This window comes from Sphaerodactylus townsendi, linkage group LG01, assembly GCF_021028975.2.
Source record: "Sphaerodactylus townsendi isolate TG3544 linkage group LG01, MPM_Stown_v2.3, whole genome shotgun sequence".
Lineage (NCBI taxonomy): Eukaryota > Metazoa > Chordata > Lepidosauria > Squamata > Sphaerodactylidae > Sphaerodactylus > Sphaerodactylus townsendi.
The window spans coordinates 161,724,232-161,796,320 of NC_059425.1; the positions used below are offsets into that span (position 1 = coordinate 161,724,232).

At 44.5% G+C, this 72,089-nt stretch overlaps 1 protein-coding gene and 1 pseudogene across 1 annotated transcript; both read left to right on the plus strand.

Annotated features, from left to right (window-relative positions):
- The first annotated feature begins 10,373 nt into the window (after positions 1-10,373).
- On the plus strand, positions 10,374-10,541 carry LOC125425546 (annotated as a pseudogene).
- Positions 10,542-21,953: 11,412 nt separating this feature from the next.
- Positions 21,954-49,982, plus strand: TRIB2 (tribbles pseudokinase 2). The gene is made up of 3 exons (XM_048498784.1): positions 21,954-23,560; positions 29,610-29,902; positions 47,475-49,982. Exons 1-3 carry the CDS (start codon positions 23,291-23,293, stop codon positions 47,941-47,943), a joined length of 1,032 nt encoding a protein of 343 aa, XP_048354741.1. The 5' UTR covers positions 21,954-23,290; the 3' UTR covers positions 47,944-49,982.
- Positions 49,983-72,089: the final 22,107 nt, after the last annotated feature.

The following is a 72,089-nucleotide window of genomic DNA, read 5'->3' on the forward strand; positions in this document are numbered from 1 at the left end:
CAAGGTGAGGTCACTCATGTGGTGAAGGTTTGTTTTTAGCTCCTTATTGCATATATTTCTTTGTGCACAACTCGTGTTTCCTGCTGATGCTTTTCATGGTCTGCTGCTCATGGTCCTGGCCTTGACATGGATAAGGCTCCATCTTCTGCCTGTGTGACTGTGACATTATTTCCTGTCATGTATTTGCAGTCCCATGTTGCAGCCTGGAGGTTATAGGTGAATTCCAGGTCCTGAAAGGTTGAAGATGACTGCTGTACCCTAGGGGGGTCCCCATAGTGGTACCAGTGGGGCTTCTGTATGGTGGAGCGGATAAAAAGGCAACTTGTTCAATAGAGCTTGTGCCTGAAATGTTTTAAATGTTATCATCAGTGTCAAATATGACCTCATTCTCTGACGTTTTGTGGTTGGCTCTGCCTCCTGTGGCAGCTATTTTGTGTCTGGGCCTACTATCCAGGTCAGAATTTCAAAGGCGCCCACAGGCTGAAAAAGGTTGGGGATCCTGGGCATAGAGATCAGAAAAATCCTTGTGCATTGATGCCATGGACCAGAAGTGACATTGACACGTTGTTAATATTCCCTCCCCATGACCCCCCCCCCCACACACACACATTCGACCATTGGTAGGGATAGGGAGCACTAATAGAAGATTGGTCATGGAGCTGGGTTTCAAGTTATGGGGGGGCATTTCAACAACATACCCATGAGCCTTTGCTAAATATGCAAATAAATAATTTCATTTTTAGCAAAGGCTCATGGGTATGTTATTGAAATGATCATGATAACTTGAAACCCAGTTCCATGACCAATCTTCTATTGGTGCTCCTCATCCCTACCAATCAGGAACATGGCCCCATCCCCCTTCTTTTAGCAGGCCCAGTCCTGCCTTGAAATGCTCACCATAACTTGAAAAGATAGTTCAAGGCAGGACTAGGCCTGTAAAAATTAATGGGATTAGGCCATGTCCTGGATCTCCAGGCCAGGGGGTTGGGCTGAGGGGGGCCCAACTGTGCACGCTTAGCATGTGGGTGGGCCTGGGGTGTTCTCCCTTCTGGGCTCCCTGGGGGGGATCTTGGGGGTGCCAGGAAGTCTGAAAATATAATCCAATACACTAGCCTGCTCCCGCAAAGCTGTTTCTTGGTCTCACCTCCATTGGGGAGGCTGACTCTCCGGTCATGTGACCAGATGGCATGCGCCCAGAGACATGGGTTACCCCATGTCCCCGGGCAGATATGCCACTGGATTCACAGAAAAACTCTCACAGATTGAATCAGCTTACCTTGGAATACCTTTTCCCTTTCACCTTTGTGTGAGTACCAAATGTTTTTGTTAGTAATGAAAACTCATTCATTATATAAAACAGCATCTGGGAGGTAGGTGGTGGAAATGCAGCTCCAACTCTAAAGCTAGCAGCCTGTGTTCACAAATGTTGTTTCTGCATATTTATGTCTGACGATTGCACAAAAACCACCTTTAATGACATCCAGGGGGTGGTCTTTCAAAATATAACTTTTTTTCCTCCTTTGAGAGCTTTCCTGTTTAATCTCTGAAAAGAGGGAATTGCTTATTCAAATAAGCTAACCGAGCCTGACTCATTTTCTTTGGATTATTTGTTTTCTTTCCAGCATGCCCTTTCTATCTGAAATAGATGATCTCTTTCATGTTAGCAGTGGAAGCCATAAAGCTGAATAAAAAAGCAGTGCCATTTCATGTTATAACCTAATATCATGCTGACTTCCAAAAACATATAAAGGTATCATCAACTCTCTTCCCTTAATGAAATTATTTGGTAAACCAGAATATAGAGGACAACAGCATGTTTGAGTTGCTACTTCAGAAATTATATGAATTTAGCTTTAAACAAACCACATCTACAATAAAATTCTATTTTTAATGAAGCATCTAGTGATTGTTCTGAAGTACGGAAGTCCTCCCCTCTCCTATTTAATTACTGACAAAGACCAAAGCACAATTATTATTAGATTTAGATTGTAATGCTATGACCATGGTCCACTAATGAAAATGTCCCCTTTCCTTTCCTACTTCCCCATAGGGTTGCAAACAATCTGGAGAAAAAAAATGCCTTGTCCCTTTAACAACAGCTTAATGCATGGAAATTGACTGCCAAGTCTTTTCGTAGCACAAAGTTAATGTGACCTGGTAAACAACATCCCCTTAGGCTTCTGATGAAGACTTGTTTTTCTTGTCTCCAGGTTGCTGGCAACCCTAGGCTGTTAGGCTTGACTCAAGCACATCAGGAAGGAGGCTGCTGAGCAGATACTTCCGCCACGAGCCACAAATTGGTCTGTCAAGGTGTCAGTGGCGTAGCACCCACGGGACAGGGAGGGGAGCAACGCCCCGGTGTATTTGCGGCAGAGGTGTGGCTGGGCCGTGCAGGGGGCATGGCAGGGGTGTTCTGGGGGTGTTCTGGGGTGGGGATGGGCAGCGCCGCAGCAGGGGCACAGAGCGCACGCGCGACCTGGGCACAGTTTCCCCTCACTCCGCCTCTGCAAGGTGTACTGTCAATTCTCCCATGTTGGTTCAGTTATTTGGAGCAAGATGGGCCTGTCCTATTGTGAAATAAATGGCTCTGTCCTACTGAAATTTTCTTAGCATGAGTACTTTTTTCTAGAGCAAATGCTGCAAACAACAGTTTTCTGTTGCTGGGAAGAAGTTCTCAGATGAAGGCAAAGGCAGATAGAGCAGTGCCCTGAAGCCTGACACTGTACTTCACTGCGGTGCATCTTGTCAGGGTTCCAGGCTGCTGTGACCTTACACTGTTGGCACAGCGCAGTTGTAACCTGGCAGTGTTTGCTTGCAACCTCCTGCTGAACGGGCACTCTGGTTAATTACCATACAACACCACATAAGTCAGTTTTCTTCCAAGGAACATAAAGAGAAACTTGGCAGCCTCTAAGCAAAATTACAAAGATCTGACTGATCTTTTTGCAGGATACAGGAGTCAAATAGCGTTTCTTAGGCATTCATGTAATGTGTCAAAGAGGCCCAGGAACCATCTGAGATTGGTGCGAAGTGAGCATAAAAATCTTATTGCATCTTGTCTTTGGGAGGTAATTTCTCCTGTGTCCTTTAGATTAAATGCAACAACTGACTGCTCCTTAAAGTAATCCATATGACACAGAGGAGGAGGCATAGGAAAAAAATCCAGCTGAAGGAAGAACCTTGCTGTGTATTTGGCAGGATCCAAGGTTGGGGGATGAGAGAAAAAGGAGGAATAGTTTATTTGCCAGCCCCCCCCTCCCCCCCCGGTCAAAGATTTGCATTCTGGCTCAAGACAAGGAGAGCATGCAGTCACTTTTAAAAATCCTGCAAAGGGCTGGCACATCATTTTCATTTTGTTTTGTTTTGAAGAGCTGTGCAAGCATTTCATGTATACAATGCTCGGCCTCTATAAAAGTTATTTTATAAAGAATAAAAAAATAACATAGACTTTTTCTGACAAATCACAGCACCAAGTGGGCATAGAGTCTGGTTGTGTCACTGATGCATCGGGCACTAGCCAATATATAAGTGCTCTCTCTGAAGAGCACTTGCTACTGCAATGGGCACCATTACAGAGAAAGAAAACCCACTTTTCTAGTGAAATACAGAGCGTTTTACCACTTACCAGTAGCTGCGCTACTGTAGGCAAGTAGCACGGGGTCCCCCGGCACTCCCCACTACAGGGGCAGTGACAACGCAGCCGCCCCAATGCTGCCGCTGTCGCGCCCCCTCAGTGTGCGTCATTCCTGGCACTCTTCCAAACGGCGCCTTTTGATGACCCCGCGCTCTGCGGGGGAAGCCCGGGCGCGCGCCAGAAATGACTCGTGCTGAGAGCAGCGCGCGGCATAGGGAGATCATGGCAAGTGGGGAAACGCCCACAATTGTCCTTTGACTGCTGTCGTTTTCATACAACTAACAATTGTACATTTATTATACAATCTTTCTTATGTGAGTGGTCATTCTGAAGAAACACTGATTTTTAGATTCAGTTGAGTGAATGGATTGTAAGGATGGCAGTTTTGCCTGTTTCTCTCCCAGCCACCTGGCCTTGACGGAATGCCTCCGCCCGGGCGGCGGGCCAGAACCGGCGGCAACAACCTTGGTGGACGGCTTATCTTGCTGTCCAAGATGAGCATTCCGTTCCCATGAGATGGGCCTGGATGGCCCAGGGAGGGGGAAGGGATTGAGTACGTTATAACCTGTAGTTTGGGCGGGAGGTCTCATTCCTGTCATGTCGTGTGTGTGTGCTTTCTAAGATGTCTGAATAAACGGTCTTACATCCAAAAGCCTTTTATTTCTGCTCTTTGGAATTCCTTACATTATGACAGGAATCCCAGACTCCGACTACACGCACCGTGGCAGCCAAGCCTCCACGTAAATCAGGTCCGCCGCCTCAGGGATCGTCCAAAGCCGCTATCGAGGAAGTTTTCGAGGACGGAGATGTAGCGCTCTGCCTGTCAGCAGCACCCGAGGACATTAGCCCTATTCCAGATGCGGTGAGTGAAGGCAGTGCTCCCATTACCATTTTAACCGCGTTAGCCAACCTGCAAATGAAACATATCTGGCCAAGCATTCTGGCTTCCGCACTTGTGGACTTCGGGACTGTTCCCACTGTCTCAGCAGAGACCACAAGTGGGCCGTAATACTCTAACTTGGTTTAGGATCGAGGTCCCCTTGAGTGAAAACCCATTCCCTTCTACCCAAAATGGATGGTAGCCCTCTAGGTGGTGAAAGGTCCACGGCCACGTTTTAAAACCCAACCAGTATTTCTCCGTTGTGCCGACTCATTGGGAGAAAAATAAGTTTCATCCCTTGCTCCTGTTGCTAAGCACTCTATTGTGTTAGGCATGCCTTTGGCTGTTCTCTTACACGAACCAACCATCATATGTGGAAAGAGCTGGATCCTCCAATTCGGATCCCCTGTGGAGATCACATGAGCGAGGAGGAAAGCCCACCACTACTCAACTGAGAAACGAACTCATGGGTCCTAAAGCTTTAAATAGCTATTGTCTGCCCCTGTTCCCTCTGAAATCCCACGAAGCGTGTCGAGACTTTGTCCAGAGTGTTTCAAGAACAGGAGTGTGATCAGTTACCCCCCATAGGGATACTGACTGCAAAATCTACTAGCTACAACTCCGGAGCTCAGCTGTACCTAAAAGGTAGAATCCTATCGCATGAGCTCCCACCCGAGGAGAAGGAACTCCGCGCCTTCTTAGATAAAAAAAACTTGGCTCAGCGGATTCATACACGAGCCACAAAACACACACCCATGCTGCCCTGTCTCTATTTGTTAAGAAAAAGGATGGTTCGTTAAGACTTTGTACTGATTATCGTGGATTGAATGCTGTGTCCATATCCAACAAGTATCCTTTGCCCTTAATTAAAGACCTCTTGGATGCATTGGGCAAAGGGCGGATCTTTACCAAATTGGACTTGAGAGAGGCTTATTATAGAGTCCGTATTGCGGAAGGCTACGAACACTTGACAGCTTTCAATACAAAGTTTGGACAATATGAATATTTAATAATGCCATTCGGATTAGCTGGAGCCCCAGGAGCCTTCATGGCCCTTATCAACGAAGTTTTACAAGATTTGTTATATAAAGGGGTGGTCGTATATTTAGATGATGTATTAATTTACTCACAAACCATTGAGGAGCATGAGAATCTAGTACGAGAAGTCTTACAACGCCTACTAGATAACTCCCTCTTTGTCAAGTTGTCAAAATGCTGTTTCCATCGCTCCTCCATAGACTATCTGGGGTACCGAATTTCTCATGAGGGCTTGGAAATGGACCCAGCTAAAATAGCCGCAGTGATTGAATGGCCTGCCCCCACCAATAGGAAGGAACTGCAATCCTTCCTAGGCTTTGCCAATTTCTATCGTGACTTTATTCCCCGATTTGCTGAAATTGCCTTACCGCTCACCGATCTCTTACGTACCAAAGGCAAAGACTCGCAGGCTTCTAAACCCGGAGCCCCCCTTCTCTGGTCTCAAGAATGCCAGTCAGCATTCCAGCAGCTAAAAACAGCTTTTACTACGGAACCAATTTTAAGGCACCCAGACCCAGACCTTCCTTTCATCGTGCATGTGGATGCTTCGGATAAAGCGCTGGGCGCTGCCCTCTTGCAGAAAAATAAAAATAACAAATTGGTACCGTGTGCTTACTTGTCCAAAAAGTTTTCTGGGGCTGAACTAAATTGGACTGTGGGGGATAAGGAGACCGCAGCTATCAAAGCTGCATTGAGTGTTTGGCGCCATTGGCTGGAAGGAGCCAAACACCCTTTCCAGGTCTGGTCAGATCACAAAAATCTGGCTGCCCTGTCCACTCCGCTCAAAATGTCTGCAAAACAATTGCGTTGGGCCGATTTTTTCTCCAGGTTCTCTTTCACAGTCCATTTCTTCCCTGGTAAAAGCAACAAACTGGCTGATGCGCTGTCTCGCCTCCCCGGGGAGGGGGGGGGAAACATCGCTACGAGACATCCCGCGCACCGTTCTCTCTCCCTCCCAGCTAGGATTAGCTGTCACCCGATCGCAAACTACGGCGGCTCCTCCCCCTCCGACCATCCCTAACATCGTCTCCCCCTTCCTCCAGGGATTCAGGGAGGCGGGGCTCCGCGAACTGTCAGCGGAGGAAGGAGATTCACAACTGCGTTTAGAGGGTGGTGTTTGGAAACGGGGAGGGTGCTGGTACGTCCCTCCTCCTCTCCGGAAGCAGGTTCTCGAAATGTGTCATGATGCCCGTCAGGCAGGGCACTTCGGTTTTTTGAAAACATTGCATCTGGCCCGCCGACAGTTCTGGTGGCGCTCCATGCGCAAAGACATTGAAACTTATATCAAGGGGTGTTCCGTCTGTGCGGAAGCCAAGTCGATACCGGGGAAGCCGCATGGGTTATTAAAACCCCTCCCAGTTGCATCTCGACCCTGGCAGGTCATTTCCATGGATTTATAACCGATTTGCCGGAAAGCCACGGGAACACTGTTTTATGGGTGGTGGTGGATCTTTTCTCTAAACAGGCGCATTTCATTCCTTGCACCACCATCCCGTCGGCACCTAAACTGGCCCGGTTGTTTATCCAACATATCTATCGCCTACATTCCTCTCCCGACAAGGTGGTATCCGATCGCGGTCCCCAATTCATATCTAAGTTTTGGAAGGCTTTCCTGGAGCTGTTGGGAACCACCCCAGCGGTCGCCGCCCCCTACCACGTTCAAAGTGACGGCCAATCAGAACGGACTAACAGAACGTTAGAACAGTATTTACGTTGTTATACTAACTATCATCAGGACAATTGGTGTGACTTACTTCCTTTTGCAGAGTATGCGTATAACAATGTCATTCATAGTAGCACGCAAAAGACCCCGTTCGAGATTGTTTCTGGTCGGTCTTTTCCACCGTTGCCCCAGCTGCCTGCAGAGGTACTGCAGCCTCCAGAATTCAAACAATGGATTTCTTCGCTAGCCGAGGGTTGGAAAACAGTGCAGTCTACCTTACAGCAGGCCCAAGAATCACAAAAGGTTCAGGCGGACAAGCATCGCTCAGACTTCCCTTTGCGTGTTGGGGCATGGGTCTATTTGTCCACTAAAAACCTTAGAGACGTGCACAAATATTCAAAACTTGGCAAGAAATTTGTGGGCCCTTTTCGGATTACAAAGGTGATCAATGATGTTACTGCTCGTTTGGAACTGCCTAACTCATTAAGTAACATTCATCCTGTCTTTCATTCCAGCTTGCTCAAGGAGACTCCCGTTTCAGATGCCTGGCACGACCCTCTGGAGCCACCCCCGCCAGTTATAATTGATGGCCACAAGCACTATGAAATAGATGCCATTCTGGACTCCCGCTTCTCCCGCAAATGTCTACAGTATCTAGTTTCATGGGTTGGCTATCCCTCTGGCCATAATCAATGGGTATATACAGAAAATATTGATGCCCCCTCCCTCATTTCTGCTTTTCACAAAGCCTTTCCTGATAAGCCGGGGGGGGGGGAGGTTTTCTTGGGGGAAGCAGAGTGTAAGGATGGCAGTTTTGCCTGTTTCTCTCCCAGCCACCTGGCCTTGACGGAATGCCTCCGCCCGGGCGGCGGGCCAGAACCGGCGGCAACAACCTTGGTGGACGGCTTATCTTGCTGTCCAAGATGAGCATTCCGTTCCCATGAGATGGGCCTGGATGGCCCAGGGAGGGGGAAGGGATTGAGTACGTTATAACCTGTAGTTTGGGCGGGAGGTCTCATTCCTGTCATGTCGTGTGTGTGTGCTTTCTAAGATGTCTGAATAAACGGTCTTACATCCAAAAGCCTTTTATTTCTGCTCTTTGGAATTCCTTACATGGATACAGTGCATCAGTTATCCCCCAGGATGGTGCCTATGAATACCATGGCACCTGTCAGTTCTCTTCTTGAAGAAACTATGGGGGAAATAAAATGGGATAGCCCCAGTATGTGTCCCAGGACAACGGAGAACTCCCTACGGCTCTGTGTCAAATTTGACTCAGCCCTGGCCCTGCCCTGCGATACTCCACTCATCCAGGGATTTTCAGAAACCGTTAGGAAGGTACATCTTTTCCAGTGATCCTGGGATGAGCCTGGTATCATGAGGAATTGTTTTCCCGCCCTGAGTCTACATTTGTGCTGTCAGCCAATCACAGCACAGTGGCCTGGGCATGCGCAAAATGGAAGACTCAGGGCAGGCAGGAAGTGCCTTTTTAATTTTTTCTTCTTGCATACGAAGCCACGACCATGCAACTAATATGCGCATGTTTTTGTGGTGTTCTTGTCTACGAAGTTGCAACATTTTCCCCATGTTGTGACAACGTAGCTACGTAGCCGTTATGGGAGAATGCCCGTTCACTTTCCCACCCTAAAGCAACAGCCAATCGGGAACGAGGAGCAAAAGAGCCACGGAGCTGATCCCGGGGTCTGGTCCTGGTTTCAACTCAAGACCTCGGCTGCTGTGGGGAGGCATAGACCAGGATCAAAAGGTACTGTACTTTATGATCCCGGTCCAATCCCAGGATGATTTCCCCGTGGGGAATCGCCCTATCTTTTCCCCAAAACAAGCATCTTGTCCTAGCTTACTGGAGTAGGAGATGCTTCAGAAGAATCCAAGAGGATTCTTTGTGTCCATATGATGCATCCATCAAAAAATAGCTGCCTTCAGCATAGAAGGATGCTTATCTTGCAACCTTTCGACATTCAACAATTGGCCCCATTCTGTGGCAGGGTCCATGCCCTGTTCTCAATATTTTAAAAGTTCCATAGGTTCAACAAGACTAGGAACCCCTGTCATACATAAAGCTATATACTGTTTGGCTAGTACAGGAATTCATTCTCTAGTTATTTTGAGCTATTCTATATTCTGCTAGGTCACTGGTGCTCTTAGCTCATGGAATTAAAACCCTTTGGCTGATAGCTGGTCATTCTTGGACTCTCTGGCGTTCTGGAACCTGCTTGCTTTGGAATTCAGCCAGTGTCCCTGTTTGGCAAGCTTTAGCATGCAGACTTAGCTATTTAGACTGGGTGTAGTACGTACATATATATATATATTTACTATTGCCTCATTTTGACAGTCAAGCTTTAATTATCCTTCTTTTTCAAAAGGATGTATTTATGGCATTTATATTTAAAATAAACCGTTTAATATCTTGACACTTCTGTAATGATTCTGACAGCCTTAATTTCTAGTTTCCCCCATGAAATATCTACATATAAAAGGCTGGTTTGTGGGAAGAAAAATACTTCTATTTCCTCTGGTGTATGAATTCAATCATCAGGGCAAATTAGAGCTTTAGACAAGATTTCCAAAACCAGGGATACTTCTATTGTGCTTTATGCATATCCATAAATAAGTTGTGTTTGTACAATGTTTGTTCATGATGTCTCAGTGCAGCTATAATAATGGAGTCAAACCTCTATTTCTTTTATTTATGCCTTCCTTTCTGTCAAATGGGACAACTTTCATTCTTTTCGTCTCTTCAATTTTATCCTCACAATAACCCTGTCAGGTAGATAAGTGGCCAAAAGCCACCTGGCAAACTTTCATGTCACAGTGGGGTCTCCCAGATCCTAGACTGACACTACTACACCACACTAGCTCTGCCCATGGCTAAATGCTACTCAGTCTGTTTTTTGTTATTACTTATTTATTTACAACATTTATTAACCACTTTCCTCCCTAGCAGAACCGGAAGTTGCTTGCAACATAAATAAATAAAACAATTATAAAAACCCAATAAAAGCAATATATAAAATGAAACAACAATCATAAAGACCCATAAAAAGTCATGCCTGTAAGTAGTTTCAGAGAGCGATCCTAAGCAGATCTATGCAGAACCTATTGAGGTTTGTTCAATAAGGCTTACACACAATAACTTAATCGCTTCTCGGCCTTTTGGCTAAGATCAAGTGTAGTATCACAATAACTTTTTTTTTTTAAATTGCACTGTTAGCAGTGGTGGGATTCAAATAATTTAACAACTGGTTCCGGTGGTGGGATTCAAATAATTTAATAGCTGGTTGTTTACAAGCACCATTTTAACAACTGGTTCTGCCAAAGTGGTGCAAACCTGCTGAATCCCACCACTAGACCTCCCAGATAGTAGCCCCTACAGCATGATGAAATGTTCAGATCTAATTATGGAGACTGCTTGCGTTCTTTCAGAATTTCCTAAGAGTCCACATATATGGACGTGCTTCAATTTAGCCTGATGTAAATCCAGATGCCTAACAAACTGCTGTTAGGTATCTAATCCTTTCCATTACTTCGATACTCCTGACAAAAAAATGGCAAAATAGTGTGTATTACTTTACTGTATTGTTTTATTTCGTTTTAGTTGCCTTGTAGGGGAGATTTCCTTCCCTTGAACGACTTAGGAATATCAGTGGAATAAACTTTGGAACATCCTTATCAAATTCAGGATCCTTCCTGTCTTTTTATTGCCTGCAAGGAAGTTTGGGGAAGACATGCTCAGCATGAGTCTAGAAATGACAACAACAATACAAACAGGGAATAATTACAACATGAGGATGAAACAGAACAGAAGCAACTACCACAATCCCATGGTTACTGCAGCAATAAGAACGTGCATGGAGGGAGAAATAAATTTTAAGGCACCCCAAACATCCTTTTTTTAAAAAAATTCTCTCATCTATTGCACAGGTGTCAAACTCGCAGCCCTCCAGATGTTATGGACTACAGTTCCCATAATCCCCTGCCAGCATGATGCTGGCAGGGGATGATGGGAACTGTAGTCCATAACATCTGGAGGGCCGCAAGTTTGACACCTATAGATTAGAGCATGGAAGTAAAAATAACACTTGTAGTCTGATCCAGTGTTTACTTGGAAGTAAATCCAATTATTTCCAAATATGTTAGAGAGAAATGTGCAGCCAGAAAGAATTTGATTTTAAAAACATAGCATTCAACAATCACACTTAGCTTGTTTGCAATCATTTCTCTAAAGCTGAGCGCCTCATATGACTGCATGGATGATTTGCCCACAATTTAAGATGAGCAGCATTGCTAATAGTGTTGAGTCTGTACAAGGACGGCACTTAGAACGGTTGCTGGCTGGCTTGCACTTGCCCCCAATGTATTAATTTGCTTGCTGAACTTACCTATGCCCTACAGTCATTATGAGCAGATCATGCATCTGGTTCTGGTGGGTTTTACCCACCAGAACCAGTTGAATCCTGTCTTCGACAAGATCATGCATTGTTTCAAAACAGCTACATTTGAGACATTTGTGGTAGTGGCACCTGAGTAGTTCATGACATTCATAAGTCAGCAACATTCATCATGTTGGTGAATGCTCAGAATTTACTTGCTTGAACTACAGTTCCCAGGCAGCAATGCACAATAAACAAACAAACAAATCTGTGTGAAGCATTTGTGATCTAATTTGAACATTCAATTAAAATGAACAAGTCCAGCCTTGAGAGGCAGGCAAACTAGCTGCCACTCTCTCACATCCCCCCCCCGACCCCCTCCACGCCCCTTTCTCCTTAACTGAGGTTCACCTAAGTAGAGTGACACACATCTAAGCCCACTGTAGTCAATTTGCTTGGAAAGGTGAAACTCTGCTTAGAACAGCACTGTAAACACTTCAGTGTGAGGTATAGCAACAGTGAAGCCCACGGGGAGAAGAGCAACAGGCAACAAGAGAAGCGTTACTACTGGGCTAGGTTGCCTTCTGAACAGACATCTTCAGCACTTTGTTGATTGTGCATGAGTCACACAGGATTGCCACCCATGGCAATCTCAAGTCCATAGGGTTTTTCCACATTATAGGATTGAAGCACCTTTAAGGTATTTCTCCTTCTATAATGGTGTATCATTGTTCACGACAAAACAGAAGATGCTATACTGAGAAAGAACGTATAGGCCAGTGGTTCTCAACCTTCCTAATGCCGCGACCCTTTAATACAGTTCCTCATGTTGTGGTGACCCCCAACCATAACATTATTTGTGTCTCGGTTCCTAAGACCATCGGAAATATGTGTTTTCCGATGGTTTTAGGCGGCCCCTGTGAAAGGGTCGTTTGATCCCCAAAGGTTGAGAACCGCTGGCATTGGCCTTTTCATTTGGGGAAGAGCTATGGCTCTGTGGAAGAACATCTGTTTTGCATGAAGAAGATTCCAGGTTCAGTTCTTGGCATCTCCTGTCAAAGGGTCAGGAAGTAGGTGAAAGCTGCTGCCAGTTATAGCAGACCTTATAGACCAGGGGTCTGCAACCTGCGGCTCCAGAGCCACATGCGGCTCTTTCAGCCTTATACTGTGGCTCCGCATGGCCTGGAGGTTGGAGGGTAGCGTGGGTGTGTCCCTCCAGCCCTCCAGAGCAGTGCTGGAAGGAAAGGTGAGTAGAGGGGCCAAACCGGAGGTGGCTCCATGCATGGGCATGTCCCTCCAGAGCAGCCGTCATCCCTCCTCTGCCATCCCTGCAGCCGCCATCCCCCATCTGCCCCATGCTCCATCGGGCAGAGGAGGTTTCCCTGCCCAGCACCTCCACCTCCCAGCGCTGGAAGGAAAGGTGAGTGGAGCAGCTGAACTGGAGGCAGCTCCATGTGGAGCCGCCTCTCCAGCTCGGTAGATCTTCGGGGCCATGGAAAACGGGTCCAAATGGCTCTTTGGGGGGTAAAGGTTGCCTACCCCTGTTATAGACTAACAGTTTGACTTAGTATGAGACAGTTGCATATGTATTCTCTTTTTCAGATTAGCTTGTGCACTCCAACACACACCAGCTGGGTGACCTTGGGTAAGTCACAGTTCTACAGAGCTCTCTCAGCCCCACCTACCTCACAGGGTGTTTGTTGTGAGCGGGGAAGGGAAAGGAGTTTGTAAGCCCCTTTGAGTCTCCTACAGGAGAGAAAGGGGGCATATAAATCCAAACTCTTCTTCTTCTTTACAAATCTACTTGAAGCAAGAGTTTGATTCCCTCCCCCCTTTAAAAATCCTTTTAAAAAGTCTTGCTGCTATCCTTGAGATTGTGAAGTATACGATAAGATATTTTTATATCTGTTGCTAGATCCTTGAGATCTTTTCCACACTCATCACAGGAGAAGTGAATTTGGGCCGGGTGACAGGATACCATCTTGTCAGCTGAAAAGAGCTTTGCTAGAGAAAATAATTGGGTAAAAACAATTCCCTGCCACTTCAGCACATCACTGTTTTTCTTCACAGTCCCCATACAACAAAAACAACAGGCAGTATTTCCCTGAAATGCTGGGCTTGCTCTTTACATCACATTTCACTGGCTTGCAACACCTGTAAATTGCTTTGTGCACACTGCATCCTTGTTTATGTAGCACAGTTTCAAATTTCCATACTTTTATGCAATAACATCCTCTGGATTTAGGTGCAAAGAAAAGGGGGTAATCATGGTTTTTATTAATTCTTGCTACACAGTGCATTTGGCAATTTGCTTGCTTAGTAAAAAAAAAACTTATAGAGTTGCCAGGTTTATATGCTTCCAGGCAGTGCCTGAGGATGTGACTATACTTCCCACTCTACTTCTTCTCCAGTTCCTTTTCCCAACCTTCTCTTTCATACCTCATATTCTGTAGGGCAAAATCACCTGCAGGCAGGAGGAACAATGGAACTCTGGTACCAGTAACTCAGCACACCATTGGGTCACATGGGGGGCGCCGGGAGCCAACTGGATCCCTGAGGCCGCCCTCTCCCACAACCTGGCCAGTGCCTGGCTGCTCCCCCCAAGCCAGAGTTCAGGCCCAGCCACGCAACTGGGGCCCCCTTCCCCGCTGGGAGATCTTGCCAGCGCAGGCCGCACTGGCGGTGGCTGGCACCCGAAGCAGGGCCCAGCCACGCAGCCAAGAGGTCTCTCCACCACCAGTGCCCGAGGTTGGGGATCACACCGGCCGCGGCTCATGGCACTGAGGTCACACCCCACCACGCAGCCAGGAGCCCCCCCCCCCTGCAAAGGGGTGCTCTGGGTTCCTGCCTTCCCTGCTCCTGCCCTCTCCGCCTGAGCTGCCATTATAAGCGGGTGCAGGGGGCATGGGGGGGGGGGTGGAGTTTGGCCAGGTGTTGTCCCCAGGCACCATTTTCCCCGGTATGCCCCTGTCTGGTACCCTGAAGAATTTAAATGGTGAGGCAAAATGTCTGGGTCCAAGTTGATGCAGTGCAGAATGCCTGTCCTTCCACTGGCTGGTTTTTCACGGAATTAGGGTGAGCACTTGTTTGTAGCAACACTCCTTTATTTGTACAAGTGCAAATCACACAGAAATACAGGACGTGTATTTCCCAGTTTGACAACAGAGAGTTTCAGCAGATGAGTACGTCATGTTAAAGGTATGATGATCTGATCAGGAAGGGGGGGGGGAAGCCCAAAAGTTTTAAAGTGGCTGCCATGTAACCATCTGTCTTGTTAGTACCGTGATCCCCAGAGTGATGTCTGCCAATGGATTTCCTGGTTCCAATTTGCTTCTTCCCCCAAAGGAAAGAGCAATTTCTGGCTTCCTTCTACTTCCTTGTAACAGAATGTGGCTCAGAAGCATCAAGGAGGCATCACTTCCTTGACTGTAGGGAGCACCCATTTAGAAACAGCTGCAGGTACTTGCAGCCTTCCAACATTTTGTGATTGGCCTCAGCACCTCATGTGGAACATCTCAGTGTACCGTGATCAATCTCTTTCCTTACCACATTATCTCTCCTGAGTTAATCATATTTTAATAGCATTTTAAAACAACATTAATGTATCCAGCAGTGTCTTTAGACACAGCTGTGTAAGGTACAGAGTCTGGAAGCTTGATCTGGCTTGTGTAAAAGCATTGCTTCAGCCAGATAAACTTGGGAATTAGTTAAGGCACACTGACCTTGCCAGCATGGAACTTCGCAGTACTCTTGATCTCTCCTGTAGATTTACTGCACTTTCAAAGGGATTCCAATCTATGCTTTTTGCTTTGAAGAAAATTGCTTTCACACTTTGTAAAACCAACCAAAATGCATTTTGCCACTCACATCGTTTTGATATGTATTGGCTTGCAGGATATATGTTCTCATAAAGAAGCAATAATAGACTGTCCTTCTGAAGATACATCTTTTTTAATCAAGGGTTTTCTTTGATATTTCGTTCCCCACAATGTGACACATTTTTATTGGTTCTGCTGATAAACACATTAAACAGCTTTCTTGCCACCACATTGTGTGTGTGTGTGTGTGTGTGTGTGTGTGTGTGTGTGTGTGTGTGTGTGAGTGACAGTACTCACCCTTGCTGGCATCTTTCTAGGGAGCTCTCCATTATCTTGATACTCATGTGCCAGCCTGCCCTACTGAGCCAAGGAAAGAGAGACTGGGCCCTCAGGAGTAGCCTAGCGGGGATGGCAGAGGGAGGGGGAATTGATGGAAATCAGTACAACCTCATATATGAGTACTGGCATCTTAAAAAAAACCCTGCTTGACATGAATAATCAATCAGCAAATGTTATGCGGGGTACTCTGGAAGTTCAGAGGGGGAGGATGAGGCAGACCCTTGTCCCCATTGATCCAATGAGCACTCCATTTGTGTGATCATTAGAAGTGCAGGAGAAGGCCTCCTACCATCTTCACCAAAGTCTTGAGTACCCTTTGGAGTAACTTTATGGACCCCTAGGGGTCCCCAAAGCCCAGCTTTAGAAATATTGTGTTAAGCAATTGGACACTGGTAGTCAGTGGTGTAGAGCCAAGGGGACAAGGGGTGCGTGCGATGCACCGGGCGCGCGCCGGTGCGGGGATGTGGCGGGGGTGTTCCGGGGCGGGCAAGGGCGGGCAGGGGCACAGGGAGCAAGCGTGCCCCGGGTGCAGTTCCCCCTCACTTCGGCCCTGCCAGTAGTGAGTAAGAAACATCCTGGTTAATACAGTTGATAAATTCGAATCCCACCAATCTTCTTTTAGAGTTTCTTTGCTGAAAGATGATGACTATGAGCGCATTTCTAACACCCCTCTGGATTAAAACATAATTCCACAGTCTTCTGAATCTTGCCAACTTTTATGTCAAATTATTTGATCACTTTGGGCTATGTACACAGCAAAAGTGGCTGGCAAGGTTATGTACATATCCCATTAAGCAGGTATATGAGATTCTGGTGGTAGTATGCCCTATAATTGTATGAGCTGAATAAACAGAGGAACAGGTGGCATATGAGATTGTTACGGGATCTTCTCCTGGTTAAATCTCTGATAGGCTGTCCATTATTATTAAAACCCAGTTTAACATAAATACACCTCTGGAATGTGTGTGTATATATATAAATGGAGGAATACAATGTATGCCACTTTGAGTCTCTGATGGGAAGGAAGATAGGGTATTAATGGAATAAATAATACATGCATTGTTAGAGTACACATGATATACCTTTTCACAAAAAAATGTGCTTTTAAACTTTCACAGGCAATGGAGGCTTTTACATGCTTGGACTGCCCCATCCAAAGAGTGTGGTAGAAGAGCAGCAACTGGGTACAACACTGCAGCCCTGCAGCCAATCAATGGCGCAGGTGCCAGAGGAGAATGAAAAACTCCTTTGGGCCTCCAGCAGTACAGAATCAATACAGTGGGGTGGGGGGGGACATACGCGTTCCAGAGCCATGGCACCCTGTTGCCAGGTAAGCCCTTCTGCACCAGCGTCCGTGCCACTTTGCATGATGCTGGTGGTGCTGGTGCAATCTTTCCATCACTTCCGATATGGCATCAGCTCACCTCTGCCCCTTGGACTGCACAGTTGAAGGTGTTTTCCACACATGAGTGGTCGAATCCCCACTTCTGTCTTAGCCAGGTTTCAGAACACAAACTAACCAGGTTTGAGGTTGTTTGTGTTCTGAAACCTGGCTAAGATGGTAGTGGGGATTTGACCAGGGAGGTCGTCCCTCAAACCTGGTTACTTTGTGTTCTGAAACCTGGCTGAGAGAGTAGTGGGGATTCGACCAGTATGTCCTGTTGATTCCAAGTATTTCCATGTAAGTATTTCCAAGTAAGTACACTTAGGACAAAAGCCAATTCACCTTCTGTGGAACGAGGTGGTAGAATGGGCTGTGCCTTGGGGTATCAACATCTGAATGGGGCCTAAAGATTTCTTGGAATTATAATTGCTCTCCAGACTATAGAGATCATTTTTCCCTGGAGAAAATTGGTTCTTTGGCCTGTATGTCATTATCAAGGCCCTTCCTTAAATCCTGGCCCCTGGCTCTACTCCCAAGCCTCCAGGAATTTCCCGGTCTGGAGCTGTCCATCTGAGCAGTACCATTTCAAACTGGAAGTGCAGAGGGTCACATTGTTAAGGTTACCCTTTGTAAAAAATGCTTTGCAAACAAAGGGTGCGTGTTCTACCCAGGGGCGTACCTCCCACGGGGACACATGTCCCCGGGTGGCCACCATTTGGTCACATGGGGGTGCGGATAATTGACTCCCCACTAGCCCCAAGATGAGCCAGAGCCAGGACAGCTGCACACTCTGCCATGCGCCAAAGGGCTCGCTGGAGGGTGCCTCTTGCATGGCGGAAGGCCAGGCTTCATCCTCTCCCCTTCTCCGCCAGTCCAGTCCAGGTCTCCCTAGGCCCCAATTGGCTGCTCTGGCCCTTCCGAGGCTTGACCCGGTGCTGTGCCCTGCTCTGAGGAGGTGCACCTGGGCCACGTGGTGGCACAGAAGGTGGCGGCCGCGGTCCCTTTGGTGAATGGTGTGCATCATGGCAGGGCCAGCTTTGGGTGTCGTGGGAGTGGTGCCCTGGCTGGGGAGAGGCGGTGTGAGGGGGTTGGGGAGCCAGTTCCGAGAGGGGGACTTGGAGCCCAGGCAACCTCTGGGCGCGCACAGAGCACACTATGCCTGGCTGATGGGGCGCAGAGGCAGGAGGGTGTGTTGGGAGGGTGCTGGCCTGGGCTGTGAACATGGTTGCCCAGCTCCCCCTTGCTTCCTAGCAGAGGCGTATTTAGGAAAAATGGAGCCTGTGGCACAACTAGGAAAAATGGAGCCAGGGGTGTGGAAAACTCAGATTTTGCCCCAAGCTCCATTTTCCCTAGATATGCCTTTGGTTCTAGCCTGGCTCTTTACATGCTATCTAAATTATTCATATATCAGACTGTCGTTAATGTACAGAACATTTCAAAAAAGTACCTGCAGTAGCAAATCATACATGCTTCTGTGCTCTGAGCAACTGCAAAAATCTTCACAATTTTTATCCTTCTCACGGAGGGGCAACTGGTAGTTGCAAGGATACCCCCCTAAATGCCTATTTATACAGGCATGATCAAAAGATGCCCGCTTCTGAGCCACTTCCAATTTCTATAGACATTGAAACAACACATTCAAGACCAAGATGAATGGAAAGACAACATTCACTTAGGTAAGTGCACAATTTGCCTCTTTAGATACTAATTAGAAGAATCTGCCTTAATTCTATGCCATTCATACAGACATTCCTGCAACTGTTCTCCGCTGTGGAAAGAGTGGATCTTGTACCATTTATGCAGACAAATAGTGTAGGCGTTTATTGCTCCTCTTTCTTTCTGCTCCTCTTGCTCCTCTTTCTTTCTGCAAGCAGATTCATTCATACTACCACCTCTTTCTTTCTATTGCTCCTCTTTCTTTCTGCAAGCAGATTCATTCATACTAACACCTGCCTAAGTGGCTCCTTGAAATGCTCGCTGGGCCAGCAACATATAACACTATTATTGCTTTTGATTGTGTCTTCTATTCTTAACAGCTTTAATCCACATTAGTAGCACGCAAGCCAGTGGGTCCCACTTAACTCTTAGAGGCTAAAGTGTGCTCATATCTGTGAGTTCTGACTCTCACCGACAGACTAAAAATATGACTTAGTTATTTCTATTCATGCTAGGACAGACATTTATATGTTAAGCTAGGTTTCCCAGACCACTGTCTTTTGAAAGCAAGTATGGTACTTTGAAAGCAAGTATGAAAGCAAGTACTTGTGCCAGACTATAGCCATTTCTGCACAGCACAAATTAAACGTTTTGATGAAGTTTTAAAAAGAACTCTTGCCAGGGAAAGCGGTTCTTTTTCCTGCCTCCCCCCCACCATTAGCTTTCACTTCCATTTTTGCTGCAGCTCGCGTCCACCATTTTCTCCTGCTTATGATTCTCCTTGCCATCCTCCATTTGGTGAAGGTTTTCCTCAGAGGTTTCCTTTGCTTGCAGCTCATGAGCTTGCAGCTCATTTCGCCATTTCTGTATAAAAAGTACACAAATGAAGTTAGTTTTGATTGCTAATTCAGCACACATGTCGTTTTTCCTTTTTTTGTTTTGAGGGAGATGTCTGCGAAACTACAACACAATATGATAATCGGCAATATGTGTGTATTTTGAGTTGTAGCTTCAAAGACACCTCCCTCAAAACAAAAAAAGGGGGAAATGACATGTGCGCTGAAACCGTCACCAAATCGTAGACGGCGCAGAGAATCACAACTGGGAGAAAATAGCTGGTGTGAGCTGTGGCGAAAATGAAAATAAGAGCTTTAAAATTGGGCAGAAAATAGGATACAGTGAAACCTCGTTTTCATTGCCTTCAGTTTTCATCGATTTTTTCAGTGAAAAATTTGTCTCAGTTTTCATCGATTTGCCTCGGTTTTCATCGATTTTTTCAGTGAAAAATGTGTCTCGGTTTTCATCGATTTGCCTCGGTTTTCATCGATTTGCAGTAAGGTGTAGGGATTTGTGGAGAAAAATCACCCGGACAAAGCTGTTGCAGGCCGTGTCTGCAACTTGTTTAATGACAATGTCTTGCCCCATTTCAGACAAATCTTAAAGAGGCGTCAGAAACAGACCTCTTTGGACAGCTTTCTGGTGCAACATGGGTCCACTGGCACTGAAGCTGGTCCTAGTGTTATTGTTTGTTACTGTTTTCAGCATTGAACACCATGTTTATTCACCAAAAAATGTGTTTTTGGTATGTTTTTTGGAGTGCCTAGAACGGATTAATTGGATTTACATTGATTCCTATGGAAAAGTTTGCCTCAGTTTTCACCAGTTTCGGTTTTCACCGATTCTTTTCTGACGGATTACCAACGAAAACTGAGGTTCCACTGTAGTTCCTTCTCTCCCAAAACCAACTAGGAAACATCTTGACCACAACTGGGGGGGGGGGGGGGGGGTGGTAGTTTAAGGTTTTCACAAAAACCTGGGTTGAACAGATATAAAACATCCTGAAGATGTGCTGGGGGGAAAAACTATGTGAACTTCCTCCCCAAAATGCTTCTTTTAACTTCCTCTAGATGTTTTATTTGTGCTGTGCAGAAATGGCCTAGAAAGACTATCCAGATTGGAAGCCCTACTCACAGACTATCTATAACAGTGACGGCGAACCTATGGCATGGATGCCAGAGGTGGCACTCAGAGCCCTCTCTGTGGGCATTCACAAACAGAGACCCCCCCCACACACACACATCTAGGCGACCCTGGGCCGCTGGGCTTGATTATTAGCATTACATCTAAGACCTAGTTTTGGGGAAGCAGTGTAGGTAACCCTGTTAAACGCTGTTAAACCTCACTGATTTTCATGCGAAGAACTAAAACGCGTTCCTTTACCTGGAAGTAAGCTCAGTTGCTGGCAATGGGGCTTGCTTCTGAGTAAACCCTCCTAGGGTTGTGATTTACCCGTTGGAAGAGTTGCACAGTTGCTTCAAAGCAAAGCCACCGACTACCACCAAGAGTAACTCCAGAGTAATGCACACCTCTGAGCGAAACGTTTTTTCTAAACTAAAACCTCAGTATTCAGGTTAAATTGCCGTGTTGGCACTTTGTGATCAATAAGTGGGTTTTGGGTTGTAATTTGGGCACTCGGTCTCGAAAAGGTTCACCATCACTGATCTATAAGTACCACACAGAATTGCTATTAGGCTTTGTTGCTGGGCGCAGTTGGGACCAAGCAGAACACCTCTGCTGCTAAGGCCCTATAAAAGTCTCACTCTACCACTTTTGGAGACACAAAGACACAGTAATTTGGTTGTTATCTCGGTTATATTACCAACATCATTATTTAACAGGTATAAGATTTTTTGTTGGTCCGATAGACTTTTTTTTTTCTTTTTCAGAACCGGTTGCAAAAGGTGCATTGTAGAAGATGAGGGGATGCTTAGCTTGGGCGACACAGCTGCTTGTAAGCCAGTAAAAATCACATTTAGGAATGCAATCTAATTCATAAAGTGGCAGCGGAGGAAGAGAGCCGGACTTCAGTTTACACATTGAAAACTTCCACGGGGGAAAAAAAACTCGGGCCAAGCAGAAACGAGAGGTCAACGCAACGCCATTCGTCGTCAGCGGCAGCCGCTGCAAACTGCTCACAAAGCAGCGACTTCGCAGCCGGGGCTGCGGAAGGATATTTCACCTTGTTTACCCTGCAGCCGGCTCATTGAATGAGCGGCAAGCAGGAAGGGGGGAGGGGGGAAGGGCAGAGTTGGCAGTGATTGATGTCTCTTTGGCTCAATGAGGAGGCCGCTCAGTGCGGGGCGGGCTTTCTCCTCGGAGCCAGTCCGCTGTGCGGCGTCGAGCACCGGGCAGTCGGGCAGCCTTTGCGCTCAGGCTCGGTGCAAATGTGCTGGCGGTTGTGCAGCCTGACATTGAGCAGCGAGGCACAGCCAGAGAGAATCCCAGCCACGTAAGTAGCTATTAATACACGGTGGGGGAGATGATGTCTTGCTGAAAGGGATTGGCTCGGCCATCCCTTTCCTCTCTCCCCCCCACCCCATTTTTGTGTTGCCTCTAGGAATAAAGATCAGCTCCTGCTTTTTTTTTTCTCCTCGAGCGGCTGCATTTCTTCCTGCTCTTGTTCTTCCCATCTCGGGACTGTTAAGGGAGGGGGACAAAGGAGAAGCCTTCGGAGAGCTCCTGCCTGCAGCATTTTGTTGGGTCGATATTTTTTTTTTCAAATGTAGATTTATGTATTTTCTTCTCTGCGCTGCAAGATCTGCTGGAAACCGGAGGAAGGGAGAAACTAACTGCACGGCATGGAAAGCTGAGAGCATCGATCTTTCCCTGTCCTTGGTTGCACTTTGTGTCTGATCAAAGGGAACAAAAAGGAAAAGATCATCGTTGCAGCGCGTGGAGCTTTGCGCCCCTCTCTTCCTGGCAGCGGCGGCACGTTTTATGTTTCAGACCCTCTCTTTCCTCCCTCGAAAGCGGAATTTGCCTGCAATAATAATAATAATACAGAAAACCCCAGCCCCATGACCGAATCGCATCTGTATTGTCGGTGGAGCTTGTCGCTGACCTTCTAAAGTTAAATGCTCTTTCTTTATTTTTTGTTGCATTTCTGGATGGTCCTCGCGATCAGGGAAAAGGTCCAGACGCCATCTACAGTTAAAACGTAGGCAAAAAAAAGGGAGCCTTTTTTTTTGCGGGTGTCTTTATTAGGCTGCAAGAACAATCGTCAGTTGCACCAGATTACCTAACCTTTTTTTTAAACCGTGTTAATATTTGGAAGGGCTAACCGGGAACGGAAATACCCAGGAGGGACCTTTGGCTTCAAATACCGGAGTTGCCCGCGACGTTGCAGTTTTGCAAGCGTGCACGTTGCACCCATTCGATTTTGGGGTGCAGGAAAATATACCCGCCGGGAGACTCGACTTCGCTGAGCAGATCCCTTTCGATTGATCTCCCGTTTCCCTCCCCCCGCGCCGCTTCCTCTCGCTCCGCTTTATCGCTCGGGCTGCAATCCCCCCCGGAATCAACCTGCCCTCCACGACTTGCACAAAGGCATTGTTCCTGCCGGCCCGGTGGCGAGCGGCTGCAGGCAACCCGAGGGGGCGTCCGTGCTGTGGGGGGGCTTCCCGGAGGGGTTTGTTCTCTCCATCCCCATGAACATACACAGGTCCACCCCCATCACCATCGCGCGCTATGGCCGACCTCGGAACAAAACCCAGGATTTCGAAGACCTCTCGTCCGTGAGACCCACCGAGTCCAGCCAGAGTTTCAGCCCCAACCTCGGCTCGCCCAGCCCGCCGGAGACTCCCAGCTTGTCGCATTGCGTGTCTTGCATCGGGAAACACTTATTGCTGGAGCCTTTGGAAGGGGACCGCAGTTTTCGAGCCGTGCATCTGCACAGCGAGGAAGAGCTGGTTTGCAAGGTAAGCAACTTTCCTGCCTCTCCGGCTTGCAAGCCTTTCTCTGTCTGGCGGGTTTATTATTAGAAGGGTTACTCAAAGGTAGGAAGGCGACGGAGCATTGATGTTAGGCACGGTGGGAAATTAATTAAACAACTCCCCCCCCCCTTCCATGATTAAAGAGCTCTCTGCAACTTTCCAGACAATGGCCACGTTATAAGGGTGGCCCTGAGCCAAAGCCTGGGGGGAGGGGATACTGTAGTGGGGGGAAGGGGAAGAGTTGCGCTGAATGCCTCAATGGCTGTTCCTACAACCTCATTTTCTTTCCTTCCAAACTGGGGATTCCCTTGCTGGTTTTCAATAGGGGTGGCTTTGGGGTTCCCTGTGTACAATGCTCTCTTCTGTGCCCTCTGGAAGCTGTTCTTTCAGGTGCGTTCCGCATAGGATATTTATGAGTTCTGCTCTTTATTAAATGAGTTCATTTTCCATTTGTCGAAAGGAAAAAAATGAATTCGTTTATAATGATTGCAACTCATTATAAGTGTGGGGAATCCACTTAAGATGTTCCAGGCATGATTACTGGGCAGTAAACCCTGTTGAATTTAGTTCACCTTGCTTCTGAGTACAGATGTGTCGGTTCTGGCTGAATAAAGGAAAATCCCATCCCAAAGTGATCTTGACTAAGGAAGCCGCCGAATGCTTCTGGGTTGTTTGCAAAAACCACCTTCCAGATTCTGTCGAGAATTTAAAGTCTGGCTGCATATTAATCAACGGAGTCACTGTGGTTCTGATTTCAGGCTTCCGGCCTCCTGAAAGGGTGCTGTGGGAAAAGCGAGTCCGCATGGTTGCCTATTGAGGGAAGCGGCTCCCATTCAGTCGGAGGCAGTCCTATTTCCTTTGTTCCTAAACTGCTGTGGTTACTCTTCCAGGGTGTGTGGGGTGCCAGACTTTCTGTTCCATCCGCCGGAGTTTTCCTCTAGGAGCAATTTGTACAGTGGCTGTGAGAAAATATGCTGGCTTGGTCCCCAAAAATGTATATTTGTGGGCTCTTTTTTTAAAACGGAAACTGCAGATTGCTGGAGTTGAATTGGTTGGCTATGGAGCTAGTGCTAGCCACGTTGAACACTCCTTAAATAAATCAAATGCTTCGCCAGTCTTGTTGACTAAAGGATGTTTTTATTTAGATTCATATGTGGTGGGCAAATTAAATTACACCCTCTGGTTACTCATAAAAGCTTGCATAGCAGGGCAGTATAAATGTACTGGCCACCTGTGAGTCATGAATTCCAGATCTTAATGAAGATTTAGTTCTGTGCTGTTTATGCCTGACCACGTCAAATACAGCCTTTGACCTTGCAGGACTTCCACTGCAAGGTGCTGGAAACTAACATAAGGGTGTGTGGTGTTTAAAATGTTAAACTCCTTTGCCAAACTAGATGTAAAGCAAAATATTCCTAGCTTCCTACAACAGGAAGAGCAGCTGAAAGCTGAAGAACTGGAGACTTATGCATGAAAGTGCAGAGAGCTTGCACAAATACTCTTTTTCAAAATCTTTCAAAAAGCAGCAGTTAATTTTTAAATTTCTGATACTTCTCTCTCCCCCCCACACACACACTGTAAAGCAAGTTTGCTGTTAAGAGAGACACCACATAACCAAACTGAAGCTTGCATAAACCTATTGTCACGATGTGTAATGTGCTTCAGCTGTTTAGTTGTGTTAGGTTTTTTAAAAAGTTCTGGTGATGTCATTAGGCATTCTCCAGAATTGCAAGCTAAATACCCCCAAACAAATACTTGAATTCCACCTGTTGTAAATTTGTAATACACTTGTTAATATGTCCACCTACACTTCTGAATAAACATAGACCCTGTTGCAGACATCTAGTCTCTGCTCTGACTGAAAACCTCATTGTGCATTTCTCCCCCAAGCCTGAGGATTGGATACACAAAGCATGCTCATTTATTTTGGCTGGCTCCCCTCCCTGTGTGTTATGTGCTTTTAGAAATCCAGCTGATTTCTGTTTACTTCTCAGTGCTGGAAAAATACATTAGGCTGCCTATCTCTTTGAGCAGATACTGAGGGAGAGCCTGTTTGAGCAGTGAGACAAAGCAAGTTACCTTATTGCAAGGCATGGCACGATCTGTACTGGGAAACTAGCAAAGTTTAAGATCAATCAAATGACATCTTAGTAATGACTGTTAGGATGGGTTTTCACCAGTACAAAGGTTACATATTGTACAGTAACTGGAAGATAGTTATGTTTTTCTCATGGCTTGCTGGTGGGAGTATCTGTTCTTATTCCAGCAGCTTCTGTTCCAGTACTTCTGGAAGTGTTCACACACAAAAATTACATTCCTGTTGGAGATTGGTGCTGTGCCTCTGCACTACTGGAATTTGATTGTACTGGTACAAAATGCCCCCAGGGTTCTTTTCTTGTCAGTAGGCCCATTAACCAGCACAAGTAGCAGAGCTCCATCTGTAGAGTCAGTGTGTGGTTAGGGTGTTGCCCTAGGGCTGGGAAAAACGAGGTTGGAATCCGTGCTTCCGTTTAACTCATTACAGAGTACACAAGCGGAGGCTGGATTTCCACCCTGTGCCAATCATAATACAGTCACATACAAGTTGTGGGTTCTCCTCGGTTGTGTTTGGTGTCCAGTTAGGATCAGGATCATGGATTTCCACCCTGTGTCAGTCGTAATAAAGTCACATGCAAGTTGTGGGTTCTCCTCCATTGTGTTTGGGGTCCAGTTAGGATCAGGATCATGGCAAACATGGTGAAGGGCTTTTGTCTCCCTCCCTGGCACCATTTTTCCATCCTGAAACTGGCTATGCGTGTATGTGGGGGTGCTGTTGGGGAAACTCACATGTCTCCCAGGTTCCACATGGGTTTCCCCAGGAACCAGCCTCTGGAGCTAATGTGGAGTGAGAAAATGGTGCAGGGGTTCTTCTTGTAAACCATGGTCCTCATGCTGATTGGGCACCACAAACCCAGGAATTAAGGAGAACCCTGCCACTGATGTGTAACGGTCTTACATCTGATGCAAGGAAGGAACCCCAGGCCCAACTTGAGTCCCGTGTACTGCGTTAATGGTCAACTCTCTTTTGCAGCCTAAATAATCTCTGGGCTGTTTCTGAAAATAAACTGAAGGAAGGGAGAACAGTGTATCCTACCTTAGCTCCTTGTAAGAGGAGCAGGATGAAAATGTGATAGATTTCATATGTTTTTGGAACGGGGTGAAAATGTCCATGGAATGCCACTTTTGCTGAAGCACCATTGAACAGGCTTATTGATTAGGGCTTCAGTTTTATGCATGCTTACTGAGGGTCCATGGAACTCCATTATGAATAAACATGTCTAGAATCTGTAAGCTCTTCAAGGTAAGAGTTGTTGTTTTTTCCCAGATTGCTGGCAACCCTAGGAATTGGGCCCTTGTTGATTAAGACTAGGATGATGGACAGATGGAGAAATCTGTTAGAAATTCAACTTGTTTTAGCATATAATAAGATACGAGTTGTGTGTTCCCATTGGATTGTCATCATGTTTTTTTTAAACATGAAGGGCTTTAAAGTGAGTGTCCCTTTAAAAACTTGAATGCCTCTTTAACAGGAGACATGTCACCTATGTTCTTGTGAATGAGTTGTAAGATAGCATAAAGCATGCTGGGAAATTCAAATATAAAAATGTTACGCTAATCCACTGATTATGAATGAATCAGTGCATGAGACATTTAGAAGACATACTGATTCAAGGCAACAGGAAGGATTTCATTGAGAATTATGGTTGCATTGCAATAAAGAAAGCATAACCAATGCAAGACACAGGTTTCTATTACTGGTAAACAGCATACTTCAAATGTCTTCCCCCTTAAACAATGAAGGTCAAAAAATTTGCAAAGTCAGATTATTACTAAAGAACACAGACTGACCTCATTGCACAAGATAAAGATAAAATGTGGCAATGCAGAAACATGATTGGTCTGGAGTTTGCTCTCAATACAGCTTAAAAAATGAAAAGGTAGAATCCTAAACTCAAGCAAAATCTGCCTTAAAGAAAACCCCAAAATCTGCCTTAAAGAAAACCCCTTTAATAGAGGGTTATCTTTAACACATGCTGAATAATACACTTTCAAACCATTGTAGTAATCATTTGCAAGTGAAGTTTGCTGTTTCACACAGTAAAGTCCAGTTGCAAAGTGGATTGAAGATACCTTATACAGTGTATTTAAAAGCATCCTTAATGGGATATGCTATACCTGGTGATATTATTTCACTGTGCTTTTCATATTCCATGAAAAGCTTCCTTGCCCATTTTTGTATGCGAAGCCTTTTAAAGAGATACAACAGTAATTCTCCAGGTTGCTGGTAACCTTAGTGATGCCCCTTGGCCTTTTTCACCCATGAAAGCCAGATTTGTGGGACGAGGTCTCATTAACCCTCTCCTGTACGAGCAACCACATAATTTCTACTTTGTTTCCTCCAGCAACAGATATTTTATTGAAGCCCTTTTCCTGTGGTGCATGTCAGCTATTTACTGAGATGCAGGAAAAGACCTTACTTGCCCTGTTTGGCAAAGCATTCTCTTCATGCCTCTTGATTTTTGACTCCTGTGCGGAAATCAAGATAAAGGAAATGGAGTGAGCAGCTGAAGTATGTAGGGAAAAGACCCTGTCAAAGTCTTGGCCCCTGCTGATGTAGGAGAGGGGCAGGTTCATGAGGTCTTTGCCTGTGTCTCAGACCCAGTGCCGTCAGGCTAACCCGAGTGCATGTAATTTACTGAGCGTGTAATTTAAACTGGGCTGCTGTGGGTGCATAGTACCATGTCTATTCAATATGAAAATGCCTAATGTTGTACATCGCTGCAGTGCAGTGATCTAATTTAAACAAGCCACTGGATGCATGTGGCATCATACAGGTAAGTACTTCCTGATGACCTGAGTCTCATAGTGGTCCCCTGGTGTAGCAGAGCAGCAGTGGCGTAGGAGGTTTAAGAACTTGTGTATCTAATCTGGAGGAACCGGGTTTGATTCCCAGCTCTGCCACCTGAGCTGTGGAGGCTTATCTGGGGAATTCAGATTAGCCTGTACACTCCCACACACGCCCGCTGGGTGACCTTGGGCTAGTCACAGCTTCTCGGAGCTCTCTCAGCCCCACCTACCTCACAGGGGGGAAGGGCAAGGAGATTGTAAGCCCCTTTGAGTCTCCTGCAGGAGAGAAAGGGGGATATAAATCCAAACTCCTCCTCCTCCTTCTTCTCTGAGTGAGTGGATAACTAGCAAAATCAGGGAAGGCAGGGTTTTTGTAATGTAACAGAAGCACACTAGAGGTAACAGTTGAAAAGCTCTTCTCTGTGCCTCAGGTTGCATATGGATGGAACCATGATAGCCACTCCCTCATTACTTGCTGAGTTCAAAATATGGCCCCTGTTCTGTTCTTTGTTTTTTCAAACTGCTGCCTCTGGTTTTCAGTTGTTGTTTTCCTGCTGACGGTCTGAAAGTGAAATTGGCTTATTTCCATTGCCAAGAGAGTAAAGGAATACAGGAAGTATAAATGATTAATAGCAGTAGGCTAAGATAGTGGCACAATGAGGATTGCAATATGCTTATAAGATATTAAGGTTTTTTAAAGAACTGTAGTGTTTTTGGCCTGTTGTTCATGATCGAACTGGATTCAGAATGGGATTGGGGGGGAACTCTATTCTGTATTTCTTGAGTTCTTACGCTTCCCTTGACTGAATGCCGTGTCACTGACCATCAAGTCATAAGGGATATCAGAATGGGAACTGAATTGACCTCTGAGACATGTTGGATTTAATACTCTCACTTGTGGAGAGACATTTTAATTGCTTAATTTCATTATGGCTTTTTCTTGCGAGAGAGGAAGAAATTGGTACCCTCTCTTAACTGACATACTTTGCTGGGGACGGAGGGGCTGGGGGGGGGGACCTTTCCTAAGGAAGAGAGCAACTCCAGGCATTTCATAAACATCTACAAAAGTGCTTGTTACAACCCTAAAGTAGTGTGGTGGCTGGAGCCCATTTCTCACTCTCTTAATTCTCTTCTGTTATGTCCCTAGGTGTTCGACATTGGCTGCTACCAAGACTTGCTTGCACCATGTTTTTGTCTGCCTTTCCACGATAACATCAACCAAATTACCGAAATCATTCTCGGGGAGACGAAAGCCTATGTGTTCTTTGAAAGGAGCTATGGGGACATGCATTCCTTTGTCCGTACCTGCAAGAAGCTGAAGGAGGAAGAGGCGGCCAAGCTGTTCTACCAGATAGCTTCTGCTGTGGCGCACTGTCACGATGGCGGGCTGGTACTGCGGGATCTGAAATTGCGGAAATTCATCTTCAAGGATGAAGAGAGGTAAAGATCCACGCTTTCCGAGGGAACGTAGCTGAGGTTTTGACAGGACATATTTTTTTAACAGCTACGGCTATGCTGGATAGTCTTTTCTTTTTACATGCCTAAGGGAAACTGTGGAACTATCCCTGTTGGATGTGGCCAATACTGTTGCCTTGGCCTGGCCCACAGATGTAGTATAGGGGCTGGCATTGCTGTTTCAAGGGGAGGCAGTATGCAGCGTGGGGCATACTCTGTGAGATGTCTCTCAGCTCAAAGTTAGGAAACTCCTGGAGCCTGAGGAGGGTGAGTTTTGGTAAAGGGACCACAGTGGCCCACAATGACATAGGTTCTGTCCTCCAAAGCATCCATTTTTTCCCCTGGAGAACTGATGTGTGTTGTCTGGAGATCATTTGTAATTCTGAGAGATCTCCCCACCCCATTCAGAGGTTGGTAACACTAACCTGTGTAGATGATAGGGAGAAGAGCAGAAAGCAACTGGGAATTGAGTTCGTGTTGCTGTAGTTTGGCTTCCTCGCCTCTTTGTTATGGCGAATGGTTGCAGTGTTTCCCTCCACTTAGGGGAGGTCTTTAGAGACCTTGCTGTCTGGGCATGGCTCCCCCTGTGCTGTCTTAAGTGGCACATGCCTTTTCCTTCAGGTACTCACTACCACCATTCTGCCTGGGACGTAGCAGTTTGGATCACCTTCCCGCCCTTTACATCAAGCACATAACGTTCTGGCACCACTGTGTCCCCCCCCCCCCCCCCCATCCCCAATAGCTGCCTCATTGGCAAATACGGCTATGCTAGCCTTGATTGCTACCATGGCAGAGTGCAGGAGTGTTTCCGCTCAGCCCTATAAGTAAGGCTGTGATGCAGGTAAGGTTGTAATTTGTGATGGAGGAAGGGACCTGGGGCTGGTTCTTCTGGGGGACCAGAAGGGATTAGTGGTAATATGACTCTGCCCGTGCCCCCTCCTTTGCATAGTGAAGGTCAGAAAAACGAGGATGTTCATGTCAGATGTCTGGTTTCCTGAAGAAGCTGATCCTTGGGGTAAGGAAGAGTGTGACTTTTTCCCTCCAACTGCGAAGTCTGTACAGCATTCTTAGCTTTCTTTATCTTGTTTCTATAGTGCAAGTGTGTTCTTGGCATTGAAGGTCATGTGTCGAATAGAATTCCACATAACATGTACCTTTTGAGGAGAGGAACTCCTTCCTGTTCCATCTTCCCTTTGCAGGATGCTTATTTTTGTGTGTCATGATGCTAGACAGCCTATTGTGGTAGCAAGATTTTGAAAGCTGTCTCACTTTTTCCCTGCCATCTGGCAAGGCATTTTTTAATATGCAAAACCATTCCTCGTCACCAGATGAATAAATGAGTTGCTGAAATGCTTAGTTTCAGCTGCATGTACTTGGTTCCTATCAATGCTTTTTTGTTGTTAAAAAAAGTGCCAGCACTCAAATTTGAAGTTGTACTGATCCACTCCCTCCGCTCCGCCCCGGTCATCTGCATATCCCCATTAAGGGTTCTTGAAGCTCTATGCTTGCTTTCTCTGGCTGAGTGGGGTAGCCACTTTGGAGTGGAGAAAAGGTGCTGGTACTCAGTTCTGCTGCAGAAAACCCTATTTTTAATTGTATTTTTATGTTGTACAATAGGAAGCCTCCAAATGCCTTCCGAGAGTCTCTTTTGAATAGAAGGAGGAGGGGACATGGAGATTTACAGAATTTTGACAACTATTTAACCAGTAGTGCTCTCTTTGGTTCAATAGGACCTATCCATTACTATATCGTGAACCTTGACTCTCCCTAGCTAAATTTTGGACTATCAGTTTTGGTTATAATCAGAAATGTTAAGCTAGGGATTAAAGGGTGGTAACTTTTGAGCCTGGGAATTGAGGGAGGGGGCACTTCTAAGGAGAAGAGCCTTATATCTCTAGAAGGCCTTTTACAGGTCTATAAAGCTTTGTCTGATGTTACTTCTCTGTTAGGTGATTTCACCCATGGCATTGGGAAACCTGGATTCTTTAACAATTGCACGCGGGTTTGTGTGGCTTTTTTCCAGAAGCTGATAATCATTGGGTTCTTGAGTCTTGGGAGTATGGATCTGTATTCTCCACAGGCACACGCACAACTCTGCATTGCATTAAACTAAATTGGCAATTCTTCGTTTACGTAATACATTGACACATAAAGCTGGTTTCTTAAGTGTTGCTAATAAAACGTGTGTGGCTAATATGACCGCTAGAGACACTGGAGCGGAAGGGCATTCCTTGATTTTGCTTACAGGGATGTCCTGTAAAAACAACATGTAGATTCCGTATCTGTCCAGGCTGCCCAGGTAAGAAATAGGAGGAGTTTTGGCAGTTGCTATTTTTGCCATTTTTGTATTTGTATCTTAGGTAAGTCACAGTGGAACTGTCCATGCAGTATTACTCCAGGCCAAGCCCATTTGATTTCATTAGGCCTATATGAGTCACTCTGCATAGGACTGATTTCATAGGTGTCAAACTCGCGGCCCTCCAGATGTTATGGACGACATGATGCTGGCAGGGGATGATGGGAACTGTAGTCCATAACATCTGGAGGACTGCGAGTTTGACACCTGTGGATTATATCATCAGTGTCATAGAGTAGCTTCTGCTAACACCGTGGTGGCGAACCTTTGGCCCTCCAGATGTTTTGGACTACAATTCCCATCAGCCCATGCTGGCAGGGGCTGATGGGAATTGTAGTCCATAACATCTGGAGGGCCAAAGGTTCACCACCACTGTGCTAACAGGTATGTGTTCAAGCTGTTTCTTCCACATGAGCATGCATGAAACTGCTGCATACTGCATTCTGAATCAGACCCTTGGCCCACCAAGATCAGTATTGTCTACACAGACTTACAGTAATTGTCTGGGATCTCAGCCAGAGGACTTTCATATCACCTTTTGCCTTGTCCTTTAAACTGGGAATGCTGGGGATTGAACCTGGGACCTTCAGACACTCTGCTATTAAGCCGTATCCCCTCTCTTTCCCTGTTTGTGTAACTTTCCTAGGATATTCATGTTAAATGTCTGGTTTGCAGCTGCACCCATACCATACACTGATGATGGAATAATGATTAGAAACAAAGTACTATAAATGTTTAAGGTCATTTGCAATTTTTAAGAAGAGGCTAGAGGCACTTTATTTTCCTCCTTTAAGGTCCCTTCTGCACATGCAGAATTACACACTTTCAGTCCACTTTGCAAGTGGATTTTGCTATTTTGCACAGTAAAATCCAATTTCAAAGTGCATTGAAAATGTATTGAAAGTGCATTATTCTGCATGTGCAGAAGGGGCCTAATTTTATATACATGGTCTTTGAATACTAAAGATCATGGTTACTGTTTTTGCTCAAGTAACTCTACAAATTCTAGCTTTGACCATGATCAGTTGACTAGGTGGGCTTTTCTGCATTCTCATTTTCCTTGCTTGTGGGTTCCTGTAGCTATGTTTTTTCCCTTGTTGCACACATATTTTTGTCCCTCTAGTGGTTGATTTGATATTGCATCGCTGTACATGTAGCGTAAAAAACCTGCGGTTTAAATCTGCAGGGAGATATGCTGGACATAAAGCAATGTAATAGCAAATTGGCCACTAGAGGGAGCAAAATGTGTCCAGGACAGAGCCTCCTCCTCCAAAAAAGCAACTGGAACACACAAGTGAGGAAAATGAAAATGCAGAAAAGCCCCTGATGCTAAGATGGGAACAACGACCAGTGTTCTTGTCTTGGCTATCAATATTAACATTTTTTCTGACTTGGTTTTGATAGGGGTTTTTTTTGGTCAGGAAAGAATCAGAAATGATGATGGCCTTTCTTTTGTCCTTTACTTTTTGAATACTGTGCATGCAGAGAAATAATTTTTGTGCATCTTTTCTATCTTGTCTTTTAACAGTATGAACAACTTGATTCATCTGTCTTCATTTTGCAGTTTGCCAAGGACTGGGGAAGTTGTCTGGCTGTACACATATGTGTGCCAGAGTGAAACTGATGGTGGTGGCAGGAAATGCTATTACAAAGCAGAATTTAATCACTCCTGTCTCTGCAGCATGGCTCCGTCCCTTGTCACAAGAGAGCATGTGCGAAGTCTTGGGCCTTGTGGGAAGATAGCTCAACTCAGGATTTCATTGTGCTTTTTTGGTAATGTACTGTTGATTTCAGGATAGAGTATTGAGGGATCTTTTCAGAGGTGGGATCCAGCAGGTTCTCACAGGTTCCCGAGAGTAGGTTACTAATTATTTGTGTGTGCCAAGAGGAGGTTACTAATTGGTGATTTTGCCACGTGATTTTTGCCTTAGTTACGCTCTTCCTCTCAGCAGTAGCGCGCAGAACTTGAAGCAGTCTAGCAGGAGGTGCACTGTGTGCGTGGCAGCCTGCGCCTGCGTGCATTCGTTTCCCGCCCAAGGACCGGCGCAGCGGCTGCGTCCTTGCCACAGCCCCGCCCAGGAATGCCCCGCCCCCGGAATGCCCAGCCACGGCCCCGTCGTGCCCTGCCCAGCCCCATTGGCGCTGCGCCACAGTTTGAATCCCACCACCATGGGAACCTGTTACTAAAATTTTTGGATCCCACCACTGGATCTTTTGCGTCTTTCATGTCTCTTGAACAATGGTTCTTATTTGTAGCTGCTCTAACTGATCTTTGGTGACCATTTTGCTTACCACATTAAGTGGGCAAACTCACTAGTGCTCCTGCAGTCAGAAGAATTCAGTGTCTGCTGACACTGGCAGTTTGATTGGAATGTGAGGTATTTCAGATGTCATAAGTAACATCTCCTGTTATTGGAATTCCTTCTGGGTGTTGGTGTCTAGAAAGCCTGAAATTAAATTGCTTATGAAGAAGGTGAAACCCCAAGGTGCCAGACAGTTTCCTGTTTCATTTTCACAAGCGTGAGAGCGCTCGCTCGCTCCCCCTTTGGTGGTTCAAGCACTTTCACTGCTATTCCACATCAGTGCGTTCCCTGCAGTTTTGAGAAGCCGTTATACGTTTAATGTCTCTTGTTGGCAGCTTTGAGTCTACCTGGATCCTTGTCTTTTGTTTAATCTGTGCTGGAGAAGCAGAACACTGTGGTCTCGCTTGGTGTATCTCCTGATGTGCGTGTGCTCTGTCGTGCAACTTAGATTTACCCATAGCTGTGATGACATTGGCGTCCTTGTAACACAAGATGGAGACTCTACCCTTCTGTTTTTCAAAATGTCAACAGGCTGTCTTTGTACTGATCTGAGAATTGATCTCTCGTTTTCCTTTGTACTCTGTGTACGCATGACATATGGCAGGGGAACTATCCTGTGTGTATATGCATTGGGTGACTGTTGTATGCTGTAGTAGTAGTAGAGGAAGAGGAGTTTGGATTTATATCACACAGACTTTTAGAATGCAGCATTGCTCAGGTAGAAGAAATAGTGCAGTCCTGATCTTGCCTTTGTGCATAGGATAATAATGAATGTCACCTTTCCTGTGTTCTACCTACATTCTTCTTTCTGGTTTTGTTATCGTTGCCACTTCTTTTGCGGATGCAGCATGAAATTTGTTCCAGTGCGCTGCAGCGTGACATTTAATATCTTTGCTCCACATCACAGGTTCTAAGGCACAGTTCCAATCAGCCCTGAAGCCTGTTGATAGAAGATGGGATTGAGTTATTAATTTGGTATAAAGGAGAACTTTTTAAAAGAAATCTCCCTCTGTGAAAGAGTTCAGATTTAAAGTACAGCCTTGGTATGCGGCTTTTTTTGAATAATAAAGGGAGGGGGAAACTGATTGTAGGCATTTTTCTTGCCAGGGAATCATTAGTGATGGAAGAATATTTTAAGTCTTCAATTATATTCAAATATTAGCTGTCACAATATTTGCCACTTACAGCTTACACTTTTTAATCCATCTTGTTAACAAGGTTGAGATTTTTTTACAACTGTGTTATGACGTAAGGTCTCTTTTGGCATTCCAGGTAGTGCTTGTATGAGAAAAAATTGTCAGTAGGTAGGAGTTCAGACTGACTGTAACTTGTCATTAAATTTTGCGCTAATGATATATCAAGTATTTGAAAGCTCTTGCTAGTGTTCAGTAGCAGCTGAATACTTACTAGGCTGTGCTTGGAGATTGTTTGGCTTCTGAAGGTAATGTTTGTTTTTGTTTGTTCCTTCATATATTACATTTTTAATTTGCCCTTCTCCTAAGGAGCTCAGTGAAAGATTCTCCTGTTCTACATGCAGTCCTCACAACAGACCTGTGAGGTAGGTCAGACTGAAAGGGAATGCCTTCCCCAAGGCTCCTAATGAGTTTCATAGTGAGTAGCAATTTGAATTGGAGTCTTTCCAGTCCTTCTCCCACATTCATCACTGTACCATCCGGGCTTCTTTGACTGGTTATAACTGTTGTCTTGATTAGGACTTCTATTAGAACCAGGCAACTGCAGCAGGGTTTGCAAGGGAAGGCTGTGAAGCCAGGGACGGGCTGCCTACAACAACAGGCGCCCTGGGCCAATTGGAAAAAGGCGCCCCTTGGGCCAATTGGAAAAAGACACCTCTGGAAAGGCAAGCCCCCAGGAAAGGGAGGGAGGGAGGGAAGGAACCACAGCCCCAGAGCCCTGGGCGGGGAGGGGAAGCGCCACAGTTTAATTTTTCTGCCTGCCTGTGGGGATTCAACACTGCCTAAATGGTTCTCTCTTCCATTTTAAACTTACAACATACCCATGGTGGCGGTTAGGCTCAGATGTTGGTTTTGGCACAGGTTCACCCAGTTAGCCTCCATAATATAGTGGCAATTTGAAACAAGGTCTCTGAGATCTGAGTCTGACACTGACCGCTGTGCTATGCTGGCTCACAGAAATGGGCTATGCTGCTTGCCCTGATCTGTAAAAATCTGACATAATCACCTGAGTTGTACTCAAAGACATTTTGCTGTTGATCCCAGCTTATGATATCTGAAACAAAGTCAGAGCGTTGATTGAAAGAAGGTGCAACTTTTGCTAGATAGTGTGTTCTAGCTTCATGCAGGTAGTTTGAGTTACTCTTGTATTATTTAAAGGCAGGTTTTGTGGAAGACCAGCATGTCAAGAAGGGACTGGGCTTGGACACTTCTCATATGGGTTCTCTTCATGCAAATTGATCTCTCTTCACCACACTGAATTGATCCAACAGAGGCAACATCACATCTTTCCATTTTTTATGTATCTTGGCTCTTAATAGAGCAGAACTTCTTAGCCAGTTAACTTGAGTCTGCAGCTCAATCCCTGTCCCTGATAGCTGTCCCAATGGCTATTTTTGAGTTGCATGGAAAAGAAAATAAGGGGTGCCAACTAGGATGGCATTTAGCACAGATGTTATTCCCTGTGTGCTGTCCCCACTGACTTGGCTGACTCTTGACTTGCTGTTAGGGTTTGCAGGGACTGGCCTGGCATGGTTTTGTGAGTTCAGATGACTCTGTATACCTGTTACCAGGGAAAACCTATATGTGGAAACAAACTAAAATGATATGATTTTCATTATTTAGTGTGATTAAAATGCCACAAAAGTAAACTTAAGCTCTGTAGCTAACTTTAGACCAAGTACATTGAGGTGCTGTCGCCTCTTGCACTGAAGTGTGCTGCTTTTACACTCCATGTATTCAAGGTTACACGCTCTTCTGCTTGTGTTTACTATCAGTAAGATCGGGTTGGTTCCAATATTATCCTTTAAAGATTCTGGTATTCTAGGTTAACACCTTTTGAGAGAAAAATATGCAGAATATGCATATATAGATAGTGCGGTTGGATAGAGTTAGAAAAAAGACTTGTTCTCTGTGGGTAAGTTGCAGACCTGGTGGAGCACTGGGGCAGGAAACTCGTGTTCCCTTGTGGGTTCCTCATAGTGAAGTTATTGTGATGGTCAGATGAGAGTTTCCCATTTGCTAACTGTAATCTGTACCAAGTGAAAACTCAACAACAGTTGGAAATCTTATTGATCAACACCAAGGCTTCAGTTTACTTTAACAGCATCTTACAATATGTGAAGTTTCCAGACTTTGCTTGACTGAGATGGAGCTGCTCTTGTTACGTTGATGACCTTAATGTACTCCTTGGCTTTCCAAAGGTGATGACCTCATAGAAGAACAGTTTCTTCCAAACACTACTGTTCCTGCCATCTGCATGGTACTGGTGGTGGGAAACACCTTTACATATGGCGAAGTAGAAGTCGTGGGGATAGTGATGGGTAATGAGTAGCTGCACGTTCATTAGTCCAGAGATGAAAACTTGAAAGAAGGTGCCATCACGTAGACTTTTTTCATGCTGTGTTCCCCACTCCTACTTGATTGTCCTATTGTTGATTGTCCCATCTTGATATCTTCATGTAAACCTGTACGTTTTCAAGAGGAGAATGCTATCATTACAAAGAGGTATCTTCATCCAGTGCAGTTCGTTGGCATGTTATTCCCTGTTACTTTGGTTCTGCTCTGTACAGTAGGTGGAAGAGAGTGTGGGGTCCCCGTTGCTTTTCTTAGGGTACAGCGGGAGTTTGAACACATACATGAAGCTGCCTTGTGCTAAATCAGACTGTTGGTCCATCGGGTCAGTATTGTCTATTCCAGGGGTCTGCAACCTGCGGCTCTCCAGATGTTCATGGACTACAATTCCCATCAGCCCCTGCCAGCATGGCCTGATTGGATTTGTAGTCCATGAACATCTGAAGAGCTGCAGGTTGCAGACCCCTGGTCTATTCAGACAGGCAAAGGCTGTCCAGGGTCTTCGGTAGAGGTCTTCTATCTGGTCCTTTCACATGTTCCCCTGGTTTCAGGAACTGGGGAATGCTTTGTGGTTTCATCTCTCTTTATGCGTCTCTTTATGCATGAGGAGGAAGGAACTTGGAGGTATGATTCAAAGAAAGATAGGCATGGTTTTCTCTTTCCTGGTGTACGTTGCCTCATATATTTTATTCTCATCACATGCATTTGCCCTTTAAGCCTAGGTTATGGCAGAGATGCTTAGGGTACTTCTGGTTATTTGTGTTTGAGTCTATAAGGTTTTGCGAAGGATTCTTAGATGCCCCTTCTCCCCAGTTGTGTGCTTTTAGTTCTCCGTGAGTTGGAGTAGATTGGCATAGCCTCTGCCATGAACCTTGACTTTCCTTCCCTTTCCATCTCTTGTGTATGCCTTGTGTGGATCTCTTGTTAGCTTCATACTCAGAATTCTGGGAAAGGAGTTGGGATGGGAGTTATCAGGAATTTTCCACCATCTTCAGTGAGAATACGTATGACTGTGCTACCCGTTTCAGGGTCATACTGTTATTAGTCATGGACTCAATGTTGAGCAAGAATTGGATTCTGTTTAAGTATTCTTCCTTTCCTACCTTAGTGTTGTGTTCAGGCAGTGCCAGAGGGTTTAACAGTAATGTATCCTGTTCAGCCCGCCTAACCTGGGGCTAGGATTGCTTGGGTAAGTCCGTTAATAACCTGTTGGTAATTCTCAAGCTCTTCAGGGAAGAATAATGTCAGCCACAGTTGTCTACAATGCTTAGTCAGAAACGGATTCTAAATCAGGAGTTTGCATTTGCAGGTCTTTCTGGTAGAGCCTTAATTGATCAGGTTTTGTTACATAGCTGAAGGGCTAAGTCTGAATGCACTTAGTAATGAATTGCATATTGATAAGAAATTCAGAATAGTATTGTTTTTCATGGGCTTCCCTGACGGGTTCTATGGGGACAAAGATGTATTTCCCGTCTGAGTGCTATTTGCTGCCCTCTGATTGCACTTCTGTGGTTTCATTCACCAGTAATGGGAAAGCATTCATAGGCAGAATAGCTTCCCCTTTTTAAAAGCAATGATTCAAACTTTCTTTTTCTTTTTTTAACAATAACACTAATGCAGGGTTCTATCAGTGATCTGATATATGCATAATGCTGTCTTTCCAAGTGCCTATTTCATCTCCGCTTTCCAAATTGAAATGATATACTGTAATTACATCAGCCTTGACAAAAAAGCTTTGCATTATACAATAAGTTTTATTAAGCAGTTCTTATCTAGTTCTGGAAGCTCATATTTATCTGACTAATTTTTGTTCAACTATTCGTATGGCTATAGCTGGAGGAAGCTTAGCCACTGTTTACTCAGGTAAAGGCTCATTCGCAGTATTAATTTTTTTTAACAGTCCTCTATTCTTAAAAAAAAAAAAAGTGATACTCCTGCTGAATTACCTCAAATGTTGTTATGCCAATCAAGGCTTTGAAATTGAAATTACAGATTGAAATTGCTTCAAATGTTAACCAAGGTTTTGTGCGGGTGGTTAGCTGTATTGTTGACAGATAGCCACAAAAATAGTAGTGAGGGATCTGCTAGTAAACTAACACAGGAGTATAAATTCTCTTCCCCCCTCTTCAGGTTCTCAGTGCATTGCAGAGAAAGTGAAGGCGTAAGGCATAGGTTTCAAACTCACGGCCCTCCAGATGTTATGGATTACAGTTCCCATCATCCCATGCCAGCTGGCAGGGGATGATGGGAACTGTAGTCCATAACATCTGGAGGGCCGCGAGTTTGACACCTATGGCATAAGGCAGTGGTGGCGAACCTTTGGCACTCCAGATGTTATGGACTACAATTCCCATCAGCCCCTGCCAACATGGCCAATTGGCCATGCTGGTAGGGGCTGATGGGAATTGTAGTCCGTAACATCTGGAGTGCCAAAGGTTCGCCACCACGGGCATAAGGGGATTTTCATCATGTACCAGCGACAACCCTCCCCCATGACCACCACCTCCACCTTAAAACAAACAAGCAAAAACGTGAGGGGTAGTGTGAGGTTTCCTCGTGCAGAGTTTTGGAGAAAGTCAGCAGCACATCTCTTTCACTATACTAGGGTTGCCAAGTACCCCTGTGTTGCCAGATATAGGTTGGGAAATCCATGGAGACTTTGGAATGGAGCCTGGGGTAGACAGGGGATCTCAGTGCTGTTCAGTGCTACAAAATCCATCTTCCAAAGCATCTGTTTTCCTGAGAGGCACTGATCTCTGTAGTCTGGAAATGAGATGTAATTTCAGGGGGTCCTCAGGTTCTATCTGGAGGCTAACCCTGCTCACTACTGATGCCCCCCCCAGCTGTAGACCCCCCATTCTTGGACACTGCTTTTTATCCTAGACGACAGTTCCTTGTTTTCTCTTATTCTATGAGGTCAGAAGTTGTTTTAGGATTATTAGATCCGAACAGTTTTTGGAGGAAGTAACATCATTTTAAAAATCTTTTTAAAGAACAAATGCAGTGATTTTACAAATAATGTAGTATGTATGTGTGTAGTCCACACAAACATGGATCCTGTGTATATTTGCTCTGTGCTAATCCATTTTCGGCAGGATGAAAACATGGCCACTGCTAGTTTGCTTTATCCTGTTGGAGATTACATTGGAACAAGCAGATAAAGGCCAGCTGTTGTTGAACAGTCCGGGTTTAACAGAATCTGCTTTACTGTAATGAATGCAGGTCTTGGTTGTTCACTAAAATAGAGATTTTCTTTCTTTCTCTCTTTGAAGAATCTAAAACTGCCAAATATTATATTTCAGGCCGCTTAATGGAAAAGGAAGGTGAATACGATATGGCAAAAAAACCAAAAAAGACCCCCCCAAGATTCTTTCAGTGAATCTGGAGTATGTCAGGTACCAGATATCAGGGATGGGGCAGTGAAGAGTAGATTCTCATGCTACAGTGTCAGTGTTATGCTGAAGAACAATAGCAGGAGAATAGAGAATCATGGGAATGAATGAAAGATGGAACAAAACCTTTTGCTTTTTTGAGGCATGTCTGATTTTTTTAAAACACTCCAGCAATCCTGAGCAACCTAAAATAGAAATGAATTCCATCTGAGTGACAACCACAAAGATAAATTTGTGTTTTGGTGAAGGGTGTTTTGGTGTAATAGATAAATCCACTGTTCTGTGTGTTTGGTCCAAGATGGTTTCTTGTAAGTAAGCCAAGCATGGGAAATTTCTAAATTCTTGGAGGAAAGCTCTGTTTTCCAAACATTAGTACACAATTGAACAATTTTATGGATAGTCGAATTTTATAATAAAATGGTTGTCATCAGAGCCACCAAAGGCAGCTAACAGCATCTTTTAAGGAGGAGGGGGTGGGGGTTTAATATTTTTTTTAACCGTTATTGTAAACTGTTATTGTAAAAATGTATTGAATCATGAGGAAAGGCGGGATATCAATGTTTTCACGAATAATAAAAACATCATTAAAAGCCATTAAAAACAAAAACGCATAATTAAAGTTAAAGCGAAAAAGCACATGCCAAAACATAAAAAACAGTAATTAAAACATAGTTCAGGAAGAAGGGATTGCTGAGGGAACACCAGACAAAACAAAAGTCTTCTGCTGGCAGAAGATGCAAATATAAGGGGACATTCAACTCTCACTAAGGAGAGATTTCCAGAGTTCCGAGAATATAGAGTTCATCTTTGGACTCCAATGCAACCCCATGTGTGGGACTGTGCTTTCACAGACCTGCTTTTGGAAGAACTTCCCTAGCACTGGCAACAGAAGAGGGCGTGCCTCCCATTTGGAGCGTAACGTGACGGCTCCTTCCTGCTCTCATGTGTACGGGAGGACGTCCTCCTCCTCCCTCAGTTGTCTTTGTCCTGCCGTTTGGTGAAGAAGAAGAAGAAGAGTTTGGATTTATATCCCCCCTTTCTCTCCTGTAGGAGACTCAAAGGGGCTTACAATCTCCTTGCCCCTCCCCCCTCACAACAAACACCCTATGAGGTAGGTGGGGCTGAGAGAGCTCCGAGAAGCTGTGACTCGCCCAAGGTCACCCAGCTGGCGTGTGTGGGAGTGCACAGGCTAATCTGAATTCCCCAGATAAACCTCCACAGCTCAGGCGGCAGAGCTGAGAATCAAACCCGGTTCCTCCAGATTAGATACACAAGCTCTTAACCTCCTACGCCACTGCTGCTCCTGTTTTACCTAGTGGTTGTGTTTTTCATTTGCTTTTCTCCTGGCCAAGTTGCTGCGGTGCATGAGTCAAGGTGGGCAGATTCTGCATGGGCCAAAAACGGCAGTGTGAAAATGGCGTGAAATGGTTTAAAACGGTGTAAACCCTTTTTCACACCACTGTTTTTGGCCCATGCGGAATCTGCCCTGAGGTAGCATTAACTGACCTCACTTGCTTCTGCTTAGCTTTCATTCTTCCTTCTTCGGCTGAGCTGTACTTGTTTAGTCTGGCAGTACTATGGCCTCCAAGGCACTTTTCAAGAACTGTGCACAATGTGCCACCAAGATGACTCACAGTGATGAGCACAGTTGGTGCCTGTTTTGCCTTGGAGAAGCCCACAATGTACAGACTTGCCCGATTTGCCAAAAGTTGACGCCCAAGGCGAGGTCTGACAAAGCGTTTTAGGCTAAAAGCAGCCCTCTGGGGGAGCCAAGACCCTGAGTGCTTCCTCTTCTGCTTCCGCTCCATTGGAGTGGGCGTGGTCATCTGAGGAAACCTTCATCTGTCATTATGCCTTGGACCTGCAGGCCAGAAGAGAGGCTGCGGTTGGCAAAGCTGTCCTTCATCTGTTATTCCAAAAGAGGATCACACCACCTCTTTTTGGTGAGCTAGCTGGAATCCCCAATGTGGGGCTGCACTGAAGAACGAAAATGAAAACAGGGTTGTACTTACCTGTAACTGTTGTTCATCAAGGTTTTCTGTGCAGACATACATACTGTCCCTCCCACCCCACTGTGAGCTTTCCTCTTTGCATCAGTGGCGTAGTGGCTAAGAGCAGGTGCACTCTGATCTGGAGGAACCGGGTTTGATTCCCAGCTCTGCCGCTTGAGTTGTGGAGGCTTATCTGGGGAATTCAGATTAGCTTGTGCACTCCCACACATGCCAGCTGGGTGACCTTTGGCTAGTCACAGCTTTCCGGAGCTCTCTCAGCCCTACCAACCTCAAAGGGTGTTTGTTGTGAGGGGGGAAGGGCAAGGAGATTGTAAGCCCCTTTGAGTCTCCTATAGGAGAGAAAGGGGGGATATAAATCCAAACTCTTCTTCTTCTTTGCTTGTTGGACTGTTTATAACCTGTATTTTTGACTTACCGTATATACTGGCGTATAAGACTACTTTTGAACCCTGGGAAATCATCTGTAAAGTCTGGGGTCGTCTTATACGCCAGGTACGTAGTCTTATATGGCGAGTATAACCAAAACTCTATATTTTAACTGGGAAAGTGGGGGGGTCATCTTATACGCCGGTATATACGGTATATTTGAGCTTACGACAGCAATCAGGAACTGGGGAAGGAGGGGACATGCACTCCTGTACACGTGGAAGGAGCCGTCACGTCACACTCCAAACAGGAGGGGTGCCCTCCTTTGTTGCAGGAGCTAGGGAAAAGTTCCGAAGGCCTGCTCAGGTGCAGACTCACATGTATGTCTGCGCAGAAAAGCTCGATGAACAATAGTTACTGGTAACTGAAACCCTTTTTCCTGGCAAATATGCTTTGATGTAGAGGGTTTGCATTGGAACAATGGGATGTATATGGTTCTGAAACCTCGAGAGACAGAAGGAGAAGCTAGCGTGGTCATTAGAATGTGTGGCCAGAAATCTGGGAGACCTGCTTTCAAAATCCCGGTCTGTCATGAATCTCACTGGGTTTTTTTCAAGCCACTCAGCCAACTTGTCTCACGAGGATGCGAGGCAGAACAGAGAACCATTTATGCCACTTTGCGGAAGGTCAGGATGAAAACAAGCTCGTGGCAATATTGTAGGCAGTGGTCCCTTTTCTTTCTTGAATGTACATGAGAAATAAATGTTATGCTTCTCTGAATCAAACATGATTCTTTTAAACAGTTGGCAAGTTGTTTTTAAGCTGCAACTTGATTGAAATTTCATAGGAAGAGGGCCACTTTAAGGTATTTTGTCACCTCGAGCAAGGTACAGTTTTTCCTCTCCGCTCCTTTTAAATCATAGCAGGCTTCATGGATAATAACTTTCAATTTCCTGGGATATAATTTACTTTTAGGTTTGATTTTTTCAGTTGGACCCTACCTGCTTTTCAGCTAGGTCTCTTTTGGCAATTGTATACACTGTAGGCTTTTGTCCACATGAGTCCCATGATCCACAGCATAGGATGATTAGTGGCTAATCTTCTTCCTGTTTCGCCAGCAGAAATGCTAGTTGAATACAGCCCTCTATTTGTTAATTCATTTGTAGGGGATCATAGCTGCATGGCAGAATGCAGCGTAACGAGTGGTACGATTGTTTTTGTTCCACAACCAATAAGGAGTTTTATGGCACCTGAAAGATTAGCAGATTTGTTATAGCATAAATAAATGCTTACAAATATTTCACACAAAAGCAGAATTTAACAACAGGTTTAATTGCAGTGACCAAGACCTACCGTGTTTCCCCGAAAATAAGACAGTGTCTTATATTAATTTTTGCTCCCAAAGATGCGCTATATCTTATTTTCAGGGGATGTCTTATTTTTCTGTGTTCTGTTCGTCGGGCATGCTTCCAAACAAAAACTTTGCTATGTCTTACTTTCAGGGGATGCCTTATATTTCGCACTTCAGCAAAACCTCTACTATGTCTTATTTTCAGGGGATGTCTTATATTCGGGGAAACAGGGTAACTAGAAATTGTCTTTGCAGCTCCAGATGGTCAGTGTGCTTATCTTTTGATGTTCACATAGAAACGTTACAAAATATTTTTGTATTTTGTGGCCTTTGAACCCCACTGTTCACAAATTTTCTGTGCTTTATCCACCGCTGCTGGTTGAAAGGGTCACTTCATACATTTGATGAAGCAGGCTCTGGCAAGGTTCCATTTCATTTTGCTACACCACGGCTTGTCTCTGGAATTACGTTTGCCAAAGGAAAGGGTTTTCCCCCCCCTAAACTCCTCCTCTCTACCATGATCCTTCACTAGAGGTTTTGGTAAGTTCTGTCTGGCTTCCTCAATTGGAGTGGGGCTCAAACTGGAAATAACCAGTAATAAATGCTTCGGATTTGCATTTAACATTGGTAGCTTCTGGGAAGAAAGTTCGGGGAAGGATGGCAAATGAGCAGATTCATTTAAAGTGATTTGTTTCATGCTTTACCTCAGCAACTAAAGCAGTTAACAGTTTTAAGTGTGAGTGAAAGGGAGAGTACAAAATTACATCCACGCTCATGAAGGGGTGTCCTTTATGGTATGTGTGGATGGCTTCGGTTAAAAAGGGATTGTGGTTAGGAAGGGGGGACAGCAGGAGGATAGACAGAGGAATCCTCCAGCTGGCTATATAGTTCCCAATGACTGGGTGACACATGATGAACAAGGAAGGCACTTGGGTTTACTCCAGGCAGGCCCTGAGTGGCAGCTGTAGCTAATGTCAGTTTTAATTGACTTGAGAATTACATTCAGAAGCATCTTCCTTGTGTTTCCTGCTTTCATACAACTCATATAGCCAATTCCTGGAGTGTTGTGTAGTGGTTAGTGCATTGGACTTGGATTTGGAAGACCCATGTTCCAGTTCCCCCTCTGCCTATCAGTTTAGACCAGTGGTGGTGAACCTTTGGCACTCCAGATGTTATGGACTACAATTCCCATCAGCCCCTGCGGCAGGAGCTGATGGGAATTGTAGTCCACAACATCTGGAATGCCAAAGGTTCACCACCACGGGTTTAGACTATCAGTTTAGACATCTTCATGTTGTTGTGATGATAAAATGTAGAAGGGAAAGATGTTGTAAACCTCTTTATCTCCCACCAAAAAAAGTGGGGAGTATAAATGAAATGTGTTTTAACATTTAGCAAAACTATAAGTAGAAATGGCTGGCAGTCCTTCATCCTTCATATAGTTTGGGGATCATTATGTAATTGTAGCTATACTTCTGATGGCCTGGATTTTGCATAACTGTTATTTATTTTGAGTTAAAAAGAGCATGGAAGGTATATATGCCACATTCTTAACAAGGCTGAACATATGGGCCTGATGCCCATGTGAATAGTATTTCCAGATGATAAACTTTTCCAGATCTGCCTTCGGGGGGGCAGGGGAATGGGGGGAATAAGCAAGGACAGCTGCTTACTGATATTTGAAGACTCCATGTATGTGTATAAATAACAAAATGATTACTTGTGGAAGTAAAAAAATTATATACTGCAGAAAACACAAAAGTAAATGGTATTGGGGGGAGTATCTGTGTTTTCAGAGGATCCCTGAGTCTTGCAAGGGAGCTAGTCCATCCTGTTAGGTAGATCCTGTTACCATGAATTATGTATTTATGACTTCCTTATCCAAAGGACTTTCATCCTTGCTAGTAAATGTCTCTGGATGCTAAAAAGGTTTGACATGTGGTTGGAGGTTTTAAAGAACATAAAATAAAAATCATAAAATAAATCCCATAATATGATGGGAACTGATGTTTTGCTATGTAAATGTTTTTACTGTGTTTTAATGTGGTGTTTTGCACATATGCTCTGTAGGCTAAAAAGTAGGCCTCTAGAATAAGAAAGGGGGCTAGTTGGGTGATTGAAGTCATGACTAGATGATAGCTGTGCCCTGGGGATGGTATTGACAACACAGTAGTAATTGCTTGTGTATTTATCAATGAGTCTAAAAGCATTCTTTCTCTTGTTGTCCTGCAGGACTAGAGTAAAACTGGAGAGCCTTGAAGATGCTTACATTTTGCGAGGAAATGACGATTCTCTTTCTGATAAGCATGGATGCCCGGCCTACGTGAGCCCAGAGATCTTGAACACAAATGGCAGCTACTCTGGCAAGGCAGCAGACGTGTGGAGTCTAGGAGTCATGCTTTACACAATGCTTGTTGGACGGTATCCTTTCCATGACATTGAGCCTAGTTCTCTCTTCAGCAAGATCCGCCGTGGGCAATTCAGCATTCCGGAGACTCTATCTCCCAAGGCAAAATGCCTTATACGTAGCATTCTGCGCCGGGAGCCCTCAGAAAGGCTGACTTCACAGGAAATTCTGGACCACCCTTGGTTTTCTACAGATTTTAATGTGTCTAATTCAGGATACGGTGCTAAGGAAGTAGCAGATCAGCTGGTGCCTGATGTCAATATGGAGGAGGACTCGGACCCATTCTTTAACTGAGCATTAGGACCAGTGTTCGGAGGGTGCGTGGTCTTGGAAAGGACCGATATGAAGGAAGTCCTTTCTGATCATGCAGAATCATATCTGTGGCTCAGCCTGTCTTGATAGCAAGGGGGAAAAACAACAACTTGGAGTTCTTTTTGGTTTTGGTTTTGGTTGGAAAAGAAATGTCCAAGAAATGAGCTAGGTGAGGACAGTGTAGCATGAAGACAGATGGGCAGGCGGGAAGAATCATTGCTGTCAAGGTAGATTGACAGGACAAAAGAAGGCAGCATGGAGCAACTGTAGCTTCTCATCTTTAATGGAGCCAAGGACACGGCACATTCAAGTTCCCGGGCAGCCACTAAGCCACTCCTGATTCTGTTTTATTCAAGTACTTAACAGTTCCCAGTGAATAGAAACTTTTGCCTGAACTTGCATCTTGGCATCGCACTGTTAGATATGTAACTTCAGCCATTATTCAGGGAAGGTACAATTAGCTGTTATTTGATTCTGGTATTTCTGTTTTCCCTTATACTTTGAAAACAACCAACAGCCACCTGATGATAACAGTTAAAATTGAATTTAAATTTTTTTTGGGTGGGAGGGGAAACATGCACAAATGAAGACATGAGAAGTGGGTGCTACATTAACTTTTAGTTCATGTCTGTTGATATAGCTATTCACAGTTCTTCTAAATAAACTTTTCTTTTTGCCAGGAGAGAAATGTTTTGTGAAGGAGTGTCAGTTAATAAGCCTTTATGGGCTGGGTTGGTCAAATTTGTTTTTTTGTTGCAGGAAGCGTTTCTGATTTCAGACTTCTGGATGTATTTGGCTTTTCAAATGAGAAAAGAAGAAAATAATTCTTGCTCTTTTTACGTATGTAATGCTGGCTTCTGTTTTACCAAACTACACATAAATTTGACCACAGAGGACAAAACCCCCATTTTGGACAACTTTTTTAATTGAAAGAAACTTAATCCTGGAACCAACTTTTCCTCTGACTGGTCCAAATATGAACAGAGGGGCTCTTTATTATTGAAGGAAATAAGGCATTTCCCCCCTCTGATTTCTTGGAAAGGCAACATCTTGGGTTTCCTTTTTTTCTTTTTTGTTTAAGATGCTGTTTCAATTTTCTTTTCATTGAACTACCCTGAATATAATATAAAAGGGTATTATTAATAAGCTGGACGTTCTAGGATACAGATCTGTCTCCTGAAATGTACATGGTAATATGCACCTTTTGTATTGTCAAGACTTATTTATTGATAAATCTGTCACAGTTGTGATTAATTAAGCCAGTACTTCAATTACGGGTTGACTTGGGGTGACATGTTATATGCGGTAGTTAACATACTTAAATTTTTCTCTTGAGGTGTTCCTGCCCCGAATGATATTTCCTTTTTTATTTTAGCCTCCGCCCCCCCCCCATCCCTTTCCTTAGAGAGCTTTCATTTTGATTTAGACCGGCCATTGATTTTTTTTTTATTACTGCTTTTATATTGCTGTATGGTATTTGGGGGAAACAAAACACACACAAATCTCTTGGCATAAATATTTGTGTTTCCAGTACCTCAGTTGTTCTGATGTTACTGCCTGTATGCGTTTTTGTGAAGTGGTCATGTTTTTTGGGTAGGTACATGTGGACTTCGTAGTATGTAAACGTTACTTGAATTTTGTGCTTAATTATAGTATGTGGCATGTGTGTACGGCTACTTGGCATTTGACATATGGATGCTGTTTTGTCTGCCCTGCAGGAAGATTTCGATCCCACTCTCAAGACGATGGTTCACAGTTCCTTATCATGAAACAAAGCTGCAGCTGACTTGCCTTGGTTCTATTTTGGTATCTAAGAATATAAAGGAGTAATGTTTTTACACTCTGAAGATGGTGCTGTGCTGAGGGACTTTTTTTAACCTTTATTTTATAAAATTGTAGGAGGAAAGATTGGTGATGTGCATGGTGGGATTTTACTGCCTCTGGTGTTTTTTGTCTTGTATTTGGTTTAATGTTTTTGTCCTAATCTCTTCAATAAACAAAGTTGTGCATATTTAACTAAATTTCACTTGTAAAGGTTTTTTTTTTACATGATTCCAAACTGCTACAGTAATTTTTTCAATCCTAAATGTGTTTCATGAAAGATGTGTCTAATGAAGTCGGTTTCAACTTAATTCATAGTAGAGTGGACTCTGTTTTGTTCTAGTGGGAGGCTCCGCACTTGGTGGAAATAAATGATTAGATTCAACCGAGTACATTTATCGCCCAATTCCTTGGGGATGAAGCCGATGTTAGTCAACTTCCACCCTGTTTTGCTACTGGTTGCGCTGCGGCCTGGGTCCTGGACTTACACCTTTTGGATGGCATAAGTCCATTAAACCCTATGGGGGGCATTTCTTTTTCTGCTTCCCCTTACTACCAGAATGCCCTCTGGAGACAGCATCACAGTGGCACTGTCCTGAGCTACCTAGGGCTCTAGATTGGGCTGCCTAAATTACAGTACAGAATCATCCAGTTAAAACTACCATTGATTTCCAATGGAGAGGATGTCCCACCCAATACAGCAATCCTTAAGGAGTCCCAACAACATGTGCACGAGGTTGTGGCATTAAACATGTGCTTTTTCTTTTCTTATTGGAACTGATAGGAATCAAAAACAATCGGTTTTGCTTCCCCCTTCATATATTATGTGGAAGGTCTTCAAATGCGGCAACATCTTTTTAAGCTGGAGCTAAATATGAATTCTTTTGTTGGGAGCAGCATCAAGCCATCTAGCATTTAACCTGGTCAAATGTACAAGATCCTGAGAATGTAAGCATCCTTTAAAAAGCAAGTCACAAGACAGTGGCAAGTCACAAGACAGATAGATTGCATGCTAGAACTAGAATTATAGAATTGTAGTGTTAAAACTGTGGATTTTAAATCTCTCACAATGCAGTTCTAGGCATAGTTAAACCTTTCTACACCCACTGAATGATGTTACTCTGATTGGAATTGTATTGTCAAAATATTTGACACTGGCTTTCAAAGGTAAAGGGCTGGGTCATTTCTGACTCATGGGGTGACGTCACATCATGACATTTACTAGGCAGACTGTTTATGATGTGGTTTGCCATTGCCTTCCCCAGTTGTCTACACTTTACCCCCAGCAAGCCAGGTATTCATTTTACCAACTTCAGAAGAATGGCAGGCTGAGTCAACCCTGAGCCGGCTACCTGAAACTGACTTCCATCGAGATTGAACTCAGGTTGTGAGCAGAGCTTTGCAGCATTCCACTCTCACCACAGGGCTTTCCAAACAGTTATTTAAAGAACTTAATCTGCATTTCGCATTTGAATTTCACTGGCTAAACATTTAGACAGAAAAACTTATTGCTGAATCAGTTCAGATATTTTGTTTTTGGAACAGGTTTATCATTTCAGTAACTAGCTCTCTTCAGATGGCGATGCTTCCCATTAAGAAATGCTTGCAGTCTGTCTTGGAGGTACCGATCACATCTGTGACAGTTTGGCAGGCTGACTTTTCAGCTAAAATGCTTCCTTCTCTGGTTGTTTTTTGGCATAATTTTTACAGGCTCAATTCGTTGTTTGTTTTACAGTTTCATATCGTTCCTCATAATGGCAGCATAAAATTTCATTAATATGTAAACTTGGAAAGAAATTAGTTTTTAAATGCCTCCAGAGTTTAAATTACTTGAAACTCTTCCCAATTAAACTCCTACAAAAAATGTGTTTTGTTTTCATAAACTAGACTATTTCCTTCAATCCTTTTTTTGCAAAGGCAGTTTGTGAAAGAGGAATTGGATTTTCTCCCTCCCTCTTTCCAGTTCCTTCAGTCCACCTCCTTTTGGAGGCTGTGCAAGCTCTCTGTTCTGTTTGGGTGGAAATAGATGTGTGCATGTTTCATTGGCACTGCCAATAATTACATAAAAATGTGGCTGACTAATGGTTGCTCATTTACAGTGAATTATATTAAACACTAAGGCCTGTTTCTGGCTGGTGTGAAGAAACCCTGTTAGATAAGGAAGCCAGCTTCCTAACGAAAGGCAGATTGGAAACGCTTAGTTTTGGTTGCCCAAATTTTGAAATCCCTGCTTCTTCCCAACAAGATACTTCCTCGGAGAAGTTAAGAAAACAGTGCAAACAATTGAACAAAGGGGATACCCAAATAGAATTATTAAAAGAGCCATCAATAGGGTCATGAATATATCACAGGAACAGCTACTACAGTATAAACAGAATACCATGGATAATAGAATCCATTGGGCCATCAATTATACACCCAACGTGATGGTAATTAAATCTATCATCATGCGACACTGGCACATCGTGTTGCACATTGTTGGTTGCAGGAAACCACCGAGAATAGCATTTAGACGGACAAAAAATATGAGAAATCAGATAGTAAAAGCAGATGTAAGATAACAATTGAATTCATCTGATATTGTAAAAGGACACTTCAAATGTGGAAATTGTAATCTCTGCAGCATGACTTATAATACTAAAAGAATAGAGGATCCCTTACAAAAACACCATTTCTGGGAAATTACACATTTCTCCACGTGCAACACTAAGCAATGTGTATATATGCTGGAATGCCCTTGTCATTTGCCCTACATGGGAATGACGACCCGCTCATTACAGATAAGGCTCTTAGAGCATATTAGTTCTATCAAGACAAAACGTTTGGAGGCCCCTTTAACTGAACATTTCTTAGCACATAACCACTCTCCTAGGGATTTCAAATTCGTAGTTCTGTTTGTTTTTCAACCTCGGAAGAAAGAAATATCAGATGTTTAGAGAATTCTTCTTCAGCAAGAATCCCGATGGGTTTTCTTATTGGACAATTTAAAAAATGGCCGTAACAAAAATATGGATTTGAGTTGTTACCTATAGAGCTTACAGGTGTAGAAGGTTCCCCAGGTGTCTTTCATTTATGCTTATTACAATATATAAAGGATACCAGGTTTCTGTGTCTGGGTTTAAAAAATATATATAAATGCAAGATTCCCCTGAGGGTTTGTATCATAACTGTGTTGTGAGTGAAATGTTGGTAACACTCTAGTATTACTAATTCCTGTCAGAAATGCTTGCATCCACCATCAAGCTCCAAGTCTTCATTGCTTCTAATGTTTGCAAAAGTGCATAGAAATGGCTTTTGATAATGAGAAGAGGCAAATGTAGTGTTTCAGGTGCTAACCAGCTATATGCAAGGACCTTGATGTTTAAAGCTCTCTGTTGTAACCAATAAGTTTTAAGCCTCATTAAGATACCATGCCTTTTTTCCCCTCCACATACCTGCTTTATCTTGGGTACAGACAGCAAATGAAAATGTTCTTAGCCTACTAAAATACACAGGGTTCAGACTGCAGAGTTACTGCAGTATTACATAAGCCAATTCTGACAATGAGATCGCATGCTGCTGGAGTAGGTGCCTAGTTTGGAACTGTGTAGTAGAGACATGTGGGTATTTCCCACTGCTACAGTGAAAATTGGGCAGGGAAGACTGGCTCCATCTACATGTTTCTGCCGTACAGGTATATATTGACCAGTCGTATGGAATCTTATGCAAAATGTGGGTCCCATGTCCCTGAAGTAATGCAATAGCCTTCTCTTTTATGAGATTATCATGGTTAAGGGAATTCATGAGAACGTAGAAAGAGCACTTTTTGGCTAGACCCGTTCGGTGGCCTGTCTTACACAAGGGCCATCCACTCTTTCTGGAGGTTCAATACTAGGGCATAGAGGGGTGAGGCCTTCCTCTGATGTTTTCTTCTGGTACTTGTATTCAGAGGCTGACTGCTTATGAATGTGGAGGTTCCATTTAGTCATCATGGATGGTACCCACTGATAAACCTATCCTCTGTGAGTCTAATTCTCTGTTAAAGCCATTTATGCCTGTGACCATCACTACATTCTCCGGCAGTGAATTCCATATTTTATTTAATCACATCCATCTTTAATCTACTGCCCATCAGCTTCATTGAATGCCTTTGAATTCTACCTCTTTGGGAGAGTGAGAAAGTTTTTTGTTAACTCTTCCTATCCTGTGTGTGATTTTATCTATCCCATTCCCCTTCTCTAAATTGAAAAGCTCCAGACACTTCAAACTTTGCTCATAAGAAAGGAGTTTGAACTCCATAATTATTTTGCTTGTTCTTTCCTATGCCTTTAACTCTGTGATGTCCTTTGTGAGATATGGTGAACAGAACTGTACACAGAATTCCAAGCGAGGCCACACCTTAGATCTATACAGGGGCATTATAATATTGGCTGCTTTATTTTCAGTCCTTTTCCTAATCTCCAGCATAGAGTTTATCTTTTTCACCACTGCAGTATGCTGAATTGTCACTTTCATTGAGCTATCTACAGTGACCCCAAGATATTTTCCTTTCTCACTCTCAGCAAGTTCAGACTCCATTAGTGTATTTTTGAAGTTGAGATTTTTTGTTCCAATGGGCATCAACTTACAAATTCCAGTCAGGAGGAGGAGCCTGCTTTTGAAACGGCAGAGGAATCACTATGGCTTTCACACATGCCAAAAATGCACTTTCAATCCATTTTCAGTGCCCTTTGCAGCTAGATTTTACTGTGTGAAACAGCAAAATCCACTTGCAAACAATGGTTAAAGTGCACTGAAAGTGCATTATTCAGTATGTGAAAGTGCCTATGGAAAGTGCCTAGAGTCCTCTGGACAGTTTGCACAAAATTTCTGAAAACACTGTTCTCTGGCTGAGATCCTGCATGGCCACTGAGAATCAGAGAGCACAATACTGAGTTATTTATTCACAATATTATCTGATTTGTAAGTTCATCTTTGTGGTTTCTGTACATCCCCACATTGGGACTGTGCTTGTACTGGCCAACCACAGTGAGAACCAATGAGCTTGTTGCTAAACTCAGGCAGATTAGAGTGCCCCTCCCCCCTCCTCCCTGGAGCCAAGGGTGGGAATATTCCTGCCTTTGGGTCACGTGGGGGGAGGCGCTAATCCCTCAGTTATTTTGCTGCCACGATCAACAGGTGTTCTTGGGAGTTCAGTGCTGTTTTTCCCCTGAGTCGGCGGAGAGGAAGGTGCTGTGGCAGTGGATTCCTCCAAGGGACCAACTTAAAAAAATGTTCCACCTGTGGAACGAAGATGGCAAAAACAAGTGGGCAGAAGGACTGCCTTTTTTGTATCAGGAAGATCCACCTTCCCATGGTTTGTAAGCATTGCTCTTTGCTTACCTAGCAGAGAGGGGGCTAGGCAGGTCATGACCTCCTGACTGAAAGCTGTTTTCTTTAATTAATGTTCCCTAGCCCCCTAGGGATGGAGGGACAAAGATGTTCCCCATCGACTGCCTCAGCTCCAGTGGACAAAGGGAAAGAAGCAGGGTCCTCCAAGGCCTCAGCGAGGACTTCTTCTGATCATCTGCCAGCCAAAAAAGAAAAAAGGAAGCATTGGTCCAAGCCCATGGGCAGCTCCCCAGGCAGGGCTTCCTCTTCAAAACAACCTTCTGGTGGTGGACATCTAGAAGTGGGCCATTGCTCACCAGGTGATGCTTTCTGCAGTGTATGTAGCCAGGACTTTGAACGCATGGGCTGACATCCTCAGCAGAGACTTTCAGGTGGATCAGGAGTGGTCCATTCACCAGCTCTTTCTGGATACCCTGTTTGACAAATGGGGCACCCCAGGCTTAGATGTTTTTGCTTCATGACTCAATGTGAAGCGCAGGAATTACTGTTTGAAGGCAGAGGAGGCCAGGAATTCACTGGAGGATGTCTTACTCTTTTGGTGGTTAGGGAAGTCCTTTTACATGTTCCCACCATTTTCCCTGAGAGGGAGGGGGTGGCCAATATTTAAGGGGACAGGTCATCCTGTATTCTAGTAATACCTTTTTGTCCAAGGAAACAGTGGTTTGCCATGCTACACAGAATGTCCAAAGGGGTTTATTACCACTTTCCCCAATCAGAGAACCTGATTACGATGGGTCCGATCAGGTGACATGACAAGATTGCAGAACCTACAGCATGGCTCATCTGACACTGATGAGATGGTGAAATAGAGTGCCAGAAGTTCTCTTATCCTGTAGAAAGGCTTTCACTCAAAGGTCTTAGCCCTCGAGGTAGAGAAGATTCTCTTTGGATCCTGGAGAGTGATGGGGTACCAGAAATATGTGACCTTTCATTAGTTTTTGATTACTTATTTTCATTTAAGGATTCGGGGTTATCTAACTCTTCTTGAAAAGTACACTTGGTGGCCATGTTGGCCTAACATTTGGGGTTGGAAGATTCATCACTATTCACAAAATCCTTTTGCAAAAGATTTTTCAAAGGGTGAATCTTTATCCACTTGCGCTTAAACCTATTCCACAGTACAGCCTGTTGTTGGTGCTGTCTCACCTGATATTGAAGCCCCTTGAACCTATGGCTTCCTGTGCCCTCTCTTACTTATAAGATGGCCCTCCCAGAGGCAATAATGTCTGCAAGACTTGGTTGGGGATGTCCAGAAATTGTGTTTCTGAGGCTGCCTTTAGTTACGGTGGCCCTCAGAACTAGTGTGGACCAGTTCACGCTTCCATGTTAATCAGGATATCGTCTTGCCAGTGTTTTACTCCAGTCTTTCATCAGAAGGTGAGAGGGCCCTACATTTTCTTAATGTGAGGAGTATCTTGGGTTTTTTTAAAAGATAAGACATGATAGGACATGACAATTTGGAAAATGTGACAATCAAGGAGGTCATGAGGTTTAAAGCTTCCTCTCAGACCATCTCTAGATAGATGACTTCAGCAACCCAAGAGCCCTTCTCGATGGCTGCAATAGATTGCCCTTTATTAATTCCACCAGGGCTGAAGCTGGTTCTGCCACTCTTTATGGTAACATCAGCCTGGTAGACATCTGTAGAGCGGCTATTGGGAAAGTTATACAGTAAGGGAGAGTTATACAGTCATCATTTCATTAGTGCACATCACTCCACCTCCATCTGGGTATGCTACTCTTCCAATGTGGGAATACACAGACAGGCTATGAAGATGAAAAACAGTGTTACACTTGCTTGTTACTGTTGTTCATTTAGTCTTCTATGCAGACACTCAGCCCTCCCTCCTTTCCTGCTGTGGTCTGCCATTTTAATACTGCCTGTATACTTGGGTGACTTACCTGCGTTTTCTTACTTATTTGTAGCCCATGGCAGTACCAGGACTGAGGGATGAGCATCTATCCACTTCCTGTCACCTGACCAGGAGGCTGGAATAATGGGGAGAGGGAGGGGCGTTCTAACTGGCCAGAGTTTAGCAACAAGCTTATCAGTCCTCTCTGAGGTTGGCCAGTGCGAGTGCAGGCCCAATGTATGTCTGAACAGAAGACCAGTTACAGGCAAGTGCAACACTGTATTTACCTTTTGGTTATTTTTTTAAAATGCTTGTAACTGCTTGCTCATTTCTAGAAGTTATGAAACTGGATGAGAAAGATCGCCGCCCCCCCGCCCCCGCGCGCGTGTACACACTAGCACGCACTTCTGAACAGAACATTTGATTGAAAATCTGAAATAAGTACCTTCAATTATCTTCATTTGAATTTAAACATGGTCCTTCAAAAACATAAAATGCATTTTGTATCAATCAGTATGTATAGTGATAATATAATTGAGACATGTAAAAGCAGATATCTGAAAGTGAAATAGTGTCTGAGTGCCATAGCTTCTGTGAACTCTCATTTTTTTTTACCTGTGGAGATAAAAGAAAGTTTTGCACAGATAGAAATCTGCTTCTGCTTCTAGAAATGATTTGTCCATCCTAATTTTCTGTTCCTTGACAGCTGATGTTTACACTGGCTGCATAGTGTGAGAACAGTCTTGCAAACTTACATACAAACATCTGTTTGTGGTTGCACTGTGCAAATTGGAAAGATTGCTTCTCTCCCTTCTTTCTTTCGTTACCTTGCTTAATGAACAGTGTTATCAATGGCAAAAAAAATCCTTGAAGATGTTAATGAGCCCTGAGGAGGGCTGTTATTAAACGTGGCACAATGTTTTTTTTTTAATCAGCTTGAATAAATTTCTCGCTCCCATTTTAAAAGATGAACACTCAGAACGCAGAAAATGTAGCTATTAATTCAGTATTGGTTCTGCATTGCGACTGGACAGGTTGCAATAAACTGTACAGTAATTGGCTCAGGAGGCCTGGCATTTTCAAAACATCAGGATGCAGCTTGGCTTACTGTACAAAAGTGCACCAACCTGCCTCATGATTTGCCCGGGATGCTTCCGGATCCACATTCCCATATTTTCCAGGCTGCTGGATGAGGTGACGAGGCAGTTTCAAGACAATGGTGACATACTGAGTAGGGAAGAAAAAGGCTTTTCTTTGGAATAAATGTGTAAAAACTTGGAAACGGCTGAGCCCTCTGACTAATATCACAGTGAATATAAAAACAATTACCGTAGATCTGTCCTTTCCTAACCTTTTGTTGAAGTCTAAGGCATTCTGACGAAGGTAATCAGTGTTACATCACAGCCAACTTCTTTGACTCATCTATACTTTTCCTGTCTGGGTTGCCCAGACTAGCCTGATCTCGTCAGATCTTAGATGCTAAGCAGGGTTGGCCCTGCTTACTAATTGGATGGGAGATCACCAAGGAATGCCAGGGCTGCTATGCAGAGGAAGGCATTGGCAAACTACCTCTTTTAGTCTCTTCATCTCTTGCCATGAAAACCCTGCAGGCTTGGCTTCAACTTGACAGCACCTCTCTCTCTCTCTCTCTCTCTCTCACACACACACACACACACAAGTAAGAGCAGTTCTTTTGGAACAAGCTGTTGAGGAGAGGTGAGGAACTTAGGGATGTTTGGCAGATAGCTGTGATGGATGCTTGACCTTGTAGAGCCTTCAGGCTTCACAAAGAATTTATGTATAGGGTAGTAGTGTCCACACAATGAATCATGTGGGAAAGGACTGGATATCTGGCATCTGAAAAAAAGGCTGTTGTTTTCAGCTTTCATAGAAAGAAGTTTTACTGCTTGCCTAGCCACAGAGATTTCCAAGCTGGGAAACACTGGTTAAATCAGGAGGACACAATTGCGATGTGCTGGCCTCAGACAAGCTCGTTGCTTTGCTTGCTCCACTCAAGGCCCTTTAGTTACTGGCTTAGATCCACTACCTTTCTGCATGTCCCAAACTGTGCAAGACATTTTGCAAGTGATCTCTGGGAACTATAACATATAAGAAGGGAAAGCACCAAGAAACAGAACTGTGCTCAGTCTGTTTCCAGTTGCTCATTGCTGGATCCAAACTATTGTCTCCAAGACTCAAAAGGCAAGTAGGCATCAAGGAGTGTGTTTTAGGTGTGGCACCCATGGGATCATCGCTTTCAATATTTATTATGTGGGTCAGGGACCCATAAGAACATAAGAACAAGCCAGCTGGATCAGACCAGAGTCCATCTAGTCCAGCACTTGGCTACTCGCAGTGGCCCACCAGGTGCCTTTGGGAGCTCACATGCAGGAGGTGAAAGCAATGGCCTTCTGCTGCTGCTGCTGCTCCCGAGCATCTGATCTGCAAAGGCATTTGCAATCTCAATCCCAATCTGTTCAACTGCAGCCTTACATGTATGTCTACAGTAGTTGTAGATATCAAATATATCACTAGTATTGGCACCCCTAAGCCTGTCATTCCTTCAGTCCAGCATAAAAGAAAATACCGCAACGTCATGAATATCTTAACCATTATTTCTATTTCAATGTCTGTGTGCATTATATGCACCAAGGTATCAGAGGATTGCTTACGTTTTCAGTGACGTGCACATGTATATACATTGTATACTGTAAATTGTCAATAAAAAAGCATTCATCTGTTGTCCCATGTGGACTTTTGCCCCTTTAAGAAAAGATACAAGGAAGTATTCGGGACGTTTTTATGATACATTTGGACAGTGTTTTATATATGTGTGCGTGCACGGTTGTTCCTGAAGCTTGTTGTTCAAACAAACCTCATGGCCTATGACTGAGCCAGACTACTCTCCCTCTGGGATGAAATGCGCCACTGGGCAGTCAGACTCCTGGATAGGCAAAGATGCATTTATTTCACACGCTTAGGGACTCTTTTGAAAGACCTATTTGTCACATGAGGAGAAAAGGACAAGTGTCGAAGTGTTCTGCCCTAAATTCCAGACATTTTGGGTTTTTTTAAAACAAGTTTTTCATGTGATTAACAACTCATGGATGTTTCAAATCACTTGAAGAGAACCCTTTCGGATCACCAGGCGTTTGATTTCATTGCCCCAAGGAAAGATTCTTCCCAGTTCCGTTATCCAATAATCCTGCAAAACACTCCAAAGCAATCATGAAAATCAGGTCTGTCCAACCAGTTCCAGACTTGGTAAGTGGTTGTGGGTTCCCGTCTATGTTCTTTACATCCCAGTCCTATGGTGGGGGACAATGGGATATTGGAGCCTGAACTGGTGCATTTGACCTCCTTGCCGGCATAAGTGGCACTTAAGCCAGGGGGAAGGGCAAACTGGGAGGTGAGTGGGTGCTGGAGAACTTGGCAGCACCTGACCCAGAAGACAGCCCAGCCCCCAGAGCTGCATGGGCATCTAGGTGGATGCTGCTGCGCAGGGGCAGGCGGGATGAGGCCTTCCTGGGGGTTGAATCAACATCAGTTGGTTTCTACTCTGACTTTGCAGGCAGGTATGCCGCAACCCAGAGCTCAGTTTATTTAGCCCTGTGGAAAGCTCTCAGGCAACAGGGGTTTTCTTTTGTTTACTTCTGTCCCCACGCTGCCATAAAGAAGAAGCGTTTGGATTTCTATCCCACCTTTCTCTCCTGTAAGGAGACTCAATGTGTATTGTCGAAGACTCAATGTGACTTACACGCTCCTTTCCCTTCCTCTCCCCACAACAGTCAACTTGTGAGGTAGGTGGGGCTGAGAGAGTTCCAAAGAACTGTGACTAGTCTAAGGTAGGAATGCGTGTGTGGTTCACCAGATAAGCCTCTACCACTCAGAGGGAGGAGTGGGAAATCAAACCTGGTTCTCCAGATTATAATTCACCTGCTCTTAACCACTACAGCAGGCTCTCTACACCAGGCTGACTCTCTTAAGGCAGGGTGATGGTGCAGTAGTAGCACCGTCCTCTGCCACCTCTGGCTTTGAATGGGGCTGCCAAGCTTCCAAATAATAATTATAGGGATGTTTATGCAATGCTAGACTTAGGGCAAATGAATGGATGCCTAACATGTATAAGCTGTGTATGGAGTTTGTGTGTATTCAGTCTGAGTATTCAAAGGGAAAAATGGCATCCTGACCTCAATCCTATACTAAAGAAAGCTCCTGGTTCACATGGTATTTGTTTGTTTGTTTGTTGTTGTTGTTGTTGTTTGGGGGGAGATAACGGGCCAAAACAAATCTGGATTCCATTAGCCATTCACAGTGGATCAACAGAACATAAAATGGCCATGGGTATACAAAAGTGAGTTAGATGCCCCCCAATTTTATTTGCAGCCAAGCCAATTAAAATGTTAATATTAACGTAAAAGAATTTACAATTTTCAGGGGCTTCATTGCAAGAGTGCATATTCAATGCATATTCATCATGATGCTCGTCACTAAAAAGTCATATATTCATATCTGTTCAGTCATCTGAATAGCTGGTACTAAAGTAGCCTCTCATTTCTATAATGCTTTTAAATATTGTTATTTTAAATAGATTGGAGAACTGTGTGATCAGGGAAAACAAAGCTCTTTACCTCTCAGAAACTGAATTGTCCTAAACCTTTTGAGATGCCAAATTCATCTCAATGATGGAAATATATAGAGCTGCTATATTTTAAAAGAGTTTAAGACCAAAAGGGGAGCCTGTTTATACTGTTTTTTACTGTTAATGGGAGAGCGCAAACTCATCCTTAGGAGATTATACACACAAGGCAGTCTTAGATCAATGTTTTATGGAGATTCTATTGGCCCAAGGATTCCATTGACCCATCTTTTGCAGGTACGTCTGACCCAGCTGAACTGTGGAGATCTCTACTAGATTGTACGAGTTAAGTTGTATTGAAGAAATCAAATCTTCAGGTCAAAATACTTGGTTAGTTTACTGTTTAAAGGCTGCTGGCAGGTCCATCTGCCGGGAAAATAGGCTTCCTTAGTGAAAGGTCTTTAGACTATGAAGCAATTTCAGGTTGTGGAACATATAAATCAATAACCTGACGTTTTTCTGCTCACGTGTCAACTGATTTTCTACTGTTGGCACTACACAAAAGACTATATAGCTGCAGTCAAACAGTACGTTACAAGGTGTTTGCCTCTACCACATAGCAGAATTATCTTCTGGTAAGCCAAAGGAAAAGGGTTAAACAGTATTGTAGAGGAAGAGTTGACTACTGTCCTTAAACGTGGGTTAGGATTTTGAATGCACACACGACTCAGAGAAAAAAAATTGCTTTTAAAACATATTTCTGAAGTTTATTGAATTCAGTACCATTCAACAAACTATAGTAAACTGGCATACCATGCATACAGTCAGTTGAATAAGAGCCAAAACTATTGAACCAACTAAAATCAAAATATAAAACTTATCCATAATAGCGTAGTGGTTATAATAAAAAGCAAGCAAGTTTCATTTTCGAAAACAGACTCTAGCTGGAATGAGGTAGCATTGTATAGTATCAGCAGTTACAGGCGGGAAGAAGCAAACAAAAGGTACCCTATTACCATATTGAAAAGCAGATATAGAGGAAATTACACGTCAGGTGATCTAAGCGAACCAATTACAAAATGATGCCAATTAGTCAAGGCAGTTGGTATGATTCCTCATTCTTATCAGGTGTTGCGTCTGAAGGTTTATTGAAGTTTCAACCATTAGCAAAACTTTATGCAGCTGGGCCAAGACCTTCAATTAACCGCTACTTGGTACCAGGGTGGAAGAGCTGGTGGGAAGCCAAAGATAGGCAATTATTTTCTAGAACAGTTTCCATGGAAAACTTACAACAAAATGGCTGCGATTGAGCTAATACAAAGTTCACAACAAAATGGCTGCGATTGAGCTAATACAGATACTTTCTCTACAAGTATCTTTATTGCTTAATATTTGGAATTTCAACAAAGTAGAGACTTGATGAGGTCAGAAGCCATTTTTTTAAAAAAGCAGAGAACAAATAATTCTTGCAAATGCTTTGAAGATGGCACGTAGATGGGAATGGGTAGTGGATGAGTGCTTTTTTGCTACTCTTCTTTCAAGGTTCTGTCTGAAATAAGAGCATCTGAAAAGGTCACCTTTCTCTTGTCTATTCATAGGTGGGTCGGAAGAAGCTTCACAGTGTACTTCACACATTTATGTTTTTACAGGTCACAGTCCTCTGCTAAAGCTCTGTGGAAGGAGGGGAATTTCATGTTTTTGCTCTTTGGCAATAGCTGGGAAGACTTCAAAGGTCTTCGGTTCAGGATCATTGACTACAGAACTTCTACGGAAAACAAAAAGGTTTCTATTTCAGCAGCAAAACAGTGTTCTCATCTCCTGATTATTAACTCTTGAGAAAACATTTGTACTTTCAAGGGATATAAAATCTAACTACGTCAGTTAACAGTGTGGCTTTCCAAATTCAGTTGCCCTGGTAACTTAACCTTTACCACCCAAAGAGCCATTTGGACCTGTTTTCCATGGCCCCAAAGATCTACTGAGCTGGAGACCCCCTCTCCGGTTTGGCCCCTCCACTCACCTTTCCTTCCAGCGCTGAGAGGCAGAGGCCACGGACAGCGAAACACACTCTCCCTGACGGAGCAGGCAGCCACCTGCTCTGTGGGGCAGAGGGGGGATGGCGTCCGTGGCCTGCCCCCTCTCGCACTGCGGGAGGCAGTGGCACTGGGTAGGGAAACCCCCTTTGCCCCCCGGCTCTGTGGGGCAGAGGGGGGATGGCAGGGGTCGGAGGGCAGCATGGGCGTGTCCCTCCAGAGCAGCGCTGGAAGGAGAGGTGAGTGGAGGGGATACATGCACAGAGCCTTCATGCACAGAGCCGCCTCCGGTTTGGCCCCTCCACTCACCTTTCCTTCCAGGGCTGGCCTGGAGGTCTGGAGGGACATGCCCACTCTACCTTCCAACCTCCAGGCCACGCGGAGCCGCAGTGTAAGGTTGAAAGAGCCGCATGCGGCTCTGGAGCCGTGGGTTCCAGACCCCTGCCATAAGCCAAGGCTTCAAAGCCAAACATTCAAGGGATACCACCAGATACAGTGCCATTCTAAACCAGTCTCCTCAGACTCCTAGCCAGGTCTATTCAATAGGGCTTACTGCCAGGAAAATGGCTCTCTTTGCCCTGGCGGCTAGGAAATTACAAGCAAAGTATTTAAAGAGCTGTTTGAACTGATGTTCCAAAGTACTGGAGGTCAACTTAGACTAGCTGAAGAAGCTGCAAAAACATCTGACGTGGAAAGTATTTGATGGGGCATTTTAATTTAGAAATTGCGAATACAAATAATTTATATTTTAATGTAAAACTAAGTTATTGTTTTAATTTAAATGTTTTAACTGCATGTACAATATAGTTATAGCCAATGGCTCAAACAATAAATACTTGACTTGACTTGACTCCCAGGAAAGTGTTCTTAGGATGTCACTATTAGAGAATGACACCAGTATTTAAGCAAAGCAAAGCAAAGCCTTTATTGGCATAAATCGAACAACAACAACAAAACACAGCAAACAATAACGTATTTAAAGCAAAAAGATAAATACATATTGTTACTGACTCTGAATTATTTCCGTAACAAAGCGTGCAACCTCTTCACAAAAAAACAGAATCAGAGTTATTCAGCAGGAGAAATAATCTAATCAAATCTGTTAACTCAAGACTGGAAGAGAGGGTGTGAATTGACATATTTAGATCTAACTTTGGCAAATCTAGTGCAATGTAAGAATAGCTGGTGAGCCAGTGTTTCAACTACGTTGGAATGACAGCTACATAACCTTTTAACATCAGTATTTAGCAAAATATAATGGCTGGAGATGGCTGCTGTTGCTGAAAATCTTACAGCAAAGGCACGTGTGGGAGAGTTATGGGAATATTTTGCCCTGCTATTTGCCCTGCAGGAGAACAGTGGGATATCCTTCTGGGAGGACAGTATTCCAGGACAGAAACCATGACAAGTTGCGGCTTCTCTTTTAGCTAATGGCTACAGACTGAAACGCCTTCACAGAATGATATCCCACCTTCCTCCTTGCATATAGGAACAATAGGACAAATATCCTCATTTTGTGTCCCATGTGGTTTTATTGTATGGTTACTCCTCCGTCAGGATCCAACTGTCTGCTTCAGTTAACTGCTTGGCTGCACCTCCGCAGGACCCTGAATCTACTTTACCTAGGATTACACCATCTATCTCTCTATTTGTTACTGTTCATTCAGGATGAAGGTAATAAAGCCAGCAGCTCATTCAGCAAGCCCCAGGAGCTTTTCTATGCATTTCACTGCACCTTAACTACTTCTCTTGAACACTGTTCTTTGCATGACAAGTAGTTCGTTATTTCAGAGTGAAATTTGAATGCTCCCAGAAAGAGATGAAGGGCACGGGGAGGGGGAGTCAAATCAGGTGCACAGAATTCGTATCCCAAGTTGCAGATGTGTTTGGTTTGAGGTAACTGGGGAATAGTGTGTGCGTTGGTGTGTGTGTGTGTGTTGCTGCTAACCTTTAGCTAACAGCTCTTTTTCCTAACAAAGACGTTTATAAGACCTCCCCACCCCCAAGTCAGTCCTGGTATAGACCTGTCTCCGGAGGCTGCTTACTCAGTAAGATCCTATGGCAACCAGAAAGCAAGAGCCAAAATATGTTGCAATATTATGTCGGAGGATTTATCAGCTTATTTTCCTTCCTAGTCTTGCACAACCCTCTTTTATTTTTGAACTCTGCTTTGTATGGATTTTTTTTTTTTGCAACTGCTCTACTTACGGCGAATGTTCAGCTAATTCACAGAAACAAATGACTCACCGACAATTTCCCTTGATGATGTTATCCTGCTCTTCCATAATCCATGCATTTGTGCATGCCTTTTGAATAATATTTGCTTTCTGCTATTGAAACTCCTGAGCAAATTCCAACATTTTCCTCTTAAGGTCAGAACGAACATGAGAAAAAACAGTACAGCGAGTTGGTCTTTCCCTTAGTATTATTTCAATGTGTTTGTACATCTGATGACCCACAATCACCATCATTCAGAAATCCATGACGTCAGCAGCCTTTGTGGATATTTCCCCACTTCTGTATATGATTGGTGGAAGGAGGGGAAAAGGCTGTGCATGCGGTGTTCCTTCCTACAGGGCAAAGGGAGGAGAATGAAGAAAGAGCAGCACACGCAAACAGATCACCAGGAAAAATCCCCTGCCTACTGTAAGATGCAGTCATATTATGAGTAAAATTGGCATGCAGAAACTTGTTTTTATGCATAGGTTGCCCCTTGTGGAATGACTCAAAACCTCAGATTGGCTACATACAGACATCCCACTGTGAGAAGCTTTGTAAATAGATGCTGAGAACCGTGGTGCAGAACGGTGAGCTCTGCAGTCAAAGCTCTGGTCATGTCCTGAGTTTGATCCTGGCAGAAGATGGTTTCGAACAGTACGCTCAAGGTTGACTCAACCTCCCATCCTTCCAAGGTCAGTAAAGTAAGTATCCAGCTTGCTAAAATATCTAAACTGAGGCTATCAAATTTTGGTCACATTATGAGAAGACGAGACCTATTGGAAAAGACAACAACGCTAGAGAAAAGTTGAAGCAGCAAGAAAAGAGAAAGACCCGGAGGTAAATGGCGCCCGGAGACAAATTGTCTCCAGGACGCCCCCAGGCTCTGCCCCAACCACCACCCCGGTTCCACCCCCTGATGCCCTCAGGCTCCACTCCCCCATTGCTGGTGCCCTTGACCCCACCCATGTCACCATGGACATGGGCAAGGTCTAGGGTGCCCAACTCCCCCCCCCCAGACTCCCCCTGCTGGCTGGGCTCCCAGCCGGCAGCCAGCAGTCCCTTCTGACCTCCCCTCTGGGCAAGTCAGAAGAGACTGCTGTCCCGGCCTCAGAGACCTGCTTTTATAAGCACTAAGGCTGTGGGTGGGGCTTGGGGACAGGAAGGGGTGGGACTTCCTGCTCCCCAAGCCCCACCCCTGGCCTCAGTGCTTATAAAAGCAGGTCTCCGAAGTCGGGCCTTCCCAGAGGGGAGGTCAGAAGAGACTGCAGGCTGCTGGCTGGGAGTCCAGCTGGCGGGGAGGGGGAGTCCATGGTGACATGGGTGGGGTTGAGGACGCTTGGAGGCAGCAGGAAGTCCTACTGCCTCGTCGTTTTTGTGCACCTTGACCCTGTCCATGTGTCACTGACATGGGCGGGGTTAGGGGTTCTCGGAGACAATGAGGCAACAGGAAGTGGTCTTCGAGTGCCCTGACCCCACCCATGTCAGTGACACATGAACGGAGTCGAGGCACATGAAAACAAGGAAGCAGCAGGACTTCCTGATCACGTGGGGGGACGATTTTGCTCCCCCCACATGACCAGAAGAGTGACACCTGGGGACAAGGGGTATGCCTTGTCCCTAGGTAGATACGCCACTGGGAAGACCCAACATGAGATGGATTGATTCAATCAAGGAAGCCATGGCCCTCAGTTTGCAAGTCTTTAGCAAGGCTGTTAACAATAGGATGTTTTGGAAATTGTTAATTCACAGGGCCACTGTAAGTGGGAAGTGATTTGACAGCACCTAACACACACACACACACACACACACACACACGCACGCACACGCACACACACACACACACAGGGACCTCAGTGGAGTATAATGCCATAGAGTCCACCTTTCCAAAGCAGCTGTTTCTTTCAGGGGAATTGATCTTTGCTGTAATTCTGGGAGACTTCCAGAAGGTTGCTACTTCCACTTCGTTGTTTTGACAGTATAAATAAGATAAAGATACTCATGCAAGTACCACAGAATTCAAGCTTATATCAGAACACTGTAATGCTGGCGGAAATCATTTTTTAAAAACAAACAAACATTGAACTTGCCAGAAGAATGACCTAAAATCACAAAATCCATTTCTCACAAAGCCTAAGCAGGATTTAACCCAGCTCTTCAGAGGAAACGAAGTATTAATCTACTTCAACATGAGCAAATGAATAGGATGGAATGGCTTTTCTTTTCATAATCTCAGTCTAAAGGGGTCACCTAAAAAGTCCACAGAGCTTTCTACTGGTTCATGGGTAAACTCTTCGAGGGTTCCTTAACCAGTGTTTTTAACAGTGCTAACAGCATTGCAAACTGTTTTATCAGCCAGTAAGCCACAAATAGATATAGCTATCCACCTTTCAGCTATAAATGGGAGGAAGCAATAGCAAAATGTCAAGAGGTTCTGTTTTCCAATTTTAAGAATGGTTACAAATTGTACAGGACTTCCACAAACTATTTTTAACAGGGGTTTATTGAAACAATTCTTAACAGAAACAATACTTAACACTAAACATACACAAACCCCTATTCCCGTGGTGGTGAACCTTTCGCACTCCATATGTTATGGACTACAATTCCCATCAGCCCTTGCCAGCATGGCCAATTGGCAGTGCTGGCAGGGGCTGATGGGAATATTAGTCCATAACATCTGGAGTGCCAAAGGTTCGCCACTACTGTCCTATTCCATCACGTTTGATTCTGTCCTTTGTCCAAGGAGCTCAGAGCTAAGCACGACTCGTCTTTCATCCTCCATTTTATCTTCAAAACCCTATGAGACTAGGCTAAGCTGATAGAAAGTGAGATCACTCAATAAGTGGTATTGATACTGGGAGCTGGAACTTGGATCTGTCTAATCAAAGTTGAGCACTTTGACCACTACATCCTATTGCCCAGGGACAGACCCAAATTGAGGCCTGCTTCCTGAAGCATATGCAAGCCAAGGATTTGTATTGTATTTACTCCATTTATAGCTCACCTTTCTCATCAATGGGGAGCCAAAGCAGCTTACATCTTTCTCTTCTGTTTTATCTTCACAGCAACTTTGTGAGGTAGGCTAGACTGCAAGTGTGTGAATGGCCCCAGGTCACCCAGAAAGCTTCCATGGCAGAGAAGAAATTTGAATCTGTGCAGAGGCATTCGGGGGGGGGGGGGAAATGGTGCCCGTGGAAAATACCTGCTCTGGGCGCCCCCGTACTCAGGGATGTGGGTTGCTCGAATGGACACCACAGTGGCAGCAGGCTGGCAGCACCCCCGAGCCCCGCCCCCAAGGGCCTGGAGAGGGAAGGAGGTGCCACGGGTGCCACGGCAGCAGGCTGGCTCCTGGCAGCTGACCGGCTCTGTCTTTAGGCGCCTCTCCCGAGCTGACCCAGCTCTTCCGATTTTGCGGGGGCCCCCCCGCCTGTTGCATCCTGGGTCATTTGATCCGCATGTCCCTGTGGGCAGTACACCTCTGAATCTGGGCCTCACAGATTCTAGTCCAACACTTTAATTACTCCAGTACACTAGCTCTCACATTACACTGTCTCTGGCAGCTCATGAGTGTCCACACTAAAAGTGGCTGGAATGGATTGCAGGACCCCTTATGTAATGTACAATTTCTAGCCAAATTGCTTCATTCCACTGTTATGCTAGACTAGATTTCCATAAGTTCCCTTATTTCTTGCATAGGCTTTATTCTTAACGTTCTTTGATGATACCTTCTAGATTTTTCTAGAACATAGCTAAATGACATATTATTTTAAGGACATGTTATTTGGGGGCAGGTAAGGAAAACGGATAGCAGTGGATGAGGGCATGAAAGTGAGAGTGATTTTTAACTGAGTCTTTCAGTCCCACCCTAGACATTTATATTCATCAATGGAAGGAAGACTGAGTCACTTTTCACATTGGGAGAAGCAGCTGTTGGCCACCTTATTACGCAGCAAACTCACAATAGAGTATTCATGTCTCCAATAGTGATGCTTTTGTGGCAGGAAAAAAAAAATCCAGAGAACTGAAGCCATGTTTGCATGTTACAGTTCAAGCAGACTGTGTGGTTTTTGTAATCACAGGGCAATCTGAAGGTACCCTTTGACTTTGTGAATGGGTATATTAATCCCATTTGTAGCCGAAGAGCACAGGCTGGTATTCAGGAAGTTTCATTCATAACAACCCTGTGAGTTAAGTTAAACTGAGTAACAACATCTGAACTCATGGAGAAGGAGTAAATCTGTAGTAGCCAATGGCAGCTTTGGAAAAGTGTTTTAAATCATGTATGAGGAAAAGGAGATAAGACCCCCTCTGTTCCAGCAGACTGTTCCACCCCCACCCCCCATCCTCATCCTTCAAAACCACCATCCAGAGGTAAACAATAGCATTTTTAAAAAGTGGAAGTCCCAATACAGGAGTCTTCCGTATCAAGCCGTATAATACTGCTGGGCCTCTACTCATGATGACATCAAAAATTCCTACCCAATAGATTTTAGGTTTTGTATGATTGAGACCTGGCAACCTTAAACCCTTTCACCATTGAATCTATAACAGTGATGGCGAATCTACGGTATGGGTGCCAGAGGTGGCACTCGGAACCCTCTCTGTGGGCACATGCACACAGAGTTTGTCATGTGGGGGGCGGAAAATCACCCCACCACACACACACACATCTAGGCTGGCCTGGGTCACTGCACACGACATGTGCGCACCGCGGTGAGCAGGGAAGACTCGGCTGGCGGGCCTGGTGCCTGTGCTTCAGGTGGCTGCTGCCCGAGGTGGGGGCGGGGGTGCAGAGGAGGCAGAGATGCTAGAGAGGTGCAGAGTGGTGTGCAAGGGACTTGCTGGAGGATAGAGCAGGCTGGCCCCTGCTCGAGCGAGTGGGGCAGAGGAAGAGGGAGCCAACTGTTTTTTTCTAAACCAAAACCTCAGCATTCAGGTTAAATTGCCAGGTTGGCACTTTGCAATAAATAAGTGGGGTTTGGGTTGCAATTTGGGCACTCAGTCTCAAAAAGGTTTGCCATCACTGATCTATAACATTTCTGGCTGTGGCCCTTCTTTGGGCATGTTCTGTGCCCCCCCCCCCCGAGCTTACTCACTATTGCCTTGCTGAGTTGGGACTCTGAGATGCTCATCATGGGAAACAGGTTTCATATCTAGTATAGAACACCATTCTTGACATCTAAATTTGTGTGTGTGTGTGTGTTTGGTTTGCAAGGCTTTCTACTTAATCTATACACTCGCCAGAATTGACTCAAAAGCATCATAGTTCCTAAAGGGCAAGACAGGACAGGTAGATGAACAAGGAGTGATGAGTTGTGTGACACAGCTGTTGTGTGACTTAGGCCAATGCAAGATCTCATTGAAAGAATAAGCATGTGTTGGGTGGCAGCCTGCATTTTGGAGATGCAAAGCAAGCACGCGAGGATTTTGAAAATAGCTACAGAAGACAGGTTAAGTGAAAAATTAGTATTGTACATGAAGCAGGAAAGAATCGCATTAATTCAAGAGAAGGAGAGGATATGTTCCATGTTGCCTATTGTGATTATTACCCACCTGGGACCAAAGGGGGAAAAGATCTAAGAATCTCCCCCTTTTGAGGAAAGCTTATTATGTCAATCTGTGTCTTTCAAGATCTTACAGCAGAACCAAATTAAGACATGCTGAAGTAGGCATGCCATGTACTCCTGTTGACTAACACAATTCCAGCAGTTAGTGGAGAACAAAATTACAAATTAACATTGATATGTCATTGTTGTGTCACTTCTGGGGAAAAATTGCAAGTGATATAATTCCTCTCTAGGAATCCCAAAAAACTCTATGGCTTTATCACAGAGTTTGCCACAGTTTATGGTGATTCTTAGGGCAGAGTGATGTCACTTCTGGGTTTTCCATGGAAGAGATATAATGCTATTGCAATAATGATGTCTCTTATGTCTTGTGCCCCCCTCCCCCACAATACACTGGTTAAGGCTCTACATTATTTAAATGTTAAAATCCTACTGCCCAGGGACAGGCCCAAATTGAGGCCTGCTTCCTGAAGCATATGCAAGCCAAGGGTTTTTATTTTATGTACCCCGTTTATACCCCACCTTTCTCATCAGTGGGGATCCAAAGCAGCTTACATCTTTTTCCTCTTCTCTGTTTTATCCTCACAGCCCACAACACTTCCAAAAAATTGCAAACATAAAGGTTGTGTGATTTTTTTTTTTATATCCAGAGGCTCTCTTGTCTCGGGCTGTGAGCTGTAGTTTA

Bases quoted from the DNA above. Each gene is read 5' to 3' on its own strand.
- TRIB2 (XM_048498784.1), top strand. From the start codon at position 23,291: ATGAACATACACAGGTCCACCCCCATCACCATCGCGCGCTATGGCCGA. The intron at 23,561-29,609 runs GTAAGCAACTTT...TTATGTCCCTAG, and splicing joins AGGAAGAGCTGGTTTGCAAG to GTGTTCGACATTGGCTGCTA. The intron at 29,903-47,474 runs GTAAAGATCCAC...GTTGTCCTGCAG, and splicing joins ATCTTCAAGGATGAAGAGAG to GACTAGAGTAAAACTGGAGA.